Source organism: Hibiscus syriacus, unplaced genomic scaffold, assembly GCF_006381635.1.
Source record: "Hibiscus syriacus cultivar Baekdansim isolate YM2019G1 unplaced genomic scaffold, ASM638163v2 tig00004899_pilon, whole genome shotgun sequence".
Taxonomy (NCBI): Eukaryota; Viridiplantae; Streptophyta; class Magnoliopsida; order Malvales; family Malvaceae; genus Hibiscus; species Hibiscus syriacus.
Window position 1 is genome coordinate 16,023 of NW_024062034.1, and position 71,206 is coordinate 87,228.

General features: G+C 35.4%; 8 protein-coding genes and 1 pseudogene across 8 annotated transcripts in view; 7 read left to right on the forward strand and 2 right to left on the reverse strand.

Annotated features, from left to right (window-relative positions):
- The first annotated feature begins 4,288 nt into the window (after positions 1–4,288).
- On the forward strand, positions 4,289–7,565 carry LOC120198850 (probable serine/threonine-protein kinase At1g01540). Its single transcript, XM_039200097.1, has 7 exons — positions 4,289–5,202; positions 5,359–5,463; positions 5,624–5,746; positions 5,857–6,027; positions 6,125–6,254; positions 6,376–6,585; positions 7,148–7,565. The coding sequence occupies exons 1-7, from the start codon at positions 4,535–4,537 to the stop codon at positions 7,307–7,309; spliced, it is 1,569 nt and encodes a 522-aa protein (XP_039056028.1). The 5' UTR covers positions 4,289–4,534; the 3' UTR covers positions 7,310–7,565.
- A 2,859-nt stretch (positions 7,566–10,424) lies between these two features.
- On the reverse strand, positions 10,425–12,980 carry LOC120198846 (annotated as a pseudogene).
- A 1,334-nt stretch (positions 12,981–14,314) lies between these two features.
- On the forward strand, positions 14,315–15,802 carry LOC120198852. Its single transcript, XM_039200100.1, has 3 exons — positions 14,315–14,893; positions 14,975–15,160; positions 15,245–15,802. The coding sequence occupies exons 1-3, from the start codon at positions 14,402–14,404 to the stop codon at positions 15,527–15,529; spliced, it is 963 nt and encodes a 320-aa protein (XP_039056031.1). The 5' UTR covers positions 14,315–14,401; the 3' UTR covers positions 15,530–15,802.
- Positions 15,803–19,658: 3,856 nt separating this feature from the next.
- On the forward strand, positions 19,659–22,191 carry LOC120198853 (probable BOI-related E3 ubiquitin-protein ligase 2). The gene is made up of 4 exons (XM_039200101.1): positions 19,659–19,803; positions 19,937–20,037; positions 20,314–20,636; positions 21,619–22,191. The coding sequence occupies exons 1-4, from the start codon at positions 19,718–19,720 to the stop codon at positions 22,144–22,146; spliced, it is 1,038 nt and encodes a 345-aa protein (XP_039056032.1). The 5' UTR covers positions 19,659–19,717; the 3' UTR covers positions 22,147–22,191.
- A 7,213-nt stretch (positions 22,192–29,404) lies between these two features.
- Positions 29,405–30,892, forward strand: LOC120198847. Its single transcript, XM_039200095.1, has one exon. The coding sequence runs from the start codon at positions 29,405–29,407 to the stop codon at positions 30,890–30,892; it is 1,488 nt and encodes a 495-aa protein (XP_039056026.1).
- A 7,670-nt stretch (positions 30,893–38,562) lies between these two features.
- Positions 38,563–45,276, forward strand: LOC120198854 (heat stress transcription factor B-4-like). Its single transcript, XM_039200102.1, has 3 exons — positions 38,563–38,933; positions 39,039–39,270; positions 44,435–45,276. Exons 1-3 carry the CDS (start codon positions 38,685–38,687, stop codon positions 45,013–45,015), a joined length of 1,062 nt encoding a protein of 353 aa, XP_039056033.1. The 5' UTR covers positions 38,563–38,684; the 3' UTR covers positions 45,016–45,276.
- A 15,060-nt stretch (positions 45,277–60,336) lies between these two features.
- Positions 60,337–61,112, forward strand: LOC120198845 (transcription factor HEC2-like). The gene has a single exon (XM_039200094.1). The coding sequence runs from the start codon at positions 60,337–60,339 to the stop codon at positions 61,105–61,107; it is 771 nt and encodes a 256-aa protein (XP_039056025.1). The 3' UTR covers positions 61,108–61,112.
- A 3,863-nt stretch (positions 61,113–64,975) lies between these two features.
- Positions 64,976–69,363, reverse strand: LOC120198849. Its single transcript, XM_039200096.1, has 8 exons — positions 69,254–69,363; positions 68,807–68,870; positions 68,572–68,699; positions 67,594–68,219; positions 66,473–66,839; positions 65,891–65,969; positions 65,261–65,509; positions 64,976–65,163 (listed from the first exon to the last, which is right to left on the reverse strand). The coding sequence occupies exons 1-7, from the start codon at positions 69,361–69,363 to the stop codon at positions 65,306–65,308; spliced, it is 1,578 nt and encodes a 525-aa protein (XP_039056027.1). The 3' UTR covers positions 64,976–65,163; positions 65,261–65,305.
- A 945-nt stretch (positions 69,364–70,308) lies between these two features.
- The window catches only part of LOC120198855 (THO complex subunit 5B-like), a 4,212-nt gene continuing 3,314 nt past the window's right edge, over positions 70,309–71,206 (forward strand). The window contains 2 exon segments of the mRNA XM_039200103.1: positions 70,309–70,801; positions 70,895–71,185. Coding sequence (XP_039056034.1) covers positions 70,574–70,801; positions 70,895–71,185 — 519 coding nt within the window. The 5' untranslated portion in view covers positions 70,309–70,573.

The following is a 71,206-nucleotide window of genomic DNA, read 5'->3' on the forward strand; positions in this document are numbered from 1 at the left end:
AGGAGTCAGAACTAGTGATACGAAGAAATCCTCCTCGAGACCGACAACCACCGCCCTGCGAAACACATTCGCGACGTAGGCATCGATAGATTTTTTTATTATATTTGTGTATTTACTTTATTTTGTTTAATTGTAATTTTTTATTATTTCTCATTTAATACTTACTTTATTTTGTTAAATTTGTTGGACTTTTTTTAATATATTTCAGTTAATTTTGTTTATTACCATTTAATATCAGTTATTGTAATTTGGTTATCATTTAATTCTTATTGTAAGTTTGTTGTATTTAAATACCAAATTGTTATTAGTTTGATAAAATTTAATGATTGTGTTCGCTTTTTTAATCTTCATCAGCGATTATCGAATGACATTAACTTGAAGTAAATGCAAATTAAAATACAAGAATTATTATTTGATAAACAAATACATCATTTTCTCATCAATTGTTACTTGATGACAACAGAAGTGGACATGTTTTTCTAGTGTGTCCTGGGTTTCTACAATGGCCACATCTTCTGTCTTGTCTAGATCTTTCTCGAATATCCATATCATAATGAATTCGATTGGATTTTGGACGACCACGCTCCCTCAATAAACTCGGATTTGGTACAATCGGAAGCCAATCTTGAACCTCATCAGGGTCTTTGTCATTACCTATGGGGGGAAACTCAAATTCGTATACCTTAAAAACTTCAGATAGTAGGTATACGGGATCCACAAAATGGTTATAGTCTTGACGTGTATGCGAGCAAGCTGCTATCACATGAGAGCATGGATACTTCAGAGCTTGAAAAAACCCACAGTTGCACGTTCTGTCCATTAGATTTACTCTTAACGACACAACTTCAATCCCTTGAAGAGGTCGCGGCAACTCTGTGACACGAAACATTTCATGCCTTCTTGAGAAGCTTGTTACAGACATTCCATTTGATGCAACAATTTTTTTCTGTAGATCTGCAACTAATCTAGGGTGATAGACATGACTGCCTTGCATCCAGGTTTGAGCTTGTCCCCCGAGCTTCGCAAAAGTGACCCCAAACGAAAATATATAGTTTTTACCAAAACCGCTACAGGTAAGTGAATTGCACCCTTTAAGGTTGAATTGATTGCCTCATACAAGTTGGTCTTCATGTGTCCATATCGATATCCACCATCATATACGTTCGTTCATATTTCGTTATCGATGAGGCTGATGTAATCGTATCCTTCCTCGTTCTTCGCCCGCAAATCTTGAAGCATTGATTCAAACGTTCGAGGAAGTAGTTCGTAACCTGTTCAAAAAATGTATAACTTACTAACTTGCTTTCTTTGCAAAATTAAAAATAATAAAAAAAATGTATAACTTACTAACTTACTTTCACTTACCCATGCGCACAATTAATTAACGCTCATCATTCTTCTTGTACCTTCCATGACAGTTCGCAGCAATGTGTCGGAGATAATACATATGTTGGACAAAGGGTGGTTGCCACCAAAGACTCCATTGCTGCTTTGATCCCAGCTCCGCAATATGAAATGACACAGATTTTTTCCCTCGTGATAACATGTGCACGTAAATTTCGGAGGAAAAAAGCCCAAGAATCTGTATTTTCTCCTTCGACAAGAGCAAAAGCAACTGGAAGAATGTTGCGATTGCCATCTTGGACAACTGTCAATAATAAAATTTGCTTGTATTTTCCATACAAGAAAGTACCTTCGATCTGGACCACATGCTTGCAGTATTTGACAGCATTAACGCACTGTGGGTAACTCTACAAAACACGGTAGAATTGGCATCGATCGCGAAGAACTTGATCATTATGGTATGCATAGGAGGTTTCGAAGTCCACGATTATCCCAGGATTCAACGTCCGCACCAACCTAAACCAACATGGAAGTTCGTTGTAAGATGCATCTGATTCGCCATGAAGTTTGACAATGACATTTTGTTTTACCAACCAAGCTTTTTATAGGAGACGGTGTACCCATACTGCGATTGTATAGCTGAAATCAACACTGCAACAGCTATATGAGAGCTTGCTTTTACCATGGGCATGATGGCTTGGCATATCACTTAAGAGTCCAAGTTGAGATGATCTTGGTTGACCCCTCCAGCACAACATGTGTGAGGACCGTTGTATACTGTTAGTTCTCATATGTTGTTTTTCCTCTTCATTTTCGATACGCGAACCATCCAATTACATCCGTTTTCGCGTCGGGCACGGTAGCATACATATTTTTCGGTCGTCGATCGGTTGACTCTAGACTGAACAGAATTACAGATATTGTAATTTTTGATAGTCATCATCGCTTCTTCTTTGCTTGAAAACTCCATGCCTAAAGATAACTCACCATTATTTATTGATAATTAATATCCATAGTAACTGAGATGAGGCATATCCACAAATTCTAGCCCGTACATTGCACCATAATCAGCTTCATACATGTGTGCATGAGGGTCAGTTTGTGCCACATTTCCTGGAACTTCATCATCATCGGAGTTGAATTGCGGTGATTATGGGTGAATGAATAGTCCAGTCTCAGCACCATCCGCACTAGGCTCACGAAGCAGTTCTTCTGGTGGAGATGATGGTTCCTCCATGCTCTCCACATTTAGGTCGAAGAACCTACTACTACTTGCACACCTTCCCCTTAAACTGGAAGGTATATCGACATTGAGATCGAAAAAGCTCGCAGTCGAATGCCTCCCCCTAGAGCTTGAAGCCATCGTGTCAAATGGAAACTGCACAGATGGTTGCGTCGATGGCATCTCCATATGGTCAAAGAAATTTTCAGATGAATGCCTTCCCCTTGAACTGGACGCGGTGTTGCCATACAGATTGTTCGTAGACCCACCTCGTACATATCGTAAGGAGTTGCGGATGAATATTCCCCATTATGGCATTAAAATCATTACAGATTACTGTAGTCGGGCTGTCAACTTGATCAACTTGTTTAGCCAGCCCATAGTGTGAGCTTAAAGATTGACCCCGAACAACACGCACTTGAACAAAATGTGCATACTTCTCAATAGCGGCGTCTGAATAATTACGTTGAACTTCAACCATCATTTGAACATCATCATTGTTCGAAAGTTCGAACGCTGTATAAGTTAATGGCAACAATGATGTTGAAAATCTGTACTGCAACGACAACATTCTTCTGTTACTTCCAACATGAGTGTTCATCGAAATCTTCGTTATCAGCTCCTCAAGAGTTATGTTTCTCTTAAATGATATTTTAGCATGCTCATTTAATACGAAAAACAACGCCATATTCATCTTCTCGAATTTCACCATTATAATAAACAATAGCTGAAAGTCGCGCCATTCTTTGAGTTTAAAAGTGCGGTAATATTATATCTGCAAAAAAATAACTTAAACAAACCTGATTAAATAAATTATATATGAACGAAAATATAACACAAAATTTTTTTACACATCAACGTAAATAAATTAAATAATATAATTTTATATTATTACCTGCACCGCAAAACTATTTCGACGTATGCTCACTCTTTTCAATTTTACAAACATAAAAATTAATTAAAAATAATTATTATAATATTTTTTCAAATAATGATAATAAATAATAAGTATAATTAAAAAATTATAACAAAATTACCTTATAACGAAAAATCGCACGAACTTCTAAATCAAATATAAGAAGATTGCCAGAATTATTATTCGTTGACGAAATTGTTGTATTAATTTATAAGAGAGAAGAGATGCGAGGAGATGTGAGGAGAGATGCGAGAACGGGATGTATTTATAAACATATAAGGTGCGGTACTTGCACCTCGTTATATGTAATTATTATATAGCGCGGATCAATGACCGCGTTAAATATAATTTTGGTACAACGTATATCACGGCTATTGATCCGCGCTATACGCCTACGTGGCGTATAACACGGAACAGGGGGCGCGCTATACCCCTCGTGCAACCCAGTCAGTGTAAAGTGCGGTATAGAAGGACTATATTTCACGTGACGTCAAATCAATATATAACACAATTCAAAAGACGTGCTTTACTGCGATGAATGTTAAATCAAAAAATATAATCTAATCGATGTTAGATCGATCCCCCGTAATTTTTAGGAAAATCGCCTAAAATCAATGATCCACTGACAATAACAATAATAACACAGAATGACTATAATAAGCTTTCCACTATGACAAGATGGAGTTAGGGAGCACTAATTGCTGAAGAATAAAAATAAGAATATATTTGAGTGAAGGGTTTGCCCAAATTTTGCCTCTAGAAGTCGCATCATTGCCAGCTGTTAAGCCCTCCTTTTCCTTTTAACTCACATCTTCGCTCTTTGACTCTCACTGTTGGTTTACACTTGCATCTCTCTCTTTAGTGACCTCATATGTATCATCATTTCTTTGCTAGTTCCTCTCCTCCGCCTCACATTCTGTCTCTCCCTCGTTTATTGACAGAAAACAAGCAAGATTACTTTGTAATTTGACCCTGTTCTTTTTAGATGCTGAATAAACGAAAGTAGCCTGTGAGAGAAGAAGAAGAGGAGGAACAAAAGACAAAGGGAAATAATGTCTAACTATTCATTCTTAAACCACCAGCTCTCGAAAAGCACCTCCATTTTCGGCTTGCGTTTGTGGGTTGTTCTTGGAATCTGCGTTGGAGCTGCTATCGTCATCGTTCTCTTCCTTATCTCCCTCTGGTTCACTTCTAAACGCCAAAAGAAATCGACCCGTAGCGGCCACAACAGCAGCTTTAAACCTACTCATAACTCTATCGTCCCCAGTGTTTCCAAAGAGATTCAGGAAATCCGGGTCGACCCATCTCATCATTCTAATCCTGACGCTAAGCTTCACCAAGCTTCGAACCCCGACCCACTTCCAGAATCGGAACATGTAGTGGTTCTTCATTCAGAAGAAGACAACAGCGCCGTCTCCGGGCGCAACAGAATTCACATTGAGATAGGGAAGGATCATCGGATTGCATATCCCGAACGTGGAACCGGTTCGGGTCATGGATCGGGTGAATCCCGGTCTGGTGATCAGGGGATGACGATTATGGCGGCTCCGGAAGTTTCCCACTTGGGCTGGGGACATTGGTATACTTTGAGAGAGCTTGAGGAGTCTACTAATGAGTTTGCTCCCGAGAATGTGATTGGTGAAGGCGGTTATGGAATTGTTTACCGTGGTGTTTTGGAAGACAATACTAAAGTTGCTGTGAAGAATCTACTAAATAATAGGTAAAAGAGCTATATTTTTCCTTCAAATTGCAGGCTATTTGTGAGTTTTAGATGCATTTGTTGGATTAGGCGTGACTTTCTCAAAACTGATAGGAAGGTTTACTGCATGGAGTTTTATGTTGATGAAAATTGGGTTTTTCATGTACTTTTCTATAGGGGTCAAGCTGAAAAGGAGTTTAAGGTTGAAGTGGAAGCAATTGGACGCGTAAGACATAAGAATTTGGTGAGATTGCTTGGTTATTGTGCGGAAGGAGCTCATAGGTACTCTCACTGACTCATTCTCTGTTTTTTGTTGCATATGGATGTTGAGTGGCAGCATTTGAAGTTTTGATTTTTTGTTAGTGTTTTCTACTTTTTCGAATTGTAAAACCTTAGTATCGTGCAAGCATTTGCTAACAACATACTGAATTGATGCCTATAGGATGCTTGTTTATGAATACGTTGACAACGGGAATTTAGAACAATGGCTTCATGGAGATGTTGGGCCTTGCAGTCCTCTTACATGGGAGATCCGTATGAATATAGTGCTTGGAACCGCTAAAGGGTAAACTTTTTTGGTTGACTGAAAAGGGTAACACAGCTTGAATTGTCCTTGCTTTCCTCCTCCATGTTGCTGACATCGTTTTTTTTTTGCAAACTTGAAATTTGATTCAGATTGACATATCTGCATGAAGGACTTGAACCTAAGGTTGTTCATCGTGATATCAAGTCGAGCAATATTTTGCTTGATAAACAGTGGAATGCAAAAGTATCTGACTTTGGCCTAGCAAAGCTCTTGGGTTCGGAAAGGAGCTATGTGACAACTCGTGTGATGGGAACATTTGGGCAAGTTGAATATCTCTTTGTGAAAATCATTTTGGTTATCTAATGATTTGATATGATCGGTCATGGCTGATCCATTTGTACCGGCTCTGTTTTGTAGATATGTAGCTCCTGAATATGCTAGCACTGGCATGTTAAATGAGCGAAGTGATGTATACAGCTTTGGCATTCTTCTCATGGAAATAATTTCAGGAAGAAATCCAGTGGATTACAGCCGGCCTCAAGGAGAGGTTCGTAGATATTGATTTAGTTAATCGATAATGTTTACCTATGATCATTTCTAGATGGCTCTTCTTGGTCCTTTTCATTAAAAAATGTTTTCAATTTATGTAACTTTCATCAACTTTTTAGGTAAATCTGGTGGAATGGCTTAAAACAATGGTTACCAACAGGAATGCGGAGGGTGTTTTGGATCCAAGGTTACCTGAAAAACCTTCTTCCAGAGCACTGAAACGAGCCCTTTTAGTTGCTTTACGCTGTGTAGACCCAAATGCTCAAAAAAGGCCCAAGATGGGGCATGTGATTCATATGCTTGAGGCTGATGAGTTTCCATTTAGAGATGTAAGTTGAAACATGATCTCCAAGATTCATATTTGTATTTTACACTTACCATTGTTGAGTTTTAACTGTGTGTTTCCCTTTGCTTGTGGTTGTTAAAATTTAATGGAGGAGCACGTGCATTTCATAGACCAACTAGATTATCATTAATTTTGTCATACAATTTTTTCTTTCATACTTTTTTTCCTAGATGTTTCATTTTTAAGGAAATGTTAAGTCAATTTAATACAACTAATCATATTTTAAAATTGTTTAGTTAGCATAATGTATAAATCGTGCATGCTCTGTTCATTATTGCCCTTGTTGATGAGAAATTGAGACAAGATTAGTTGCTTTCAGTGATACTTGAGTTTAATTGGGGAAACGGAAAAAAAGTACCCATGTGCCTCTAGGATCTATTAAATGATATTTTGGTCCAACCTTGTAAAGATAATGCTTTTGCAAAATCGCATATCTTGAACGTGTAAATCTTGCCAAGATGTGTTGGTGTGATTCTGCCACATGGTCTTTTTATTAGCAGATTATTCTGTTTCATCTGTATTTTCTTGCTGCATTTAAATTTCAGGACCGTAGAGCTGGAAGGGATAACATGCGCTCCACACAAGATGGTGTGAAGGATAGATTGGCAGAGAAACCTATGAATGAATCAGGTGACAGCAGTGGATATGAAAGTGGTGCCCAAACTAATAGATCATTATGGAGAAAACCAGAATCTGAAGAGCAATAGCTGTGCAAAATCAAAGTTAAGCTGAATCGACTACGTTCTTCAGAGCCAGCTCAGGCAAACACACTACTTTCCCATCTCCGTATGTGTATAAATATGATTCATGTTGTCTCTCAATGCGATATATACTTTTTGTTTGTAGATTATGTAGGCCTTTATGCCAATTTTAGTATATTCCATTTGCTAATTAGATGCATGTAATACTGTTTCTTCATTTAACTTTACTAAGTTTTTGGCTTATGATATTATTTAGTAGTAAGATTTTTCTGTGCTGTCATGCTCTAAGCAGGCCATTAATACCATGTTACTATTTTCAATGCTAAATATCATTTTTTTTTGTCTGTTACTCAGGTAGATGATAATGGTGTTACTATAATCTGATTATTCTTTATTGATGCAGGATGACTGAATTATTAGAATCAAAGTAGGAACAAATGCAAAATCCAATTTTGTATAGCCTGATTCTATTATTTTCTGTGTAACTCAACTGCCGACAGACAAGAGAGTACATCAATAGATTGTTATTTTTTTACAAAAGATTCTACTTTTAATGTCCAAATGGTTGAATCTTGACAAAATCCCTTTGATTAGAAGCGACTAAATGACAAAATATCTGCTGTACCATGTTGGGTAGGGATATGCTATTTTCATTGTTTTCAAAGTCCAAGGCTCAAAATAAAGATGAGCTCACAAGGCTCCTGACGAAAGGTCTGTTCAGTAGTTACAAGACACAAGCCTCTCTTGTTCAGACACAACTTGACTCGACTTGTCGGAAAAGGAGATACTCGTACGATGGTTGGCAAGAAGATGACAAAGTTAAAAACTTTAGCTCATTATTTCTCTCTCCAAACTTCCCTCGATCTACTTGGATACTTCATTAATTTTGACATTTTCATACATTTTCTTCGTTATTGGGTAGATTCAGCTTATTTCATCTTCGAACGAGCTGTTTTCCAAGAAACTGATCTCATTGAACTTGATGAAACAGTTGAGTCCTACGGTTCACAAGCATCCCTAACGAATTGTCATACGGGCCTTATTTCGGCATGAGAAAAACTTCGACAGCTAAAGGTCTTTGATTGGGCTTGCTATCATTTCTCATTTTGTGTGGTTTTTCATCTTTTAATGAAGGTAGCTTCCTCTCTTTCCTGATTAAGCCTTTTGGTCCCCCACAAACAAGGCTAATGTCGAAGAATTTTATACGAGATTTCGCTTGTCATCTGTTGATTAAGATTCCATTTCACAACATAAAAGCTCAATCGCAGATCAAATTTTCCTACATTCCAGGTTCGTAAAACATGATAGGCCTAGATTTTGGACCCCATTAATTGAACAAAGTTTGCTTTTGTTTCCGCTATCAATGCCCCCAAACTTATATATAATTTTCCCGTTTTGGTATGTTGATTCTTCCACGTTTCTTTGGGACCGAGTTCTTGTATAATTAACAACATTTCTTCTTTTTTTGGTAAATAATTAACAACAATGAAGAAGGATTTCATTTAAAGAAGAATAAATCTTTGGTTAAAAGTAATTTAGATAGCTTCTCTCTTCTTCTGTCTGAAATATTTTGTGAGATATGTAAATATCTATATGACTTCTCATCTGTTGGGAAGAAAAGGCCTTTAAATTTCGAAACACATTAAAGGTGTCGAGAACTGTATACATGCTGGAATCTGGAAACAAATAAGAAACTTTCTGAAGATATATCTTCTTTTATTTTGTCTTTGCCTTTTAGTTTTGCTATTTTGAATCTGAAATGTTTGGGACTATGCTAAATACATTACTCATGTGATTTTTTTGGTGGAACTAGTGAAGATCTGATATTATTTCAAAATAATGGTTCATTCATCGCCTCAAACCCACCAACAATAAAACAAAAATGAAGCCTGGCATTATTGGGGGTAATAGGCTGCTGACCTTCTCTTGATTCATGGAGTTTTGAATAATAAGGGGTCCTACCTCGAGGTTGAGAACTACTACCGACGGGGCTTTATACTGTGACGGAATTCTGATCATCCACTTGAGTTAACCGAAAAACACCCGAGGAATTTCTTCATTGATCTCTACACTCAGGAACAAAACACTGCTTCTAATACTTCTCAGTGAATATTAGACTAGGAGGCTTTACTGTTATTGTCACTCCATTTGAAGTTGTTGCAATTGCCTCATAATTGGATTCATTGTCACCTACATAGTCACCACCCTGGTGAAGTTCTTTACCTTGGGAGAGCTTTCATATTTGCTAAATATTGCTATAAAGGACGGGTGGTTTAGTTCATTTCTCTCTTCGCTGCAATTCCATTGACTTCGTCTAAGCAAACCTCTCATCTGTGCATCATTATAGCCAAGGCTGCAAAGGAAGCCCTGGAATTCAATGTCATTGATGTCTAGAGGTGTCCCCCGGATATCATGAAGTTGGTTTGTCAAAGCAGTTCCGTTGTTGTTGATATTATATGTAGTGGTCATCAACTCATCAAAGCTGATCAGATGGCTGTCCCAGACTCCCCATAGGGTTAAGAACTTTCAACAAAACTACCACAGCTGCATGGGGTACTTCCATTGATGTGCCTGAGCACTATGCATAGTCTCTCACAAATACGTAGTTGCCTGTTTTAATGAAAGTCTTGTTTAGGGAGTGCGTTGTGAGTAGATTGCAAAATGACTTCTGATATGTAGCAAAATGAGCTGGAGATATCTCAATTTCAGATAGCTTAGTGGAAGTGAGCTAGCACTGAAGCCATGAGTGATATGGTTGTAACTTGTATTATAAGAAAGAAACAGGTTTAAGTGAATGGTCCTTCTGGACTGTGTATGTCTTGTATTATTCAGGGTCTTGCATTGCATTGTTGATTTCAAGCGCCAACAACTAAAGTAGCCACAAGATAACAGAGATTAACTGTATAAGTCCATCCTTCTAGTCAATGCTTCACAGAGGGAAGAGTGTGGATCAGGAAGACCTTTATGGATGATTTATTTTTCCAATAGTCTTCAAGGCCTATGGTCTTGTTTCTGGGTCATGTAGCAAAAATAAGATATAGCCACTCCAACAACTATGCTGTTAGAGACAGGCTTGAAGAAACACATTCTTGTTGTTTTTTTTGCTTCCCTCCGGAAAGAAGAAGATCTCCACAATGATTCTCCAGCCAATACGTTTAGTTGTGACGAATAAGAAATTTCGAAATTCCAATTCAAATTTGCTTTCTTATATAAGATTAAGAAACCGAAAATAATATTTGTCTTCTACAGGGAACATTATTGCCACACGAGTCTATGACTGATCCATCTTAAAGCTTTAAATCTTCAAGATAAACAATCACGTGATTTATTGATGAATAACTATGTTAAGAGTGTGATCAGTAATTCAGGACCACCACAGGGCTCGCAACTATGTGGTCATTTTGATCGATCCACTTTAGATAACCGTAGGTCACGAGAGGAGCTTTACCGTACGTCTGCACGCTCACAACGAAGTTTGCTTTTGGTATTTGTTTGTGAAGGTTAGGGTGGATGGCTCCACTGTGAATGTCATTCCATAGGTTGTTTCCACAACAGCGTGGTAAACTGATTGGTCATCTCCCACATTGGTCACAACTCTGGTAAATTTCTTAACATTCGGAGAGGTTGCATTAAACATGGCAACAAATGATGGGTAGTTTATGTCCATTTGCTCTTGGCTGCAATTCCATTGGCTTTGTCTAAGAATAGCTTTCATCTCTGCGTCACTGTAGCCTAGACCACATAAGAAATCAACATAACCTTGCCAATCTATGTCATAGATGAGTCCGGGATCCATGGCTTTGTTTGGATTGATATGACCTGCCCCATAATGTAGAGGTGTTCCGGGAAGGTCAGTGGATTGGTCTGTCAAAATAGTTCCATTGTTGTCTATGGTATATGCTGTGGTCATCAAGGCTGATCGAATAGCTGATGGGCTCCATTCAGGGTGAACAGCTTTAAGCAAAGCTGTCACTCCAGCAACATGAGGTGCTGCCATTGATGTGCCTGAATATAATGCGTAATCTGAACCCAAAAGATAATTATCAAGATATTGAACTTGAATTGTTGGTGGGATTGCAGCCAACACATCGACCCCTGGAGCAATAATATTTGGCTTTAGAATGTTTGGGCTAATAGGGTTTGGTCCTCTCGAAGAGAAGTAGGCCACTTGTGGTGCTGGCTTTGTGCCGAAACTTGTGAGCACAAATCTCATGATTTTTACTCTTGCGTCATCAGCTGCCTCTGTAGCATACTTTTTTTTATCGAAGCACCAGAAGAAGATGGTAAAATCAGGCTTGGAGTGCTGAGTCCATCAATTCCCTCCGGGGTCGAATCTGAGATAAGTATTCCCGCAGCTTCACCATTTCTTGAAAGCTCTTCCGCTTACTCAAAAACGCTAATAATGCTATTGATATCACAGATGACCACCTTTCCATAGACTTCATTTTCAGTCAATACTCCAGTGCTGCATGTTGCTTTGTCAGAATCACCTTTGCCATAGTACAAAGGTGTATCTATAACTAAAACACGGCTTGGGAACTGTGATTCCTTCGAATGTTTGATTGTTTCCTAAGGTCACCGTTGCAGTGAAACTCCGATCGAGTGTTCCTGCACCAAATGTAGTAATCCATGGTGCTGCATTTTGTGTAGTACAAGGTTCTCCATCATTCCCAGCGGAGCAGACAACAACAATCCCTTTCTCTATTGCTGAAAGGGGAGCAATGGCTATGACATCTTCGAAACAAGCTGTCTGATAAAAACATAGAGATAGTGACATGATGTAAACGCCATCTGCGATTGCTTGATCCATAGCAGCAAGAACATCACTTTCTACAATCAATTCTCCGGATGATACTTTGTACATAGCAACATGTGCACCTGGTGCCAACCCCCGGGCTACACCCTGTGCATATCCGAATTGACTTGCACCTGGTAGGCTGGTACATGGTTACCTGCTGCGGTTGATCATGTGTGCGTTCCGTGTCCCAAAAAGTCTCTTGGTGTATCGTCTGGCGAGTCTGATTCACCCGCAGCCTGACTTCCTTTGATAAATACTTGGGCGCCAATGAGTTTTCTATTACAAGTAAAAGGATCGATTGTAATATTCTGACACTTGCCCTTCCACCTAGTAGGAACTGCTGGCATTCCTTTTTCGTTGAAACTGTCGCTCTCAGGCCAAACTCCTGAATCAATCATTCCTATAATCAAACCTTCACCATAAGATGACGCATTCCACAAGCCAGATGAATACCTTAACCCCATGAACTGAGGGGAGTGTGTGGTGAACAGTTTGCCAGATTTCTCCTCGTGCATGGCGATATGAGCGGGAGATTTCTTGATTTCTGATGCTTGAGATGGTGTCAGCCTAGCACTGAACCCATGCATGACATGGTTAAAGTAACATGTCTTTGTCGTGAACGGGTTTTGACAGCGATCGTAGGATGGTCCGGTGCCAAGCTTCATGGGTCACAAAAGATGAAGGTTTAAGTGTACGGTCCATATGGACTATGTACGTTTTGTATTCTTCAGGTTCTGACACTTCATTGTTGACTCCAAGCACCAAAAACAGTAAAAAAGATAGAATAAAATGGTGGTAATTGCAGAAATTCATCTTTCTAGCCTTTGCAGATTGGCTAATAGCGATGCTATAAAGATCTACGTTTGATGATTGTCCCATCATTCCCACCCACACGCTTATATATACGTCAGAAACGAAACAAAAGACAACATGAACTGCATAACGTTAATTCCGACTTGGTTTTGGGCTTTCTGGCTCTATGTCCGGTTCCTTTTATGTATTGATTTCTCCGAAGTTCTGCTCATCAATGTTAGGTTCAACCTTGTATGGGGCGTGTTGATTTTTTGTCATTATCTCAGTAGACCAAAAATTTAGACAAAAAAGTTATCACATCTTAATTATTATCAATATGGGTTCAACTCCCTTCTATGACTTGGTCTATCTCTATTTAATACAATTATTTTTTGTTACAACAGACAAGATGAATTGCAGAGCGTTAAATCCAAGTCGATTTTGGGTCCATGTTCTATTTCTTTCAAGTGTTGATTTCTCCTATGTTGTGTTCATCTTGAAGGGCGGCAGAATTTTTTATAGTCTTCTGTGTCATTATCTCAGTTTATGTTGGTTACGCTCATCAATGTTTGGGCTCCCATTTCCTATGTTTCTGTAATTTAGGTTTTCAGTATCTCTCATAGAACAACATGCTATTAAGGAAAACGTGTAAGCTTAATACTGTTATTGAAAGGTTCTTTTGTTTCAAACAGTTGCATGAATTTTGCTGGTCACCATATAATTATAAAAATGTACAGATAAAATTTTCACAAAAATTATGGGCAGATCAAATAAATGCCATAAACTATGATGAGAATTGGATCAGTATCAATAAACCTGAGCCCATAAGGTTTTGGATTTATATTGCTATATAAAGAGCAGAATAAAAATCCAGTAAAAAACTAATGGCTCCATAAAATATTTTATTGCGGATCTAGAAAACGTTTTAAGAGGGTCAAAATTGAACTATTACTTTTTGGGAGTAAATTATAATTTTATTATTGTAGTAAGACAAATTTTCCAAGTTGGAGGGAGCAAGGGCATTGCATTCGCACCTAAATGGGGACGTCTACTGCTTGGATCTCATAGTTGGAATTGTTTTTACATGAAAAACAAGGCGGTGAGGAGGAAGGGATGCACAATTGTTCTTTGACATAAATGAAGGATCTACCTAACCTAACAAAATATCTGTCAAAATCAAGTTATGGACTAAAGAAGATGAAAAATGAGAAACCAAAACAAGTGGGAATAAACATATGGCAGGACTATTGAGACATTGGTAGGGCATAGCAGGGTATCATCCCACATGGGGGCACATGCTTTAACTTTAGATACCCGGAGAAGATGGTTTCACATCCATCTCTCTCTCACAAGTTATTCTCAAACAAATCATCAATACCCAAGCAATAAAACATACCTCCAATTTTTTATTACCAACCGCTACTATATAAGACTGACTCGCAACAAAGAAAAAAAAGAGAGGTTTTCTTGTGAGTGTTGGGTGAGAACCGAAGTAAACGACGCCCAGAATGCACGCAAAGACAGACTCAGAGGTAACCAGCCTCGCCCCATCATCGCCAACGAGGTCACCGCGGCGTCCAGTTTACTATGTGGTGAGCCCTTCTCGTGATTCACACGATGGAGAAAAGACCACGACCTCGTTCCACTCCACGCCGGTGCTCAGCCCCATGGGCTCACCACCGCACTCCCATGCCTCCGTGGATCGCCACTCGCGTGAGTCGTCGTCGAGTCGGTTTTCAGGGTCGCTTAAACCCGGATCCCGGAAGGTCATGCCTAACGACGGGTCGTCCAGGGGAGCACATAGGAAGGGACATGAGCAGTGGAAAGAATGTGATGTGATTGAAGAAGAAGGGCTCCTTGATGATGGAGAGCGTGAGAAGGGTCTTCCTCGGCGTTGCTACTTTTTAGCTTTTGTTCTTGGCTTCTTCATTTTGTTCTCAATGTTTTCTTTGATTCTCTGGGGAGCTAGCAGACCCCAGAAGCCCAAGATTACCATGAAGGTCTCTCATTCGTTTCTTTTGAGCCTTTTAGATTGAATTACGATATGGGTTATCATTGATTTGCTTTATTTCATGTTTCAGAGTATAAAATTTGAGCAATTCAAGATCCAAGCTGGTTCCGATTCCACAGGGGTGGCAACAGATATGATCACCATGAATTCCACAGTGAAAATGATTTATCGAAACACTGGAACGTTTTTTGGCGTCCATGTCACCTCAACTCCTCTTGATCTCTCATATTCTCAAATCAACATTGCTTCAGGAAACGTAAGTCTAGTTCCAAAAAGCACAAACATTTGCATTATATTAAAATGTTAATTATGTCATTTGGATTGAATCTGGGTGTTTCAGATGAAGAGATTTTATCAATCTAGGAAGAGCCAAAGGTCTGTGACTGTAACGGTTATGGGAAACAAGGTTCCGCTGTACGGAAGTGGAGCAAGTTTGAGCAGTTCAACAGGAACGACATCGCATCCAGTTTCACTTAAACTGAGCTTCGTTGTCCGATCAAGAGCTTATGTGCTGGGCAAACTGGTGAAGCCCAAGTTCTACAAGAAAATTGAATGCGACATAACTTACGATCCCAAGAAATCCAACGTTCCCATTTCACTCAAGAAATCTTGCCTTTACGACTGATAAAAAGATCGAATCACATGGAAAACACGCTGAAGATATATATATATTTGTTTATCTGTTCTTCTTTTGTCGAAAAAGTGGGAAGTGGAGGAGAAATACAGCTAAGCGGGCAGGTTAAGAGATTCTGAGCAGGTAGTCAGGAACGCGGTTGTATATGTGTTGGGGCTGCCCATGTCCCCATTGAATCAGAAACAGCACATACGTTGAATTTGGTGGTTGCTTGTGGTGACAAACTTTTCTATTTTTTAATGTAAATTTTATTATTATTGGCGATATAGTGGTTAGGAGCAGAAGCTATGTTTTTTTCTTTTAAAGCTCCTCTACACAGCTCTCCAAGATTTAATATCAGAAGAGGGGTCTAACACAATTAGAGATAACTGAGATTAAGACATTGGAATTCCACAGCAGTTTCAAACTGAAACCATTATGTTGCAGTAAAACGCTTTGACATGTGATGTGCAGGGAATGTCTGGTAAACACGTAATATATTTCTCCTGTTAACAATTATAATTCAGTTAATGGAAGAAAAATAAAAGAAAAACAAACAATATACTTTATCAGAATTCAGGGATAGGTAATCAATTATTAAATCTTCTAAAAATTAGTGACTTAGATTTAACAACCAACACTAATCAAACGGTCGTAATAATTAAAAAAATTATTATTAACGTTCTTAATGATTAAAAAATTATTGTTATTATTTTTAGGTTTTGGATGATTTTTAGATAATAATTGATGTGATCTATCTCCTTAAATATTTTTTAGACAGTAATTGATGGTTTGCCCTAAAATTGTTTTTATTGAATTTCAATTTGTAAATACTTAATTACATTTGATTTGCGAAAAATATCATTTATAATGCGAAAATGATATTATTACGTTGGATGAGTACGGATGAACACCGCTAATGATAAGTACCATTAAATTAATTTATAAAATGAGAAATTATAAAATATTAAACGTATAATTATAAATTAGTTAAAAATCTAAATATAATTTATTTAAAATAAAATATTTATAAAACATTAGTTTTTAGGGTAAACTATATCATTGACCACCTAACTATTTAAATCTTATCAATCAAGTCACCTGCCGTTAAATATTAACGGAAGAGATGGCGTGGCAATTAATAAATTTGTATAATTACACATTTAGTCCTCATTACTTACACATTCTATTAATTTAGTCCTAACTTTTATTTAATTCAATAATTATACAAATTTTATTAACTGCCGCGCCATCTCCTCCGTTAATATTTAACGATAGGTGGCTTGATTGACAAAATTTAAATAGTTAGGTGAACTGATTGATAAAATTAAAAAATCGGTGGTTAAAGTAAAAGGGTTAAATAGTTAGGTGGTCCATGATATAGTTTACCCTAAAAACTAATGTTTTATAAATATTGTATTTTAATTAAATTACATTTACATTTTAACTAATTTATAATTACACGTTTATTACTTTATAATTTAACACTTTATAAATTAATTTAATGGTGCTCATCCACGCTCGACGAACGTTGTAAATTTTTTCTATTTCGAGATTGTATTCTCACATTTGGAACATGAAAAGGATTATTATGAGATAATAACTTATTACCAACAGTAGTATTTTTTGATTAAAATGGTGAGAATATCACTACCTTTAGGGGCATGCAAAACGATCTGATCTGATATGTTATCTGATCTGAAAATTTAGATATTTGATTTTTTTTTTTTTAATTCGTGGATAATTTGGAATACCAAAAATATTTTGAGAATCGAATTGGATACAAATCAAATAAATTACAATTTTGGATTATCCGAAAATCTAAAAAAAAAGACTTTTCGATTTTAGATAATCTTTAGCCCAATAAATGAGTAACTCACTAACTCATTAAAGTTATAGTCCAATAAAAGTTAAGATATTTAATTATTTGTTTATTGTGTGTGAGTAATTATATATATATATATATAGTGTAAGTATCGAATAAGTTACATTAAGTCACAAAATATAAAATATAAAATATAAATTTTTTTAGTATATTAAATTTTATATTCGGATCATGATATCCTAATATTTGATCCAGAAGTTCAGATATCTGAAATTCTGGACTGAAATAGATCAAATATCCTAATTTGCACACCCCTAATTACCTCCAAATTACTAGGTATTAGATTACTCTCACCACTTTGGAAAAAAATGCCCCTAGAATAATAAATTCTCTTCAGGACCAATCTCAATTCCTATTCTTTGTGTTTTACTTAAAATTGTAAACATAATAATAATATATAAAGAGTTTGATATAGTAAAATATTAATAAAATTGAATAGTTAAAATTATTTTATATTTTTAATATTGAATAAATTAATTATTTATAATTTTACGAGGTGAAAAAAAGATATTGTTGTAAAATATATATTTTATTTAAAATAACATCAAACTTCAAATTATTAAAAGATAAATCTTATAAATTGAAAAATGATATCTTTATTCACTCGAGACTATAATATTATATTATATTTTATATAAATAAATATGACATTTACGAAAATTATTTACAAATATAAGTTTGATATGTTAATTATATTAATTATATGTTCAATGTATTTTTATTTCTCAAACATTAGATAGTATAATGATTAAAATATCTATATAAATTTTTATTCAAATATTTATAATTAAACATTAAAATTTAATTTATTAAAAAAATATAAATCACGAAAATAAATTGAATAAATATATATATCCAAATAATCTTATATTTGTAACCAAATATTATAATACCACCTTACTACTAAACAAATTAAATAAAATAATATAACATTCTCAAAATAGTATTAGGATTTTACATTACGTAAACGAAACATCGTTAACACATACACAAATAATAAATTGATGGTACATCCCTTGCCGACTCTAATAGAGTTCCCCATAACTACTGCAACTCGGAGGACATCATCATTCATCACTCCCCAAAGCCCATGCCCATGCCCGTTAAATAATATTAATTAGAGATTAATTGGTTGCTTTATAGTTATAAATAAGACCAAACATATCACGAGTTTTTAAGTTTAATTTAATTAAAATTCAGTTAATATTTGAATCAAATAAGCTGATTTAAAATTAAACTCGACTTGGATTCTTAATAAGTTAAAACGAACTACTTGATATCTAACTCGAAAAAATGTTTAACAACTAAAATAATAATATATTAATTTTTTTATTTTTTAAAATTAATTTATGAATAATATTATATATATATATTAAAGAAGTATAATATAATATTTTCATGTACTTAAGGTTCAAATTTGAACTCGAAGTTTGATTCGAGTTTGAGTTTGAGCTTCAATCGAGCTATGTCTAAGAATGTTTCGAGTTTAAATTTTTTGAGCTGGAGTCGAGTTTCGAATTTTGATTTCGAGTAGAGCTTAAAAAATTTAAGCTTGTAGGCTTACGAACTGAACTTTAATTTTGATTCTAAATTCTAGTTAAGCTTAACAATTTTAAATTCACAAACTTTTGAGACGAGATGAATCTATCTTTAAACATTTTAAATATAATCAAACTTAATAATACTTAAATTCGAATTAAACTTAATAATACTCGAGTTGCTTTATGGCGCATGGTCGGTAACAATCGGGAGGAGTTGTAATAGTTACAAATTTGAAATAGAAGAAAATTGAAGAGTTTGAAAGCTTATTGGTATTTTTAAGATGAACTATGTTATGATTATTATTTTATTCATAATGACATAACGTTGAGATAATGCAATGATAAAATTTCCACATACTATTTAAATGTAGCATTCAGTTAAATATTATTTTAATAATGTAATGATCTGATATTGTGTAAAAAAAAATATCATATCATAAAAAATAAATATAAAAAGAATAATCAAGTGTAAGACTAACATAGAAGCAAAAATATCTAAGGACAAAATTGAAAAGTTATGAAGTTTAAGTACTAAATGGTACTTTATCCTTTTTACTTTTTCTTCTAAATTGGCCATAAGAAACAAACCAACGAGGGTCTTTTGGGAAATTAAAAGAAATATTGTTTATTGAGGCCAAACTAGAAATAAAATGAACACTCTCCATCGCCACGCGCCCACGCCATCATATTCTCTCTCCACATGGTAGGAAAACTCGTTTTCTATTTATCTTTCTAGAAAGAAAAAAAAATCCCCTCAACTCAACCTTCCCAAAAATGGCTTTCCCTCGGCAACAGTTTCAACAACACTACCAACCTCATCATCAACAACAAGAAGAGCAACAACAATCTAAAAGTTTCAGGTAAGCCCCAATTGAAAAAAAAGATCGATCTTTTGGTTATTACAAAAAAACAATTTTGATTTTCTTCTAAAGAGAAAATAAAACTCTAAAAAAGTTATTTGAATCTGTTTCTTTCTAATATGTTTGGTCTCAGGAACTTGTACGCAATTGAGACTCAGATTTCACCGCCAATTGCTTATTACCACACGCCTAATTTACAAGATTCGTCGCAGCATCTTCCTTATATCCCTCCCTGTAAGCCCTCTTTCCTTTTTTAAAAAAGAAACATTTTTTTATCTTTATTTTCTATTTAATCGATGAAGAATTATATGTTGATAAGTTAATAAATAAGCTTCGTTGCTGCTAGTTAGCGTGAACTTACAACATATTTATCTCTCTCATATTACTTTTAAGAATCAAATTGGAACCTTGTTGTTTAATGTCTCTGGGATTCAGTTGCATTCTTTGAAAACGGCCTTAGAACAACTGGGTATGTTGGGTTCTATTTATTTATTGTTTTTATTGGTTCAGTTCATGTTGCTGGGTTTGCACTGGGCCCGATTCCGGTGGCTGATGAGAGTGATGCGGGAGCTGAGATGCAATGGAACAATGAGGGTGAACCTAAAAGGAAGAAACTAAAGGAACAAGATTTTTTAGAGAACAATTCGCAGATATCTTCTGTTGATTTTTTGCAAGCACGGTCAGTCTCGACAGGGTTAGGTTTGTCGCTTGACAATAATAATAATCGGATGGCTTCTTCAGGTGATTCAGCGTTGTTGTCACTCATTGGTGATGACATAGATAATGAATTGCAGCGACAGGATGCAGAGATTGATAGGTTCCTCAAAGTGCAGGTCTGTCTTTGTTGTCTTTAGCATCTTTTTTACATATAGTTAATTGGAAATAAACATGTTTAATTAGCTTCCATGGTTATGGCAAGGATTGATTTATTGTTTCAGGACATCATTCACACCATACGTGGATAGACATGGATTTTAGAATCATTTAATGCTTGTACATTATCATGCTCTTTTGCTAAAAATTTCTGATAGTGTTTGGTTACAATTTCTTTGCAGTTTGATGTGGTTAATGATTCTGTTAGCTCTGGATAAGCAAATTATTTCATATTTACGGATATGATTGCGATTGTGGTTGGTGTTTCCTAACTGCATGGTGGTTTTGAAGATGACTTGGGCATTTGCATGTCAGGCATATGTTCATTATGTTTTCCCCTCAACATTTAACTTTTAGTATTGAACTTTTTGTGATAGAAATGTTCTTCCCCATGCTATTGTCATTATTTTGTAGAAGTGATAGCAAGTAAAATATATCTTAGACCATCTGTAATTTCCCCTTGTCACTGATTACGATTTTCTTCATCATGTGCTTTGTTCCGCATTTGTTTTCCCAAAATAAACTATGCTATTTATAGAAATGAAGGCAATTCTATCTATGATAGAAAGTAAGTGATATTCTTTTACCTCCACAGAAGCAATGCTAACTTCAATTCATTCTGTTCTCCACCTTTGAATTAAAATCTTCACTGAAGATGATTTATAAGGATCATTCTCCTTTCTTTTTATTATTCTTCTTTTCCTCTCTTCTTCACGAGGTTCTGATGTTAGTTGTGTGTGTATTATTAATTAATGGTTGTAAGTGAAAGTGAAGTATAATTTTGTTGAGTATGGTGGTGAGGTTCATGGCGGTGAAACCTACATTTGGTTGTTTGTTTTTAATATCAACTTCCTATCATTGTCACACAACATATATTTAGTCATCAAGCATCTCTGAATTTTACTTTTAGTGAAAGTACTTCTAATCTGCTTCTTTAATTAGGGTGACCGATTACGACAATCTGTGTTGGAGAAGGTTCAAGTGAACCAGCTTCAGACAATTTCACTTGTGGAAGAGAGAGTTTTTCAGAAACTTCGTGAAAAAGAAGCAGAAGTGGAGAATATAAACAAGAAGAACATGGAACTTGAAGGGCGTATGGAGCAGTTGACCATGGAAGCAAGTGCCTGGCAGCAACGTGCCAGATACAATGAGAACATGATTACTGCTCTCAAGTTTAATCTTCAGCAAGTTTATGCTCAAAGTAGAGATAGTAAGGAAGGATGTGGTGATAGTGAGGTTGATGATACAGCTTCATGTTGCAATGGCCGAGCCATTGATTTCCACCTGCTCTGCAAGGAAAATAGCAACAAGAAAGAGTTGATGACTTGTAAAGCTTGTGCAGTGAATGAAGCGTGTATGCTATTGTTACCTTGTAGGCATCTCTGCCTGTGTAAAAGTTGTGAAAGTAAGCTTAGTTTTTGCCCCATATGTCAGTCATCTAAGTTTATTGGTACGGAGGTCTTTATGTAATGGTATACGTATCAAAGCTTTAATATAATACTAAGGTTATACCCAGCGATCTTGTGAAATGACGGTTACTAGTTATGTTTGCTAGTTTGCTGTTGAAAGGCCCTTTTTAACATCTATTATAAAAGAAATGTCTCGCATTTCATTTTAAGAATTTGACACCTTCACTAAAGTTGTTGAATGAAGTGTTGTTGCTGTCTTATTCTTTGTTCTGTTATGGGTAGTTTTTATGTTTGCCTTGCATGTGCTGCCTGATTCTATGTATTTTAAGAAGAAACTTGTTCGGGAGACGTGTTATGTGATTTATGAGAACGTTATTGATGTGAGAGATCTCTTTCTAATAATGATTGGATAAGTTTCATAACACAGCAAGATCAACACGTATTTGACGTTTCTGGAGTCCTCTATGTCACGTATGGGGTCATACAGTCACTGAAACATGCATTGCGGGGGTTTAGAAAGTGAGTGTAGGTTGAGTTAAATCCCTGGCTTGTACGGAATGCTTCATGGATAGTGAGGAAAGGTTTCTCTTCCAGTATTTTGTTATGTAAACTGTTTGAAGATCAGAATTACAAGAAAGGATGTCTGCCGTAGAACATCATCAGTCAATCGTGATACTTCTTGAGATGAACTGATTACATTTGCTTTTGGTTAGGTTGAATTTTATATTAACTAAAATGATACTCGGAGGTGTTTTGATGGCTTTATAAACGAAGTATTCGTTTGATGCGTCTCTCCATTCTTTGGAAACGTGTCTTCTTTCCGAACAAAATAAAAACACGTGTCTTCTTGGATTTGATCTCTGTATCCCAAGGTAAGAGTTCAAGAACCTTGTCGGCTTTGGATCGATGGGCCAGTAAGCCAGTTCTTTTATCTGATGCTTTATAATGGGCAGCCTTTAGCTCTTCTCTGTTCCGAGGAATAAGGATCCCTAGGGCCTTGTATTGGGCTTACTCACGTGAGAGTTCTTTATCTTAGAATCACCATGCGCAATTTGCTTATTTACCACCAATTCCATGCTATTTTTTTATTGGTCTCGATTAAGTCCTAGAATCGAGTAGGATTAGATCGCGTTCCAGGAACAAGCTCTCTCCTCTTATCAATCACTCAGACAAGATAGCTGGCTTCCTTGTTTGCAGAAAATCAGAAACTTTTGTAGGCAACTGAGATAAAGAAATAATGGAGCAAGGACCATGCACTGCAACTCATTATGAATAAAATGGTGGGAGAGATATCAATACGATCTAAAGCTAAGGGAATACTAATTGCTGTTTCTGACTGAGTCCTGTGTTACTCAAAAACCAACCATTCAGCTTTATCATCTGTGTTAAAATCTGCACTACACTACACTTTTTAAGTAGTTGAACTGCCATTGTCACCTTTACCAAGCCCATTTAAAGAATTAATGAGCCCGAGCAAGCTTAGATATCAAATGGCAAGGTCCATGTACATTATAAAGTACAAATTACATCTTAAGAAGAAGAAAATTCGAAAACCCTTTACTTTTTCTCCACTAATTAGTATATATGTAGAGGTCTAAAAGGAAATAAGTTACAATTATTTGGTTTTAGAATTGGAAAAAGAAACGGTGGAGGGGGAAAGGAGAAGAGAAAGCTTTCTTTTTTAAAATATTCTTTAATGTGGGGGTTGAAGATTAATGAACTTTAATCTAATCATGCCTTGGAAAGCGATGACAAAGAAGAAAGTGATCTGGTGGCCCAATGATTATAAGCTATGCATTATTGTTGTTGTTATTATTCCATTTTCCACCTTCACATGCACTTACACCATCACCACCTCCCACCGGCACCGCAAACCCCAGCCGATCTCAGTCTTGTCATTGCCCCCACACCCCCATTTACCCTTTTTTATTCCTTCTCATTCTCCCTTTATCTCTTTCTTTCTTTCGAGATATCTCTAATGGTATGCTATTTATCAAAATAATATATATTTTCCAATTTTTATTAAAATAATACTCAAACAATTTATTTATTGCATTCTTTTAATAAATGTACGATTATGTGGAAATGTCTTTTATAAGGTGCATTTTAAAAGAAGTGTCTTTGCCTATATAGCAGTTTATTTAAACGGTTTTTTTCAACATTAACGTCACTGAGAAACAAAATAAAAAGAAATGAAAAGACTATGTCAAAAACTATACAAATTTTAATTAAAAAAAACAAAGCACATATTTTTACTAAAAATATGCCATTTTAATGAAAAAATATATTGTTTGAATATTATTCTAATAAAAAATTAAAAAAATATTATTTTAACATATTAACCCTAATGGTAACTAAAATTAACCTTGTTGAAAATTAACATAGGTTGGTTCAACTGGTAATCAATTTTATACTATTTAAGCAATGTCTAGACTTTGAATCTTTGTGTATGTAAAAAATCTATGATGGAAGACTTACCCACCAAAGTCAGATGTGCGACGCGGGTCAGTTCAAATTAGTCAAGACGAAACCTTAAAATCGAGAATTCAACAAAAAAAATTAACCTTATTGATTTAATTAATCAAATATTCATAACACTAAATATATATTAAGATTAAATTTTCATCAATAGTTTTATTTAGTTGTTCATATACAAGTATTATTTTCAGTTTTATGAAATTTGATATACCTGACATCCACTATGTTTTTCTTTCTTTTTTTCAACTTTCCTTTTACTTTTCATCAAAAATATTGAACATAATGAATATTATACATATTTATAAATTTGATATACGTGAGACTTTCCCGGGATTCAAATGTGATCTTAGAGTGTCAAATTGATTCCATTTTTAAATTGATAATGCACCTTCTGATACCCACAGTCAACCTCGGGTACGAGGCTATACCATAGATAGTTGCTCTTTGGTCTCTTCTGAGTTCCTAAAGGGGTCCCCATATGTGAAATGGAATATTTGTTTTCGCATAGTTTTAAGTGTTGTCTTTCCTCGTTCCTCTTAAAATATTCTGCATTGTTTTCGTATCACGTGCAATCTCTTTACACCCACTTCCCCGTATTACTATAATCTAATTATTACATCAGTTTAGTTTATTTCATTATCATTTCATCCTCTAATATTATATAACAGTTAATGCCAAGAAAAAGCTTCTATCATTGGAAAAGATGATGTTTCTCCTGATATTATACAGTTCAAGTGATGGCTGTATAATTTTATATACAAAACAAGTTCATGAGACTTTTTTTTCTATATCTTATTAGCTCCACTATTCAAAACCCTAGTTGCCTTGAAAGGATTGTATCGTTTGTACGTATAAGAAGACAAATGGGCTCGTTGGCTTCGCTCCTTGAATGATTTGGGACCAAAAAAAAAAGAGCAAAGTCTTATCCTTCTATCAATAGCTTGTTAGCTTCACTTTTGGTAACAGTGGTCCTATGTAGAAACTCACGACCTTGTCCTATTCTCTTCAAATGTAGCTTTTTGATTGGAGGAATTATGTTCATAATTATCCTTTCTCAGTTTCCTTAATCTCATGTGTAGAGCCACTAGCCCTTGAATTTGCACTCTATCTAATAATGACTACCCGCAAGTTCTTTTTTTTTCCCATCAAGTTGACGAGCTTTTAATTGTGCACTTTTGGTAACCAAATTAATCATTTTTGTAGTCCCAAACATCAATTAATTAAGATTTATCAATATGTCGAGACCTTAAACCGGGGTAGTGGGCAATGGACTTACATCAGTTTCATCCATGGACGGTCGTTTTCGAGGAATGATCCAAGACCAGGGTGAATACCAAGCTTTTTGATGGACATGGTTGGCCTGGTATAGTGGATAATGAGGTGGCAATATTATTCGTAAAAGTATAAATGATATATAGTAGTAGTAAATATATATGGGAGAAAGGTGAGGGAACTGGACTGCTCGAATCAGCCCCACACGGCAAATGATTTCGAGGGCTAACTTCATTTTCCCAGAACGGTTATTATATCGATCAATTCGAGTCGGATTTCGATGAGGGCAAGAATCAAGAACTTGTCAAGTTTTATATATCCTAAATTATTGGCAGTTGAACAGAAAGAAGGGGAAAGAAAAAAAATGGTAGCTTTTAAGAAATATGCTTTTGGCAAAGAGCAAAATAGAAAGTAAGGTGGGGCTTTCATATATACTGCTGCATTATATATTGCATGAAATGATGGTGAAGATGATGGGGGGACCCATGATTTGGGTTTGATCAACACAAAGAATCCCTTGGATTGAGGAGGATGAAGAAGAGCAGCAGCCTTGAATCGTGGGACCTTTTGTTTTTAAAATCACCTTTTCTTTTCCTTTAACGTTCATCAGCCACATTATAAAAAGAAGAGAAGATGAAGAAGAAAAAGAATGTGATGAGCATGTGATCCAACAGCCTTTATGTTCCCCTCTTCTTCTATATCCGATCCGATATCCACAGAAATTCCACCATCCCTTCTAACTCCCTTTTTGACATTCGGTTGCTAACTACTTTTTTGGTTATAACCATGTTTACCACATAAACATAGCATATATCATTCATGTTTATGTTAATGATGTTTTGCTTTTTGGTTCTAAAGAAGTTGATTAATTCGGGCCCATACTTATTCATGCAAGGTCGGCCATGTTTTCTTCATGCATTGATTAAAAGCAAATGTTTTTGTTTCATTAGTGGAATTCAGAGGCCACCACATCACATCAGGCCATAGCCATCTTTCTTTATTAATTCTGCTCTTCATATTCATTTGTACGTAGAATATACTTACATATCAATCTATATCTCTTGTCCTTTGTACATGACACAGTTTCACACTTTGTATAGTAGGGGATGTCTTTATTTTTTTCAGGTAGAAGAAGAAGCATGTCTTTAACAAAGGAAAAGGGGAAGATGTCTCTTGTTGTTCTCTGCTTTTAATGTAACTCTCTTAAAGTGTTTGTTGTTTAAAATGATCTTTTCTTTTTAGTGATAAGAAATTACAACAGCCCATGCAAGTCTAAAATTACAACAGCCCACAATGGACCACCATAAACATTCGGCATTTAAAAAAGCAGCACTCAAAGAACTTGGAGAATTTAATTCACTAAGAAGAAACAGCAGCATGCGTTTAAAAAAGTATTAATTTTTGTTGGCCATGCTTGTGTAGTATACAAGTGGCTTTTGAAGTTGAAATAAGCTTAGTTTCTAGAAAATTGCGAACCTAGTTACTGAGTTGGTCCTGGCCGACTCATCAAATATTTTTAAATTATATTACCCAGATTGGTTAAGTGAGGGAAAAAGAATGGCACGTTGTTCATATTTGGTTTTCATGCATTACTAGAGAGGAGGCAGGTCGAGTAGCGCTCTTCGTGTGGTGCAGAGGCGTGTCATCTAGAAGGACATAGATGTCAATCACACATATAAAACACTAAAGACAAACTCCATGCCTTCATGTCTTCATTACTTGTAGCTTCTTCTTTATATATATATGTATAGATAAGTTTATGTAATTAAAATAATATAAAGTATGCATTAATTCAAATACAAATCCTCAAATGGGGTTTGTCTTCAATGCCTCTCTCTCTCTCTCTCTCTCTCTTCTGCTTAGGAAAAGAGACAATGAAAGAGACAAAAGAGAGTGCAAGATGAGACAGAAGAAAGAACCTTGTAGCTTGTCGTTGTCGTATAGAATACAGATTTTGATTCTTTTCTTCTCTTTTTTCACTTTTAGAAATAGAAAACCAGAGTTGGAAGAAGAAGATCAATATAATAATACACCCTACCACGCTAAGGCTTAATTATCTCAAAGGCCTAAACCTAGCCATCTGCCATTTTTCTTATTTCCCTCTTAAAATAAGAGTATAGCAGTAGGGTTTTTATCGTATTCGATCCGTGTTTTTAAGTTGTCTTTCCTTGAAATTCCAATATTCATTCAAACCCCATTTTTAAATATCGTAAACCTGCTGTATATATATATATATATATATATTATATATATTATTGCAGTATTTTGGAAAGAGAATCGGCGGTGGCCATGTGTGAGAGAGAGGAGGTGGGGTCAGTGATGGGTTTCACTTTCACGGTTTCACCGCGCTTTAGAAATTAGAATCGAATCTTCTTGGCTCCTTAAACAGTTTGGAAATTTGCTGTGTGTGTGTGTGAGAGAGAGAGAGAGAGAGAGAGATTTTGGTAGTGATAATGGTGGGCTTAGTAGGATCTGTGTCCAAGTTGCTGACAACTTGTTTTGGAGAGAAGAAAGTGAGCCCTTCTTCCATATTATTCATGCCATGGGTCCCTACTCACACACTTGTATATGATGAATGCCTTAATGCAAACAAGTTTTGATTTCATTCCCAGATTTCACCTTCTTTTTCATCGTCACTTATTCAAAAGAACTGCTCATTCTCATCAATGGGAGAGGACCCATTTTCTTTTTACATCTCACGTTCCATAGTTCCCTACCATGGATTACTTACATGATTAGGTTAATCAAAGGAGATAGTAGTTCTTTTAATTGATTTTGAACTAATCATGGTCTTTAAATTTGAAAGGATAAGGTGGCTGTGGCAGAGAGACCGACGTACTATTAATCTATTATTATTGGGGTGGGTAGGGAAACATATAAACAATATGTAGTGTGGAAATAATTTCCAGAAATGTGTATGAAACATGAAGAGGAGTGGGATTTTATGTTATCTAGGAAAAGAACAAAACAGGAATGACGACAATGGCAACACACAAAGAAGTTCTTCAACAACAATAAACCAAAAGGAAAAAAAGAAACCGTGGGCATGTCAGGTGCAGACAAAGAAAAATGTAGAGGTTTGCAGTTGCACAAGGACAGCTGCGTTTGGTGAGGGAGTTAACAATTGAGGGAAGAATTAAGAAAGTTCAAAGAGGGGAAAGAGAAGGCAATTGCATTATAAATTGAAATATCGGGACTTGAAGCTCACGTTCATTCTTCCTGCCATTGTTTTGCCAAAATCTTTTTAAGTTAATTTTTTGTTAAATTACAGAATTCATTACTTAACTTCCTACTTGTTCTTATTTTGATTATTAAAGTTTTTAAAAAATCATTTAATTATTTAATTATTCTTATCTTAATTATTCTACCGTTAATTATGAAATTTATTAATCTTTTAATAAAATCATTTTTCCAGGAAAAAATAAGATAAAATTCTTTTAGGTTATTATGATTTCTCTCTGGGCGCACGTTAGCAGGACTAATGGGTTCCTCAGAGTGTTTCGTTGTTGCTGATTTTCTTCCTTTCTTTTGTGATTCTAGACCTTTCTTGTTCGTTTTCTGTGGATTTTATGGATACTGCGGCTTCGAATTTGGATTGGAGGAAGCTGTTTGGTGGTGTTGAAGACCAATCATTAACCTACTTTCCGGCTGAGGTTTTGGAGGGAGTTTTTACCGTAAAGCCTCCGGTCGCCGTGATTGATGAGGGAATAGCTGAGTGGCGTTATGCGGTGGTGGGGCAATTCATTGGTGTGGCCCCTAATTTTGGCTCGATGCAGAAAACAATTGAGATTCTTTGGGGGAAGGCCTCGGCAGTCAAGGTAAGTTTTGCTGGCCCTAATCTCTACGTTTTCTCCTTTTCGAATGCTTCAATTCGGGATTGGGTGCTTGATAACGGGCCTTGGCACATTCAAAACAAGCCATTGTTATTGAGGAAGTGGGAGCCAAACTTGCAGAAGCTTAACCTTAACCTCATGAGCATTCCGATTTGGGTACAACTTTATAATGTACCTTTGGAACTCTTCTCTAGGAATGGCCTCAGCTATATTGCGAGTGTTGTGGGTCATCCTTTGTACATGGACTCTATTACAGCATCCAAGCAGAGGCTCGAATATGCTAAGGTTTGTGTGGAAATAGGGGTAGATACTGTCATTCCTGAGATTATTCATGTGGCATTAAAGGATGGCTCTATTGCGAAGATTCGGGTATATGTTCCTTGGTTGCCTAAGGTTTGCTCTCACTGCAAGATATTTGGGCATTTTTCCAGTGCATGTTCAGAGAATCATAAGGTTCCCTTAAAGGGTAAGGATACTCAGATTTGGAGGAGGAAAGTTGCTTCTGGCTCCTCTGTAGATGATGGACAGGAGAAGAAGCTGGTAGGCGATTTGAGTCATGCTATCTCCTCTGGTTGTTCTACTGAAATGAACATTCATGTAGGTGATGATACTGAGAGCTTGGGATTACAAGTTGGTGCTGCTGTAGAGGTGACTGTGGAAGCTTTGCAAGAGCGCTCTGAGGATATTCCTCAGGAAGTTGCAATTCCAACTAAGGCTGTTGTGGAGGAGGCTAATCAGTCTGTTAATGCTGATGTTAGGGTGAGGACACAGGAAATTGCAGCTCCTGATAAGGCTATTGTGGCTGGCACTAAGATTCAACAGTTTGTTACTTATGATGCTATGGTCCAGGCACAGGATATTATAGTTCCAGCTGAGATTGGTGAGGCTGATAAGAAGATGCATCAATCTGTTATTACTGGTGCTGGGGTGAGGGTTGTAAATGAGAAGAAAACAGATAGTTTGAGTCATGATCAGAATGCTGGTGACCTTCCCCCCTTGCAAGGCTCTATTCCAAAAAAGAATTCTAAAGGGAGAAAGAAAGACAACTCTGGCTCTTCTAGTAAGTTGGAGCAACTGGCTGGAGGAGCAGGAATGGAAGGTAATAGGAAGCCTAGAGCAGCTGCTTTGGGTGTTTCTTTGCTCCTCAATGAGATTAAGTCCAAGAAGAAAGATATGGTTGAAAAGGTTGTTGGTAATGGTGGCCCTCCTAATCTGACTTCATGATTTTTTGTTTTTGGAATGTGATGGGTATTAATAATACTATTAAACAAGGAAAAGTGATGAAAAGACTGGAGAAATTAGGAGTAGATGTAGCTTGTTTTATGGAGACTAGAGTTAGAAATTCTAATTTTTCTAAGGTGATCTCTGTTTTTGCTGATAATTGGCACAGTGCTGCAAATTATGAATTTACTGACGGGGGCAGAATTTGGATTCTGTGGAGGAGGAATTTGTCTTTTTCTGTTATCAGTGGATGTGACCAAGCCTTCTCTGTTATTGGGGATGTGGCTGGTCATAGAGTAGTTGTAACTGCAGTTTATGGAAGGAATAATGGCCAGCAGAGGAGAGTTCTTTGGGAGTATCTGAGATTCTTGGAGAGTGAGATTAGTTCAAACCCTTGGATTATTGGTGGTGATTTCAATGTAATTGCTAATATTCAGGAGAGTTCTGACTTTCCTGCCTTGAGTTCATATGTTTCACTTGATATGGAAGAGTTTCAAGGATGCATTGAGGATTTAGAGGTACAGGATCATCCATTTGTTGGTCCTATCTTCACTTGGTCCAATAGGCAAGAGGGGTCTTATTTGGCCAGGAAACTGGACAGAATCTTGATTAATTCCCAGTGGTTACTGGAATTTCCAGAGTCATTTGTGGAATTCAAAGCTCCAGGAGTGTCTGATCATTGTCTTGGAATTATGTGGACACAGAAAGGTACTCAGGTTCATAGGCCGAAGCCTTTTAAGTTCTTCAATTGCTGGACTGCAAATGAGGACTATTTAAACAGTGTGTTGACTTCTTGGCAGGCTTATAGTGGAGGAAATCCTTTGCAGGTGCTATTTTGTAAAATGAAGAGGTTTAAGTCAGTTTTAAAGAATTTGAACAAGAGGCACTACTCTGATATTTCTTCTAGGGTGGTTGCTAAGAGAGCTGAACTAGAGCACATCCAGTTATCCAATCTTTCTAATGCTAATCATCTTGGCATTGAGGAGGAAAGGAGTATTCAGGCTGAATTGGTTGGACTTGAAATTGCAGAATTGGATTTCTTTAGGCAGAAGGCTAAGGTGCATTGGTTGCAGGAAGGGGATCTTAGCACTAAATTTTTCCATCAAAAAGTTGAATCTTGAAAAAAGATCAACACTATAAGAGTTATTAAGAACGATGATGGGCAGTTTCTTGAGACTTTTGATGGAATGGCAGCAGTTCTGCTGGAATTTTACAGAAATCTCATTGGTGCAGTTGACCCTTTGGTTAAAGGTTGTCAGCATGAGTGGTTAAGGGCCCTTTTGAGTTATTCATTGCCTGCTGGTGCTGATGGAGTTTTGACTGGTGAGGTTTCTGACAAGGAAATTCAGGAAGCCTTGTTTAGGCAGGGGAAAGACAAGAGTCCAGGGCCTGATGGATATACATCCTGGTTTTTCAAATCTGCCTGGGGGATTGTGAGTAATGACTTCCTTAGTGCTGTGAGGTATTTCTTTCAATCTTCCTGCCTCTTGCCAGCTTTTAATGCAACCATAATTGTCCTAGTTCCTAAATCTCTGAATGCTTGTATGGCAAGTGGTTTCAGGCCTATTTCATGTTGTTCTATTGTTTACAAAACTATTACTAGAATCTTGGTCACTAGGCTAGGCCAATACTTTTCTGATATGATATCTGCTAGCCAGTCTGCTTTTGTCAAGGGCAGGAGTATCACTGATAACACTTTACTTGCTCAAGAAATTGTTAGAGGATATTCTAGGAAGAACTTATCTCCTAGGTGTACGATTAAGATTGACTTGAAGAAAGCATTTGATTCTATTAACTGGGATTTCTTGCTCAGTGTTCTTGGAGCTGTGGGTTTGCCTGTTAGGTTCTGTGAATGGATCAAGACTTGTGTGACAACCCCTAGTTATTCAATAGCTTTGAATGGTAGTCTAGTGGGTTACTTCAAAGGTGCAAGGGGTGTTAGACAAGGAGACCCATTGTCTCCTTATCTATTTGTTTTGGTCATGAATGTTCTTTCCAGATTACTGGATGCTGCAGCTAGGATTGGTATTTTCAAATATCATCCTAGATGTAAGAGGATTTCCCTTACACATTTATGCTTTGCTGACGATTTATTGCTGTTTTGTCATGGCTCTTTGGATTCAGTGTTGGGGGTGGTTAGTGTTTTGAATAAGTTTTATGAGATGTCTGGTCTAATGCTCAATGCTTCAAAGACTGAGATTTATGCTTGTGGGGTAAATGATGTTGTTTTAGAGCAAATTAAAAGGGCCATTGGGTTTCGAATTGGCCAGCTCCCAGTCAGATATTTGGGGGTTCCCCTAGTTACTCGTAAACTCTCAAGGACAGATTGTTCTGCCCTTATGGATAGAATTAGGGATAAGTTGAGGAAGTGGTCGAGCAGAAAGCTAAGTTTTGGGGGAAGGCTGCAGCTCATCAAGGCAGTCTTGTTCAGCATTTTCAACTTCTGGAGCAAACAACTTATTTTGCCTAAGGGTGTGATACAGGATATTGAACGATTGTGTATGCGATTCTTTTGGAGAGGAAATGATTCTTCGGCTAGAGGTGCTAGAGTCAGTTGGACTCAAGTTTGCTCCCTGAGATCGGAGGGAGGCTTAGGTCTTCGAAGTTTGATTGGGTGGAATAAGACCTGCTGTCTTATGCTTGTTAAGAGCATCTTGGCTGATGAGGGCTCTTCGTGGATAGTCTGGATTAAAGCTTATTGTTTCAAGCATGAGGATTATTGGAGTGTTGCTAATAAACCTCACTTCAGCTGGTTACTTAGGAAACTGATTAAAATGCGAGAAGAGGCCAATGTTTTATTTGTTGTTCCTGTAAGCTGGCCACAGGTTACAGGAGGGTGGATTTGGGAAAGGATTCAGAACAGAAGGGAAAAGGTTGATTGGCATCGCTTAGTCTGGTTTCCCTCGCACGTTCCAAAGTTTTCTTTGATCACGTGGATGGCTATACTCGACAGGTTGCCCACCAAGGACAGATTGACTCGGTTTGGAGTGGAGGCTGATCTCGGTTGCATGTTGTGTATGAATGGGTTTGAGTCCAGGAATCACCTATTTTGGGAATGTACATATTCGAGAGCTATTTGGGAGTCCCTCTTGCTTGCTTGTGGGTTGCAATTACATGGATTCAGTTGGGAGGATCAACTTTGCTGGATGACTACTAACTGGAAGGGTAAGTCATTGTTGATTCATGTTTTAAAATTAGCTTGGATTGGATTCGTCTATTTTACTTGGGAGGAGCGGAATCATCGTACTTTCAGGGGTCTGTCGCGTCCGTCGGATACAATTGTAAATATCATTAAAGGGGCAGTTAGAATTAAATTGTATAGACATAGAATGAATGGGGTGGATACTGTAAATAGGCAACTGTGCGTTAACTGGGGGCTTATATAACTGGTTGTAATTGTTTTTTTCCTAGCAGTAAGCTGCTTTCTTTGGATAAATAAAATTGATTATCCAAAAAAAAAAATTTGTTACTTAATTTTTAATTTATTTATATTTTAATCATTTAACTTTCAAGTTACTTATCATTATTAAAATCGGCATCAAATGATTTAAATGTTCTGTTTTATTAAATAATAATAAACTTAAAAGAGATATTTAATTAAAATTTATGGGAGAAAGCGGTGTAGGTTAGATTTAAATCCAAACCGAGTTCAAAATTTTTAATTGGAATTTCATCTCATTCCTCCCATGAATCTTTACAAAATTGAGTTCACGAATTGGAAGGGGTGTCTTATATGTTAGGATTAATCAAAACAATTAATTTAATGCCATTAATATTTATTTAATAATTAATTGTAAAAATAATACATGTATTTATACGAGCACGAATATACGTTGGGTGATGACAATAATATATATATATATATATATTAAATTTTCAATTATTCAATAAGTATGTGTTTAAAATATTACATTTAAGCAGTTGAAACCTCTCTCTCTCTTTACTATATATAAAATGTGTGATTTAAAAATTTTATAGAAAAATTATTGATTTTAAGTTATAAAATATATACCTTAAACTTGATCAAGACAATCAAATATTGTTTTGAATATCTATATTTGAATATTAAGATATTAAATATTTCATAAGGTAATAATTGTCTTTAACTATTACACTGACATGAGTTTAATCAAATTCAGAACTTATTTTTTATATTTCAAAATCAATAAGTTTGAGCGCGAGATTCTTAAAATGTTATATTGTTTAGATATATGTATTTTTTAATATTTAAATATAACCTTTCAAATGTTCACTAATTGAGTTACTGAATATAAGACTTATAAACACGTAATCGTCTGGTTCATGCTCATGTAAATATGTTAATTTCTTCTATTTGTATTGCATGTGTATCATCTTTTTGGATAAAGTTCGTATACCTTTTTTATGTTTTTTTTATTGTCTTTGTTTTTCTTACATTATGACTTTTAAAGAAGATATAGATCTAAACTCATACACGAGTAAACTATGCTGCTCAAACATGATTCACCTAAGGAGAACAAATTACGTACCACTCGAATCAATCTAGGAGTTTTTTTTTTTTTTTGGATAAATCAAGAATTCAATTAGAAGAATGTAATCAAACTACAAAAAACCAACCAAAAGTCAGCCTCACTTAAGGAAGCCCCCAGTCACATAGCCTCCTATTCACATTATCACCTTTATCTATACAAGTATTACTTAGCTTGATGCAAATTATATCTTTTATATGCTCCACTATGATCTCACCTGAATAAACAACACTATTAAATTGTCTAAAATTACATTCTTCCCATATGCTATACAAAAAAACTAGTCCAAGCAAGTTTTAAAATATGAATGATAAGCGACTTACCTCTCCGATGCTCAGTCGCCCAACATACAATCTGCTCCCAATTTTTGTAAAATAATTTTTAATAAAAACACGATTGACGTGATATATCATCATCAAAAGAATATTATTTTACTAATGTTTCTTTTTCAAGTGTTATTTACGTCAATAAAAAATATTATTCATATAAAATTACTTAAACTTTTGAGGAAATCTCCTTGATTCAGAAAGGAAAATATCCTCTTCTTCCACAAAGGAAATGTAAAGAGAGTGGTGGAAATATGGCAGATTTTTACTTTGTTTTTCCAATATTGAGAATCATTGGCATTATCACTGCAGTATCTATGCGAAATAATTACTAATCATTTTGTTTTCTTTTACTTTGGCCCTCTCCTTGGCTATTGTCCCTATTGTATTCACTCATCACACAATGAATCCATTCCTCACTTTTATAAGATCCATCACTCTCCACTCATTGGCTCATTGTTAATATGGTTTCCATGCAATCTTTGTTCTTAATTTTCACACTTGGAGTAAAATCCTAGACGTACGATCCTTCTGTTTATGAAAAATATATTAGGATAAACTATTTATTGATATCCTATATATTTCTTTTTATTTTTGTTTAATCGTCTAATTATATTTTTTGATAAGATTATAGTTAATGTTACATTTTATTAATATTTTAATCATTAGTTATTAAAAAATTAACAGAAACATTAATGTGACATAATTATAAATTTAATCATAAAATTTATATATTCTATCGATTTAATTATTATCTTAAATATTTGAATTTCATAAAAGAATTTAAAATGATTTTTATGTTTATTTGGGGTTTTCTTTATATACAATTATTGAGAGGAAGCAAAGCAAGTTACAGCCTTGCAAGTAGCGGCAAAGATGTGGTGGTCGTTTAGTAGCGTACATTGTTGGATATATGAACTGCAAAACTACACCGTTAACACTGACTGAAAATATAAACAGTAATTAAAAGGAACATATTTGTAAACTGTGTCGTGTTATAACTACTGCCTTAGAAACGAATTCGCCCCGATGTGTGTAATCGCTGCAGTAGGCGAACCGTCCCCCGAGGTTAACACGGTCGCTCCAAATTCCGTACACCCAAAATCGGAGTGGACTGCCGGTGATATTGCTCTTCTTATCGGATAGCACACAGAGATAATATTTAAAAAACACTTGGAGAGTGAATTCTGAATGTTAAGAGTTAGTTGAGAAACTGAATATAGCCCTCTATTTATAGGCTAGAAATAGGGCTAAAATCGTCCATAAAATTTTAGGATTAAATCTCTTCTTTTGTAACAGCTGAAACGTTTAGATGAACCTGACTAAAAAATAGTCCAGGTTCATTGTATAATTATTCAGCTATTATAACTCCCGAAATTATATCATGTAACCCTTGGAATTAAATCAAATAACTCCTGATATTAACATCTTGTCTCCTTTGTATAAAGCTGGAAATCAGTCCAGATATATCTTAATGTTTTTGATTTAATTTAGGAAAAGCCACGACCACGACCACGATCACAAGCCGAGATGGACGGCGACGGCGGCGATACGCGAAAATCCCCTTGTTCTATTTCACTCAACAAGGAAGTGAGAAATCCAAATAATAAATACACATTCCCAATAGTATTTCCAATACTACGTGGAATTGAACATTACCAACATACATTAGTTTTCTGAGTCAAAGGAAGAAGATAAGCGGATGAATAGGGCCTGATACTGCTGAAGACGGGCACAAAGTGTGTTGGATGAATAAAATAAAAAACAAAAATAATTTGATAAAAAAAGTTGAATTATTAAAACATAAACACTAGAACAAATGGGTACCAACTAAAAATTCACCCAATATATTATCAAATTTCTGTTATTTCCATATGGTATGCATAAACTAGTATATATTTTATTTTAGAATCAATAGATATTCCAAGATACTGAATGTTTCTCAGCTTGTTGTTTCCAAACGTAAGAATATATTTTCCATGGCCCCGTCATTGAATGAGAGAGAAAGAAAAGATATATAAAACCAATAATTTATTTGAAAGATTACAAAGAAGAATGGGAAAGCTGTGATGCTTTCAGTTATTCAATGGAAGCTTTTAGCGTCAATAATTCAATCACCTGAAAGAAACATCAGCAAAGAAAGTTGGAGGCAGAGTGGGAAGAGAAGGCCAGGCTACAATGCTTTAGTTTACACAATCCTGAGTTAATTAGTCAGTAAAAGTAGTAACTAGCTAGCGGCTACATGGCTACCTTTTGATATTGATGTTTGGAATATTACGAAAGCAACGAACAGAAACAAAAATTCTGGAGAGTCCTATGCCGTATACGAAAAATCATGGGATTCTAAACATTAATCGGAGGGTGCCTTTGCTTGATTCTAAACAACAAACGCAAAGCTATAAAATGGAAAAGAGACCAAAGACTTGTATACGTGAAAACAATGCTGGGCCATTTCATTCTAGTTTTTGCATTGAGGACCTGTTGAGAAGTTCATGATCCTGGATTGCGTTTTGCTACGTTAAAATATTATACTAGGAAAGTAGTGACAAAGGGGAGGGGAAAGGGTTTGATTGTGAATTCCCAACGACACACTGCAACCATCCATCCCCCCCGTGCCTGATTTTAAGTGGATGTGCCAGGGATCAATTGTCAGGAGAGAGAGAGAGAGAGAGAGTCACGGGTTTGTCTTGGAAGGCCCTTTTTACTGTCCTAGAAAGACAGATAGACAAATATTCTCGATCATTACATAACCGAGGAGGGAAACAAAAATATACTAATACACAATCAATACAGCCAAAAATAAAACAACCGCTTCTTTACAGTCAGCCCCCCCCCCCTTTTTCCCCCAACATTTTTATCCCCCCTCCAAAGGATCTATCCTTCCACTTTCTGTCCTGACCTGATCGTCTGCTCCAAACCCCCTACTATCCCCCTCAAAACGTTTCTCTCTCTCGTCTTTCAATGGCTTTGATGCTTGATGACTTTGAAGGGGTATTATTATCACTGGACTCCCACAAATCAGTGCCAGCACCCTTCCTCACTAAAACCTACCAACTAGTCGATGATCCCTCCACCGACCACATAGTTTCATGGGGTGAAGATGATACTACTTTTGTTGTTTGGAGACCTCCTGAGTTTGCCCGTGATCTTCTTCCCAATTACTTCAAGCACAACAATTTCTCCAGCTTTGTCAGACAACTCAATACTTACGTATAAAAGCTCATTCTTTATCCCTTTCTTTCTCTAAAATCTTTTCTTTTTTAGTTGTTTTTCTGATCTGTGTTTTGCTTTTTTGTTTTCTGTTAATGAAACTAGGGCTTTAGGAAGATTGTACCGGACAGATGGGAGTTCGCCAATGAGTTCTTTAAGAAAGGAGAAAAACACTTGCTTTGTGAGATCCATAGAAGAAAGACTGCGCAACCACAAGTGGGGATAAACCATCATCATCAACATCACCAGAGCCCGCATTCTCATTTGGTTAATGCCCCGAGTTTCTTTCCATTTCCAAGCCGAGTCAGCATTTCTCCACCGGACTCAGATGAACAACCCAATGTTGGATCATAAACTTGATCCATTATGGGAGCCTAAACCCAAACCCAAACTAAATTGATGTCATTACTTACATCATTTAATTAAAGATGTCATTGCTTACATCATTTAATTAATGATGTCATTGCTTACATCAATTTAGTTAGGTGAGAGTTAGATATTTGTTGAATTTGTAATGGTTTAAATTAGTTTATTTGTGTGGTGTAGGATTGTTCTTGAGTAGTATAAATACCCCTTCCCATTTTAGTTTTAAGCATCAAGAAAAATTAAGAGCTTCTAAGTGAGTGAAGAAGCAAAGTCTTATAAGAGTGAGTTGTAGTTCTTGTTTTCGAGTGAGAGTACTCTTGTAATATTTGTTTGAGTTTCAATAAAAGTTGTTTGTGTGAGCGTTTTATTTCCAACAAAGTGGTATCAGAGCGAGTTGGAAAGATCGAAGGTCTCGACGAGAGGAAAATTTTCTCAATCTGAGTTCTGACGCACCGCCACGCACCGCCGGAAGACTGCTGCCAGAAAATCGAGTTGACTCACCGAGTTGAGCCGAGTCAGCCGAGTTGGAGCTCTTGACCGAGTTGTCCAAGTCCCTCCAAAGTTTTTTTTTTTTTTTCATCGTTCCGGATTTATCCGTGCAATCGGATTTTACAAAATCTCATTATATTGAGAGATATGGCAAATGGTATGGCACCATTCCAAGTTCCGACACTCAACAACAACAACTACGACAATTGGAGTATCAAAATGAAGGCACTTCTTGGATCACAAGATGTGTGGGATATCATAGAGAAAGGCTATAATGAGCCTGCGGATGATGATGTTTTTGCTACTCTTACACCAGATCAAAAGACAACTTTGAAGGATTCAAGAAAGAGAGACAAGAAGGCTCTCTACCTCATCTATCAAGCATTAGATGATGATGGTTTTGAAAAGATTTCAAGTGCAAGCTCTAGCAAGGAAGCGTGGGAGAAGCTGCAAACCTCTTACAAAGGATCCGAGCAAGTGAAGAAGGTTCGTCTCCAAACATTAAGAGGTGAATTCGAATCCTTAAACATGAAAGCATCTGAGTCTATTTCAGATTATTTCTCAAGAGTAGTAGCTGTTTCTAATCAATTAAAAAGAAATGGTGAAAAGTTAGACGATGTGAGGATAATAGAGAAGATACTCCGTTCGTTGGATCCCAAATTTGAGCACATCGTCGTGACGATTGAAGAAACTAAAGACTTGGAAGAAATGAAGATCGAACAGCTCCAAGGATCATTGCAAGCATACGAAGAGAAGCATAAAAAGAAGCATGAGTTTACTGAGCAACTCCTCAAGATGCAACTCAAGGATATGCATGAGAGCCAACGCAATGATAGAAACCAACGTGGCCAAGGCAGAGGTAGAGGCCATGGACGAGGTGGAAGTCGAGGTCGTGGACGAGGCTGGAATTACAACAATAACAATTCCAACAACAACTATGAGAAAGGAGAAAGCTCAACACGAGGCCGTGGAAGAATTAATCCAAACTCAAAGTATGACAAATCTCAAATTCGATGTTATAATTGTCAAAAATTTGGGCATTATGCTTCAGAATGTAGAGCTCCCAACAACAAAATTGAGGAGAAGGCCAATTACGTGGAGGAAAAGAAAGATGGCAAAGAAACTCTTCTTCTAGCACGAAAGGAAACTGATGGTGGCCAAGCAAATTCCTGGTATCTTGACAGTGGTGCAAGCAATCACATGTGTGGAAGGAAAGACATGTTTGTGGAGCTAGACGAGTCAGTAAGTGGAAATGTTTCGTTTGGAGATGATTCCACAATAGCAGTGAAAGGGAGAGGTAACATTCTTATCCGTTTGAAAGATGGGAGACATCAATTTATTTCAAATGTCTACTATGTGCCAATATGAAAAGTAACATTTTAAGTTTAGGGCAACTGGTAGAGAAAGGTTATGATATTCATATGAATAATTATAATCTTTCTATAAAAGATGATAAGAATAACTTCATTGCTAAAGTGCCGATGTCAAAGAATAGAATGTTCTTGATCAACATTCAAAATGATGTTGCAAAGTGCCTGAAAGCTTGCTACAAAGATTCATCATGGCTTTGGCATCTTCGATTCGGGCATCTCAATTTTGGAGGTCTAGAGCTACTATCTAAGAAGGAGATGGTGAAGGGACTACCTTGCATCAACCATCCTGACCAGCTTTGTGAAGGGTGTCTAGTCGGGAAACAATTCAGGAAAAGTTTTCCAAAGGAGTCGGAGACAAGAGCCAAGAAGCCACTCGAGCTCATCCATACCGATGTGTGTGGACCGATCAAGCCAAGCTCTCTTGGTAACAGTAACTATTTTCTTCTCTTCATTGATGATTTTTCAAAAAAACCTGGGTATATTTCTTGAAACAGAAGTCAGAAGTTTTTGAAGTCTTCAAGAAGTTCAAAGCAGCAGTGGAGAGAGAAAGCGGTAGAAAGATCAAATCCATGAGATCCGATCGAGGTGGAGAATTTACTTCCAGGGAGTTTCAAGAGTTCTGTGAAGCAAATGGAATTCGTCGACCAATGACAGTTCCTAGATCCCCCCAGCAAAATGGTGTGGCAGAAAGAAAGAATAGAACAATCCTCGACATGGCACGAAGCATGCTCAAAAGCAAGAAACTACCCAAAGAATTTTGGGCGGAAGCAGTATCGTGTGCAGTCTACTTGTCAAATCGATCTCCAACAAGAAGTGTATGGGGAAAGACACCGCAAGAGGCATGGAGTGGAAGAAAGCCTGGCATTTCCCACTTGAGAACCTTTGGAAGTATAGCCCATGTTCACGTACCAGACGAGAGAAGAACGAAGCTTGATGATAAAAGCGAGAGTTTTATCTTCATCGGCTATGATGCTAATTCGAAGGGCTACAAGTTGTACAATCCAGACAATAAGAAGTTTGTGATTAGTCGAGATGTGGTCTTCAACGAAGAAGGAGAATGGGATTTTAACTCTCATACAGATGACTTCAATTTCTTTCCTCAGTTTGAAGAAGATGAGCAGACAATGAGGGAGCAACTAGATGAATCTCAACAAGAGCTTGCAACTCCACCCACTTCACCAACATCAACCACTCAAGGAGACTCATCACCTTCATCATCGTCAAGTGGGAGTCAAAGTGAAGAGTTGTGCAACGCACAAGAAGCCTTAGAGATCTCTATGAGGTAACTGAACGACAAGATAATCTTACATTATTTTGTCTGTTTGCCGATTGTGAACTAGTGAGCTTTCAAGAAGCGGTACAAGAAAAGAAATGGAGAGATGCGATGGACGAAGAAATCAAGGCCATCGAGAAGAATGACACATGGGAACTTACCTCACTTCCCAAGGGACATAAGGCGATAGGTGTCAAATGGGTGTACAAAACAAAGCAAAACGCCAAAGGAGAGATTGAAAGGCACAAGGCGAGGCTAGTTGCTAAAGGCTATAGTCAAAAGGCTGGAATTGACTATGATGAGGTATTTGCTCCTGTTGCTCGATTGGAGACTATCAGACTAATCATTTCTTTGGCAGCTCAAAACAAGTGGAAGATACAACAGATGGATGTAAAGTCCGCCTTCCTAAATGGAGTTCTTGAAGAGGAACTTTACATTCAGCAACCATCAGGCTATGAAGTCAAAGGGCATGAAGACAAGGTGTTGAAGTTGAAGAAGGCTCTTTACGGGCTAAAACAAGCACCAAGGGCATGGAATAGCCGAATCGACAAGTACTTCCAAGAGAATGGCTTCAACAAATGTCCCTACGAGCATGCTCTATATATCAAGATCAAAGATGAAGATATTTTGATCGTGTGCCTCTACGTGGACGATTTGATCTTCACTGGAAGCAACCCAAGCATGTTTAATGAATTCAAGGATGTGATGATGAAAGAATTCGAGATGACAGACATGGGGCTCATGGCGTACTACCTTGGCATTGAAGTTAAGCAACAAAATGATGGAATTTTCATTTCACAGGAAAGCTATGCAAAGGAGATACTGAAGAAGTTCAAGATGGAGAACTGTAAGCCAATAAGCACACCGGCAGAATACGGGATCAAGATGACCAAACATGAAGAAGGCGAAAGTGTAGATCCAACATTCTTCAAAAGTTTGGTAGGAAGTCTACGCTATCTAACTTGCACGAGACCCGATATTATTCACGCAGTTGGATTGGTTAGTCGCTACATGGAATCCCCAACAACCACCCATTTTAAAGCCGCAAAGAGAATTCTTCGCTATCTGAAAGGTACAATTGACTTTGGCTTGTTCTATTCAGTTTCTAATGATTACAAGCTTGTTGGATATAGCGACAGTGATTGGGGTGGAGACATAGATAATCGAAGGAGCACTACTGGATTCGTATTTTTCATGGGAGATATTGCATTCACATGGATGTCAAAGAAACAACCGATTGTCACATTATCCACTTGTGAAGCGGAATATGTTGCTGCTACCTCATGTGTTTGTCATGCAATTTGGCTTAGAAATCTATTGAAGGAGATTGGTTTGATACAAGAAGAGCCTACCAAGGTTTGTGTCGACAACAAGTCAGCCATTGCCTTAGCGAAGAATCCAGTATTCCATGATCGAAGCAAGCACATTGATATTCGCTACCACTATATAAGGGAGTGTGTTGCAAGAAAAGATGTGGAAGTTGAATATGTGAAGTCACAAGATCAAGTTGCTGATATTTTTACCAAGCCACTGACCAGCGAAGACTTCTTAAGATTAAGGAACCTACTAGGGGTCACGAGATCAAGTTTAAGGGAGGGTGTTGGATCATAAACTTGATCCATTATGGGAGCCTAAACCCAAACCCAAACTAAATTGATGTCATTACTTACATCATTTAATTAAAGATGTCATTGCTTACATCATTTAATTAATGATGTCATTGCTTACATCAATTTAGTTAGGTGAGAGTTAGATATTTGTTGAATTTGTAATGGTTTAAATTAGTTTATTTGTGTGGTGTAGGATTGTTCTTGAGTAGTATAAATACCCCTTCCCATTTTAGTTTTAAGCATCAAGAAAAATTAAGAGCTTCTAAGTGAGTGAAGAAGCAAAGTCTTATAAGAGTGAGTTGTAGTTCTTGTTTTCGAGTGAGAGTACTCTTGTAATATTTGTTTGAGTTTCAATAAAAGTTGTTTGTGTGAGCGTTTTATTTCCAACACCCAACTGGTGTGACTCGCCGCCAGTTTCTTCACCAAGAGGAGGCACTGGAGTCTCAGTTCTTGGTGGAGGCTATAACAGCTCGGTTACAGCTTTATCAGAAGACAATGAGAGGCTGAGAAAAAGAAACAATTTGCTGATGTCTGAACTTGCCCATATGAAAAAGCTTTATAATGATATTATCTATTTTGTTCAAAACCATGTTAAGCCCGTCACTCCTAGCAATTCATACTGCCCTTCCATGCTTCTTTATGGCCCTCCATCCGCTGCTCCTCCAATAGTTAATACCACCAATAGTTCATTATCGCAAAAGCCTTCGAACCATCATCTTGACCAGTATCCAAATAGTTCCAAGCCCCGAGTCCAGGTTTTGAACTCTCTAACTGCTACATCACAGAGCTCATTGTCGATTCTCGAAGAACCATACAGCAATAGTCGCAAAACCAAGCTCTTTGGTGTATCCTTACAATCCAAGAAGAGGTTGCACCCGGAGTATGGTGCAACTAACATGGAGACTAGCAAACCACGTCTGGTCTTGGAAAAAGATGATTTAGGGTTGAACCTTATGCCTCCCACATGTTAGTTTCATATATCCATTCAATAATATTTTAGCTTTTCCAACTTTCGCTGTAGATTTTCTTTATTACTTGTCTTTGTTTATCTCATAAGACTAATGATATTGCTTAAGGATATTCCGTGTGAGGTTGTATATAATTTTAGTGTAGGTAATATTTTGTTCCCCCTACCTAGCCACATCAATGCAGGCGGGTTTTGGTTAGAGTGAAGATGAAAAGCAAGTTCAAAATCTCAACACCCATCTTTTTTCTTTGATGTTTCTTCAGTTTTGCATTGGTGCAATTTATTGCTCAAACTCTTTCTCTTCTCCCTTTATTCACGACTCTGATGTCTGTATGTTCCAGTTACATATATGCTTGCATTAATGCAGGAGAGAGAGAGACAGTGTCCTCATTACTTTCAGCTTCAGAGAGAAGAAAAAAGAAAGCTGAGAGAGCCTGAGGAAATCTCTGCCTGCCTCATTGACAACTTCTCAAGGGCTTTCTCTTGCTACTCCATTAATGAATTATACGTACAACCATGCATTTGATACCCTCATTCGAAATTCAAAAACCCCTTTTACTATAAAAATTGGGGGTTTTAAAAAATGCCGCTGACATTGGTTTGACATCATAAAAATTATGATTAGTACTATAATTAATGCAATCTATATTATTGTAAAAAAAGGTTATCATATCGTTCCATGAAGGGTATAGTCATAATCAGCTCCATTATCATTTCTTGTGTGCCTCTGAACTGTCAGTCAATCAAAAAAAGGGGGAAAAATCTCGAATTTCTGGGTTTTGAATTTGAGAATCAGATAGGAGCCAAAGGAAGGAAATTTTCCAAAAGATTGAGTATTTCGACGAAAGCGAAATAGTAGGTTTGAAATGTTTCAATCAAGGCTTCTATACTTCTTCTGAGACCAGAAACCTTTGCCTTTTCCTACTTTAAGTATCTGATCAACGTCTTCAAAATCCATCTTTGGATCCCTCTTTCCGTTTTTACTATTTCAACTCTTTCTTTCCACTTCTTCCACACCAAAAACCATAGAAAAGATCATAGACATTTAGAGAGAGAGAGAGAGAGAGAGAGTTATAAACCTTAAGATATAACCCTTGACTGGTAGCTAAACAATGAAACCCTACTTCTTCGCCAAAAAACACAACCCATTTTCTCTTTTATGACTTTTTCTTGTTGTCTCTTTGTCCGAAATCCCAATACAAATAAAGTTTTCACATAAAGTTTGACTAGGCATTTCAGCAGACTCTTTACTTTTTTTCTTGAATCTGGTTCTTTCTGCATATTTTTCTTGCAGTTACTAATTACCTAAGACAGAAAACTATGTGAGACAGCAATGAAAGTAAGTTAAGGAACATCTATTGAAGTTCTTCCTACAGACATATATGCTTCAATATATAATTCCTACAATATCTATGTCGTGCACATGGTTTATTTTCGTACCATACTAATATATATATGTGTGTGTGTGTGTGTGAAAAAGGAAAAAGAAACACCCAAACCCTAAAACCCTAGTTTAACACTATTTATGTCATTGGCTAGTACTCTTTTTTTCTGGAGTTGTTGCCTGTTGGAGGTAAAGTGCACGTGTGATGTAGACGGTTGGCATTGGAGAAAATAAGATAGAATTATGTACTGGGAATTGATTTAATTAAACATGTTATATATAAATATATATGGGGTAAAATGAATGATTAATTGAATTAAAAATTAATTGCCGTGGTGGACCAATAAAAATGTGATTTATAAAAGGAAATTGGTTTCTTTTTCTTTTCTTTTCTACCCTCCTTGTTTGCACTTTCGAAATCCACTTTGTTTTAGCATTCCTTTTGGACAAACACTTTATTGACAATTTACAAAGAAGAAGTTAATGAAATAACGTATTCATAAAAAAGTGTATGTATAGACTATAGGGAGGAAATAAAGAATTGCAAAAGGCTGCAAAGATGCAGGTGTCCAGTTGTTTAATTTCGGTCTTACCTTTCTTCTCCATCCGATTTGTTGTGCAAAGTACATTTGGATTGGTGATGAATTTGAAGCATCGTTTTAATCATATTTTATATTACAGGGGTTATGTTGAATATTTTCATAATATGGAAATCTTTTAAGTGCTTTCGGAGTCATTATTCCGTTGTTTTCATATGTACACGCGATATTAAATTGTACAACGATGAGTCGATGACTATATTTTTATTTTGTAAATTTAACTAAATTGAATAATGTCATGAAAGTGTAATTACTACTAAAAATTAGATTATTCATTGGAGATTTGGTGAGCACCGATGAAATGAAGATGGTGGAATGTTGTCGTGATTTGCTTTCCATTGGAATCCATTAACATTTTGGTTCGTAAATATATAAAGGCATAGAGTGCGGCAATGCACATGGCTAAGTAAACATAAATCATAGAATGTAATACGGTATATAGTTTTTAATAATCCCGAACTTTGTCCCGTGTGGTTGTCTACGTGCATTAATTAAAACACAGGATGGCAGGGAAAAGAAAGAATAGTTGAAGCTTCAATATTTGTTCATATATAATTAAAATTCACTACAGAAAATCAGGTTTTTAGCGGTATAACGACGTTTCTAATCGCCACAAAAAAATCTCCCGGTACCAGTAAAAGTGCCGCTAAAACCAACGTCGTAATAATTAGCGGCGTTTTTTAACAAAGAACGTCACAAAATGTCAAGCTCTACGGTGGAGTTTTTCTTGAAAACACCGCTAATTATCTTGTCTTTAGTGGCGATTGTTTACTCAAACGCCGCTATATGTTATGATATTTAGCATCGTTTGTGGTAGAAAACGACGCTATTAACTATGTATATAGTAACCTTTTTTACAAACACCGCAAATGTGTACACTATTAGTGACGTCTCCTTCACAAAATGCTGCAAAAGAACTTGACTTCTAGTGGCTTTTATTTACAAATATCACTATGGTTAACTGATTTCGCATATATAATTTTATACTTTATATTACACAAATTTAATATCTTGTAGCATTATTGAATAACAATAAACTTAAAATTTAATTACGACACAAATACATAAAATGATATACATTACCATATAGGAAAGTAAAGCAGAGGAGATAGAACCAACACCTTTGGCTACAACATTGACACCCGCGCTTCTCGTCTGTTTGACGTTCGACGATATGCTGCCTCGCAATGTATTATTTTAATTTTAATAATTGTTTCAGTTTTTTTTCATGGATCTATCAGATCGAGCTTCTCCTTTGCATCAATAAAGATGGAATGATCAAATGAAGAAACAAAAACAGAGTCAATTACCTTTGCCCCTTGAGTTTCTTAACCATGAATAGAGAAAATCTACAAATAAGAAAATAAATCAGATGATGAAAATTTTTCTACAAATACCACTAAAGTACAACATAATTGCGGCGGTTGATACTGAAACGCCACTAAAGTATGCGTTTATAGCGGTATTTTTCAAAAACACCATTGAATATCAATCTGTAGGAGCATTTTTTATACAAACGCCACTAAAATACACGTTTATAGCGGCATTTTGCTAAAAAAAGACCATTGTATATCAGTCTACTGCGGTGTTCGTCTAAAAATGTCGTTGTGTGTACAAAATTAGCTACATTTCCTCTAAAAACAGCTAAAATCGCTATTACAAAACAATTTTGATGTAGTTTAAGAATACAGTTTTTATTTGTGAAATTAGGATGGAAGGAAATTATGCTTAGTTTTATTGGTAAAGTGTTCCACTTTTATTTTATGGGATACTTGTTGAGAATTTGTTATATGCATAGTTGGGTTATGAATTGGGGGTTGGAATTAGATTGAGCGGTAAAGAGGTTGAAGGGGAAGTTCTTTACGATTGTGCTCCAAATTACGTGAAAATGCGGTGATTTACATGGTTTGAAATGAGAGAAACCTCATAATTGTTCAAGGTCGACAGTCCCTTGAGCAGGCTTTGATTGATCAAGAAAGGGAGGTGGTTCGATGGCGTTTGCATGGGGAGGTTGAAGTTCTCAAGACTATCAAGGTTAATAGTAGTTTGTGTAGAGATTGGGGATTGATTTAGATGTTGTTCTTGGTTGTTTTGGGGTAGGCCTAGGTTTGCTTTGTATTTGATGTTTTGGCTTTTGTTCGATCTAATGTTATTTGTTTATTGGCCGTTGTGGTCTTTCTGGATAAATAAAATCAATGTATTTATCCAAAATTTTAATTTTAGTAGCTTTAATATTTTAATTACTTTTACTTTTTATTATCAACTTTAAAAGGTTAAGCTATGATCACTTTTATTTTCAATGAATTTTAATAAAAAAAGATTATTTTAAATTTAATATTAAAGAAAACAATCGGGTCTGAGGCTCATTTTACGGCTCACTCACAACTCACACACTTTGAAGGAAATGACATCGTTTCAAGCCCATTCTCTTCTGTACCGAAACCCTATAAAAAAATCCAGTCGGTGTCGTTAAAACCCAATTCGATCAAAAACCAGCCCAACTTCCAGTTAACAATGAATGCAGTAATTGCTGATACATTGATTCAAATCGCGGTCATGTTTTCGATCATATCTCGTTTATCGTGATTACGGTCATAGTAGGCGTTTTTTCAGATATATTGGATTGATCGCGGACTACTATTTAAAACCCTGCTACAAAATTACAAACCGGGATGGGGTGGGGTAGGGGGGAGGCAACCCTTTCACAATGCTTGCGCCTCTCCCCCTCACGGCCTCGCCTCCGTAGGTTTCCATTTTCTTGCCTGCTCTCAACTTCGCGACCCCTCCGCCACTTCTGGTCTCGTTCTTTATTGGTTATACTTTGTTTCCCGCAGCCTCGGGCAGAAGTTAAAGGCTTTCCATATCGTTTATTTATGTTCAATCTTATTCAACCCCTGTGAACAATCTTCTCACTGTTAGACGCCCACTCCATCTTGACCGAGCACCAAAAGGGCAAACTTCCTCAAGAACGCAAGAATTACCACCTCCACTAGAAAAATATGTAAATGCATCTGATGGAGACATGGACAATAAGGCTCTAATTACTTTCCCGGCTACTAGCAGCCTCCCTTGGTACCATAGTTCTCAGTTAATCAACGATCACATTAAAGAGCTTCAGGTCTATTTTTGAGCTTATTGCATAGTTAATTATGGATCAGAATTGTGTACAAACAAACCATCAGTTTTCATGTTATGATCCCAAGAGAGGTATTAACCCCCTTCATGGCTCTAGTTATTTGACCTCCTTTCTGTCCCCCTCGTATCTAATTATCATTGGAGAATTGATTTTCATCTGGTGACATGTTGCCACTTTATGATAAAAGTACATTAAAATCCCATTTTGTTTCAATTACAAACAAGAAACTCATGGCAAATTTGTGCCATAATTATGAAACATTAATCTAGAAAGATTATGAAGATTCATGACAGATATGCAGGTTGTTCACATTGATGAGTGATGTTTCTGCTATGCAATCACATCTAGCTGGTTTGGCAGCAAAACTATAAAATTGTGACCATGCAGGCACGCACCATAAACATTCAAATATTAGATATAATAAGATAAACATAAATACATGTATTATTAATTTGTATATCCTGGAGTCTGTTTTGGGTGTGATATATATATATTTTCCTCAATAATTAGCATTTCATGTTCACTCTCTGTAAGAGATTATAAACGTGTGCACGAGACAAATTGCTAAACTCTATCATCTTTCAAATAATTAATGTCATCAAGGATATTTTTAAGAACTTGTAATCAGATGTGTATCTTATCCTAATACAAGAAATCCCAAAAGTATACCATAAACAAATGAAGTTTGATTTTTTTTTTAAAAAAAAGGAAAGATTGAGTTAAACCCCTCTAGAATTATTAATTAATCGAATAATTGACATGTTCTGAAAAGAAATCCTGGAATTGCTGATTTCCCTCTTCCTATTTCGTTGTATGAGATTCAGGTGGTAGGCCTGTGGGAACCAAACCCAGCATTTTGATGGATCCAGCAATGGTGCCATGCATCATCGGAAGTTCCCAATATTATACTTAAGATAATTCCATTGCCTTAATAATGGAAGGGTCCATCAACTACTTCTCAATAATATTCTGAGGCTTCTACACCCTTAATTCACTTGTTTGAAAAAGGAATGCTGGATTTACATTAATAATAATGTAAGGGTCTTGTCGGAACCGTCTTTCGGTTGGGGCCCGGAATTGGGCTTCGACTTGGATTAAATGGATTGGAGTCGCCACCGACCATTTTAAAACGATATTAGGTGGGTCGGACACCATCTTACCTGATCTGCGTTGTACCAGAAATGCGTTGGGTTTGGGAGTAGGTTACAGTCAATGAAGGATTAGCGTCCTTGAACCGCCCTTTCGGTACCAATTAATTTATAGGTTGTCTTTTATTACGAAAATTTAAATTTTAAATTAAAATTTAAAATATTCAATTTGTGTTACTTACCTCTAATTGGTTGGAATCACTAAAAATGTATTAAATGACAAAATAGAAATAAATGTGAGAGAAAAGAAAAAAATATTTACATAATAATATAAAGAAAATAGATAAGTGAAAAATAAATGAAATTTAGTAGGAAAAGAAGAAGAATAATAAAAATAAATAAAAACTAAAAATGTTAATGTAATGAATATTATTCGGAGAAAACGCAAAAATAAATAAACAAAAAATGATTAATATGCAAAAACTAAAAATGGCAGTGGCTAAATCAGAAAAAATAAAAAATAAAACTAAATTGAAACATGCAAAAATTCCAAGGCTATTTTTTGAGGGAAACATCAATTAGGGATTAAATCACAAATATATTAAATTCAAAATCCGAATTAAAATGATGAAAATTAAATTCAGTGACGAAAATATAAGTATTACAAAATATGAGGGCTGAGGTTAATCCAATCTCAAAATTGCACAACAGTCCCTACCTAAAACGACGTCGTTTTGGGAGGGACATATATGGGTATAAAAGGCTCAGAAATATCCCTCAATCCTCATTTCTCACATTCCCTATCTCTCTAACACTCTCGTGCTCTCGTCTCTCTCTATTCTCTCAACCCAAATCCAGTCGACCACCTTCCTCGACTATGCCAACTGCCCCGTCGCCGCTTTCGGCCGCTGCACAACGGCCGAAAAAACTAAACTCACCCCGAAACAGTCGTCTCAACGCCCCAAGCCAGAACCGAAACTTAAACACTCAACAACTCCCCCCACCGGCGTAGATCTACGCTTAAAGCTTCGGCGTTTTACCTTTGATGCGTCGTCCTCTCGCTTTTCTGCCAACCTTTAGTGCTCAACGGTCGTGCTCTCTTCCGAATGGTTCAAAAGCCGAACCTTTTGGTTTATGTTCTTTGTTGTTTCAAATATACTTGCTTCGTTGCTTGCTGCCTCGATTTTTTAGTTGATGGTTGCGTTTTTTTTGGGATTGTGTTCCCGTGGTTTGCTGGTTTTTGGTGTTTTGGTTTACTGTATTGGTACGGTGTGTATCTCTCTGTGGTCGTGGGTACTGTTGTGTTGATACTCGATGGTTCTGTTCGTGGTGGTTGTTTGGCTTTGTTTTGGCCGATGATCTCTTGTTTCCCGATGTACTGTGGTTTTCTTATCCCCTTGGTAGTGGCTTGGTGAAGGTATTTATACCCCCCACCGGTGGCCTGTCGGTTCTGAAATAAGGGCGCTCGTGGCCGTTGTGGTCGGTCACCTCGGGATGGGTCAGTCCTGGGGATTTCGGCCAGTCGTTGGCACTGTTGACCATTCATCTCCCTGGTTTTGAGGTGCTGTTGAAACTGATATCATTTAGGGTTTCCAAACCCTAAACTTACCAGGCTGGATCAGGCCCATCTGTGTTTGGACTCTGACCGTGACTTGTAGGACTGGACAGTTGACCCATTTGGACCTGAAAAGGGAAAAAATAAGTAAAAAAAATAGTAATAAATAATGATTAATAAATAAATATAAAAACTATATAATATACATTTTTAAAAAACTGTTTCTTTTTATAAACTATATACTATATATAAATTTTCAAATTTATTTTAAAAAACTATATAATTTTCAAAAATATTTTTAAAAACTATATAATTTTCAAAAATGTTTTAAAAATTATATATTATATATAAGTTTTCAAAAATGTTTTTTTATAAAAAAAACTATATATTATATAAATTTTTTAAAAATGATTTAAAAACCATATATTATATAAAAATGATTTAAAAATCATATATTATATATTTTTCTAAAAATGTTTTAAAAATTATATATTATATAGTTTTCGAAAGTGTTTTAAAAACTATACACTATATTCGTTTTCAAAATGCTTTTTTTAAAAAAAATTATATATTATATGTATTTTCAAAATCGTTTGAGAATTATAATATATATATATATAATATAATATGTGGACGAAAATTAGTGTCTACAGGTCTATTGCAAGAATAATCATCAATTTCAACGGGTAATGTACGATAATGTCAACGTAAGTTTGATAACGTAAAAGCCACTCTCAACTCAACAGACAAGTTTTTAATATAATGATGAATTTTATTATATTCTCAAAAAGAGAAGACATAAAAGATGAAAGATATAATAGTATTGAAGCAAAATTAAACTGACTTCTTCCACTATGACCACACCTAGGTATTTTTCTTTTGAACGAACAACCTTTACAGATGGTATCTGAAGGAGTAGATTATATTTCTAGTTATTTCGATCTTAACTTAAAACATGATAAATTTTATTTCATTTTGATAAGTAGTGTTGTATTTTCATATGTTTCAAATAAATTGAATTTAAAGTATAAAAGTTTATATTTTTTTTTCTAGATTTTCTCCATTTTTCTCATCAATTTTATATTTGCTCACTCAATTCCATATTTTCTTATCAACCAAACAGTCATCAACATTTAAATATTATCTCAAATCTAATTTCTTTGAATGTTTTTTTAGAACAAATAAACTGTAAAGAAAAATATCATAAAACTAAATAACTTACACTATTAAGATATAAAGAATAAAAGAAATGAAGGAAAGAAAATAAGAGGATAAATGAAAGATAAAAGAAAAAAAAATGAAGAGAAGAGACATGATATATAAAACATGAATTAGAAATTAAATTTAAATAAAATATATAATATCTTTGTAAATATATTAAATAACATATATATATAATGATAATTTTATAAATATCTCAAAACGTACTAAAACGGATATTTTAAATTTAATCTCAAACGAATTTAAAAAATATATATTCATTTAAAATTTGAATCTTAAGAAAAAATAATTTTACCGTATTAAAATTTTAAAAGCGGTCGATTTTTGACATATTTTCGCCAGTCACGTTTTTACCCGTTTCTTTTTTACTCTTACAAGTTACGAAAACTGGGAAATTGGAACTCGGAACAGTAAGTTGGCGAAAGATAAAACTGTCCGAAAGATGCTTACTTACTGCGTGTTTTTTTTTTTGTAATTTTTTATAACTATCGGTTTTTAATTTATTGGATCGGATACTGCAAAGACAAATATGACCTTTTAATCTAGTTTTGTAACATCTTAACCCATACCCGACCCGGATACATATACCAATGATCAAGTAGGTGTCTCAAAAGACCACATACATGTTCCAAAGAATACATATATATCTCGAATGACCACGTAGAATTGTCCCGAAGGACCACGTAGACCCTCTACTTTTGGCATGCCAACTATACATATAGTTCTCATCAACATAACATGGGCTTTCACAATTCACATAGTATATCTCATAAACATGTAATTTCTTAGCTTTATCACATAGCTAGTGTAACTTTTCATGCATATTTATTTATAATCATCACATAATGCATTCAATATGAAATCATATCATGTATTATAGCATGGAATGTACTCATGTATTATTGTATTGACTCTAGACTTATCACAAGTCTAAAGTAGAATATAACACTATAATCATGTTATGCATATACACTCACCTAGATCTCTTTGCTTTTCACCCGATCGTTCTTACTTTCCAAATGTTCCGGAATTGCTTTAGGCTCAGAATCTACATGAATATACATTTTAAGGTAATTATCAGATATCTACACCTTGTAATTTGATGATAATAACTTAAACTAATTTAATAGACCAATATTCACTTTTTCCTTTAGGGGGTATCGATGCACTATGGGTACACCAGTACATAAATTAAGTTCGAAATTTCCATGCATCGATGCCTGCCAGTGTGTATCGATGCACCTTCAAAATTGGTCTTAGTGCATCAGTACCCATTCATAATATACCGATGCACCTGCCCAGAATAAGCTATTTTCACCTGAAATTCATCAATACTTCACCCAAATTTTCATTTATAAAACCCTTATTATGCTATCAAACTCATCTATAACCAATATAACTAATTTCTAGTATTCCAACACCTTATAATCTCTCATAGTTCATCCAAATTCTTAAAACCAAGAATCTTACTAAATTTTCCATGTAATCCAAACTTTGATTTAACACTTATAACTTCTTATTCACACCTATGACAAGTCAATTTTAGTTTCGAATTCAACTTATCAACTCTTTTCCAGAAATTTATTTAGAAACACATTCTCTTTAATCTCTTATAAATTATTCATCTTTTAATTATAAGACAACTTAAGCTTTCCTTAAGCTTAAGTATCACCTAAGGATCAAAACTCAACCTTTAATTCAACAAATAATCAACTAATTAAGAAACTCACCTTTGTTTGTATGCTTCACGGTTCGAGAAGAAGAAGATGAATAAGAGAAGTCTGGAAACATTTGTTTCCCAAACATGCTTCACGTAGGTTATAAAACACCCACAAATAATAATTAATTATCTCTCATGCTAAAAGACCCATTTGTTCTTTTAATTCCTCATTCTTTGCTAAATTATCATACACAAAACATTTCAATCAAGTCCTTAAACTTTTTAATTTATCTAATTTGGTCACTGATTTTAAAATCTCACAATTTGATCACTAACCCGGTATTGAGGATGTTACAAGTTTATTCTATTTGTAAATGCTAAAATTTAAACCCTACTTTTATTAAAAGATTTAGTATCACATCCTACTAAATAAAACGATTGTTTGTTGCGTTTTTGTGTAATTGAGTAACTTGAAAAACGATCCCAAATTGAAAATGTTGAAAATCATAATGAGAAAGTTATACATGGGAGGGCATTTTTTATACATAAACTATGTAAAATAAAGTTTATATAATTTTATGTATTTGAATTTGAGTTCTCTAAAATCATATTTTTAGACTATAAAACCTACATTTTAGATATAAACTTTATTTTTTAAACCCTCAATATTATATATAATATTAAAAGAGATAAATTTATATATAAAAAATTACATAATTTGTATGAGATAATATATAGTAGAGTAAACTACATACATTTAGTATCTAAATTATCAACATTTTAGTACTTAAATTTTATTTGTTTTAAAACTATACCTAACGTTTGCCTTTTATTTTATTTTAGTATCTCGCCGTTAAAAACTAAACGGAACTTATACATGTGGCATTTTTATGGATAAATTACATCACTTATTTATCTTCTCACTCTTATTTTGGTCACTAAAGTTTAAAAATTTTCAATTTAATTACTCAACTTTCAAATTGCTCATGTTTTAATCACTCTAATTTATTTTATTAATAATTTTTGTGAAATGAAATTTGTTATTATTATTTTATTAATATATAATTAAGATAAAAATTAAATTCGAAAGTTGAGTAATTAAATTAAAAAAATAAACTTCAATGACCAAAATAAGAATGAGAATATAGTTGAGTGATGAATGATATAATTTACCCATAAAAAGTGTCATGTTGTAACAGTTCCACTAAGATTTTAAAGGGAGGTACAAAGACGAAATAAAAATTAAACGTTAGGCATGATTTTAAAACAAATGAAAGTTTAGGTATTAAATCGAAACAAAATTGACAGTTTAGTAACTAAACATATATTTTATCCTATATATTATTATGTATTGAATAAAGTAATGTTATATTTTCTTTCATTGCTTGAGCATCTCTGCGGATCTCGATAAGGGAGAAGGAAGTAAGAATTATTATGAATACAATAATAATAAAGAAAGATAAATGGGATGTGGGGAAGAGAAGATAAGGTGGTGCAAGTGCAAGTGTGATAATGCAAAGTAAAAGAGAAACCAACCCAACAAACAACAATATCTTTGCTTCTCTGGATTCTTTTTATCCTATCCAACCTCTCCTTGCAGAGAACATGTCTCTTTGTTCATGTCATTCTCAAATATAAAATATTTCAACAAATTAAACCCTTTCATTTATTAAAGTTTACTTACAGACAGAAGAAATTGTTGCTCTTTTACCTTCTATGCTTCTGGTTAATCTGTCAATCTCGGACAGGTCTTGTGTGTATTGAATTGCACAAGGCAAAGTAATGATAGGCAATACCTCTATTTTCTTCCACTTTTCTCTTCTTTTTTTCCCTCCGCAGAAGAAGTCTCGTATATATTCGAATCCCAAACCGTGTTGGGTAAATTGCTTTTCTCTCACTCAATTTTGTTTATTTTTCTGTTTTTGTCACTCAACTTTAAATATTTTTATTCCATTTTCTAAAATTTTGAATTTCCCTTGTTGGTCCACTTATCGTTTAACATCATTTCAATTTTTGGTAATTTTATGCACAAAATTCTTGCAAATTTTCCTCTCAAACCTAAATTTTCATACTTCCCTTGAATTACTTGAATTTGAGTATTTTTTAAAATTTGAACAATAAAGAGGTCAAAAAAAAAGTAATATATCTCCATTTTGTGTTAATCATCCAAGAGTTGTTCAAAACTTTGGTTTGAAGTTTTTTTAATTTCAATGAAAAATAAACTGAAAATAAGAAATAATAGTGAAAATGAATTTTGGCCACGAGAAGAAGAAAGTTAAAATTATAAGAAAAAAAGAAAATCAGAAATGAAAAGCTCCAAAACGCTGGGTTTGGGTGCTGGAGTTAGACAATGAATGATTGAGTGACAAAAATTAAGTGAAAAATTAAAATATTAATGATGTAATTAAAAGAAAAACTTAAATGACCGAAACAAAAGCACATATAAAATTAAGTGACCAAAAAGTTAAATCCGAAGAATGTAATGCAAGAGAGATATCATATAATCCTTGCAAAAGCCTCAGCTCTGAAAAAAATTTACGCTTGCCTTCAATATTTTCGACATTTGTACATTACGTGCATGGGATAACTGTCAAACTGCCGTTCACAGTTTTATATCCTTAGTTTAAAGTGTACAGGTGCACATCTTAAAATTCAAATTATTTGTTAATTAATTAATTATTTATTTGATTAATAATATACATCTTGAACTTTATTTGTGGTTATGCGATTTTTTTTGTTTATTAATGTATAATGCTTACTTTGAAAAATATTTGTTCTTGGTTATACAGAAAATTAACTAAGCTGCCACTGGGGCAATTAATTAATTCACCTGCTTGTGTCTAACAAAAGCGGCAAAATCAAAGCTTTGTCGGAGGTTTAACCTAAGCCTTCTAAATTCACTACTTATCCACGTCTACATCAATATATCATTGGTTCAGGCCCAGGGGTAAGGGAAAAAATTGAAATCCCCCCGTGTGAAAACAAATTTACACTGGTTCGTAACCTGTAAGCAACCAGAAGCACCTGTAACATTAAATTCAAAGAGGTAAACTTGATTTTGTCTGAATTTTCACGTTATTGTCTTTCTATTGATTTCAAATCTGGGTTTGACGAATGATTTCGGGATTTTGTTTTGTTGGGGAACAAAAAAATATTATCAACTAGGTAGAGAAAAATCTGTTTAGTCTGTGCAGAGAAAGCTGTACCCGTACCAAATCTGAAGCCAACTCTAAGCTGTTTAGAAACAATAAAACAAAAAAATACTCAATTTGTTAGTACAACCTTTGGGGTTTTTTTACTTTTAGGTACATAAATATATTGATATTTTTAGAATTTCCTTTGATCAGATGCAGCTTCTGGAGCCAAGGTGAAGCTGTTTTCTTTTTGGTTTCCATCTTCAGCTGTGAATTATTAAGGTGGTGTTTATTTTTACAGAAATAAAAGATCTACAGTCTACGAATCATATCTGTAGACATCTACAGCAGAAGAAATATATCAAAACTCTACAATTTATAAAAAAAAAACTATTTATTTTTTAACGTCTTTACAATCAACTCCGAGCCAATTGTTAGGAATTTCAAGCAGGACGGCGTCAGAAAAAGAAACCTCGAAAACTGCGTCCTTTTTTCAAAGGGAGTGCAGAAAATGAGGACGGTGGTTTACGCTGTCAGCTCAGCTGTCTATTTCGCCCCATCAAATCTTATTGCATTTCACGTTACAGCTCATTTCTCAATTTCACTCGCCCAATAGTCATATCATAAATATAAGAGTATTTACACTTTTTATATTTATATTTAATTTTAAAGTGTAATTTGATATTTAATTAATTTGATTTCAATTTTTATTTTTTATTTTATTATATATTTAAATTGAATTTGTAAGAATTTAAATGTATATACATGATTTGTTTTCATAAATGTTTATATAAATAAATAAATTTATTCTTTAAAAATATATTATTAAATTTAGAAAAATTTGTTTAATCATAAAGCTTTAAATAGAAATTTAATTAAGATAATATTTTATTAAAAAATATTTAATTATTATATATTTGGGTAAGAGACAATTTATTATGTAAGCTTTGAATTACAGTTAAATCCGGTTCCAATACTATTGTTGAATAAACTTAATTAATCATTCTCACATGATATATTGGCCATTCATTTCGCAAATTACTTGAGCGTTGATGAAAAATATGACAAGTGTTTCACGCTTAAGGTTGAATTAGTCATAAACAATAAATGTTTAGGGATCAAAGAGCAAAACAGAAGAAAATAAGTTATCACAAATATTACTCATCCAGACCTTATATCCAGATTTTGCCATATGAAAATGACAACAAATAGTTTTAAAATATTGCAGATAATATGAATAATGCTTCGAACGTCATAAACAGAAAATAATTGTCCATCTCCACATTTAAGTATGCAATCATGTTGTTCCAAAAGAGTTTTAAATATTTTATATATTTGTATAAAAGTATATAATGTTCAACACTTCATACCATATATAGCCATCTATCCCACCATAGATCGATAGCCTGTTTCAGTCTTTCATATATATCACTATTTTATTATTTATTTTCCATCCCCTTCACTGCAAATTCTGATAAAACTCCTCCTCTTCGCCATCACCCTGTTTTTATCAGGTTGCTCCCACAGTCTCACTCTGTTGCAATGGCCATGGAAGTTGAATGGTTAAAGTCTACAGCAGAAGATCAAATGGAAATGGTGATGACGATGATGCAGCAGATGGAAAAGCTCCCTGAATTCTGCGGGGCTTACAACGACGTCGTTGTATTACCTCAAGCTGAGCTTGCTGATCATGCCAGGCCCAGCAGTAGTCCTTCCAGTAATAGCATCAATGGCATGACACATTTTGTTGAAAACCCAACCGTTGGTTCACCTGGCCCATTCATAAACATGCCAACCACACCCACTATTCCATTCAATGGTTCAACCACGGTTCAAGAACCTGGAGGTCCGAGTTTCTCCTTTACCCGAGCAGGTGCAAATGCTTATTCCACATCTTCCCGGAAGAAGAATTCAGTGGCTGCAATGAGGGAGATGTTATTCCGAATAGCAGCAATGCAGCCTATTCATATAGACCCTGAATCGGTGAAGCCACCTAAGAGGAGGAACGTGAAGATATCGAAGGACCCCCAAAGTGTGGCGGCGAGGCACCGGAGGGAGAGGATAAGCGAGAGGATAAGGATACTTCAAAGACTTGTCCCCGGAGGAACCAAAATGAACACTGCTTCTATGTTAGACGAGGCAATTCACTATGTCAAGTTTTTGAAGACTCAGGTGCAATCACTGGAGAGGGCAGCAATTAACAGGCCAACCGGGATAGGGTTCCCTGTACCAATGTCAAATGGGATTTTTCTTCCAATGAGAAAACCATATCACCCTACTCAAAACCTTCAGGGGCTTGGAGATGCTTGGTTATGCTAGCTTAATAAAAGGAGGCGTCTTGGTATAAATTATAAACCTTTTTTTTCTAGACGTATAAAAAAATAATTAAGTAAAAACGAACCGATACTCATGATGATGGAGAATTAATTAGATTGTGTTCATGATTAGGCAACGTAATCCAGGTTGTATTGCTATATCAGATGGCCTAACTGTTAAAGAAATAATCAGAAGTTGGTATTTTTTTCTTCTTATTCATGATCATTTCTCTGTTTTAGCGATGAGCATCAATGGATATAGGTATGATCCGAAATGTGCATTGAAAAGTAGTAATTAATGGGTGTTGAAATGAAGATTAACCCACGAGAGGTGAGGAATTGAAGGAGCCAAATTGGGTGCGATTACGGGTGATGTTTTGATGAATTTCCAAGTCATTTTGAGAGAGATAAATGCATGGGGAAATCCACGTGAAGACTGACAAAGCGGTGGATGGGATTATAGAATAGCAATGTGGCAGTTCGTTGTACACTTGGGACATGGTTTTCAGAACCGGACCTGTTAGCGAACCGGTCATGTTACCGGTTCGTTGGTTTAATCGGTTTAATCGGACCACGTTATAATTATTTAAAAAAATTAAATAAAATATCAAAAATATTTAATAAAAAATAATTTTTTATATCACAAGTCATATTCAAAGCAAGTCATAACATATATAAGTTAAAAATCATAAAATCAAGTGAAACAAAATGATTCAAATTAACTACAACATAATATTTAAAGTAAAACATATTAAATGATAAATATAATTATATAACTATAATTAAAAAATAAATTTAGAGCTAAAAAAATCATAACAAAATGATATTGTTTGGTTTATTTATTTTTTAATAATCCTACATGGCTAAGAAACATAGAAGAGCATCCCAAAAGTTTAAAGAGTAAAAATATGAGAACAAAACAATCTTACATTGTTAAGAAACATAGAAAAGCATCCCAACTAACTTCTATAAATAATAGAGGTAATTTGACATTCAAAATCATGGAGCCTTTTGGTGAGCATTGAGTGAACTATTCTTTCAGTTTAATCAAGCTCGAATTTTAGGCTTCAATCGAGCTTCTAAATTTTTTTTGAGTTCAAGCATTTTCGAGTTCAAGTTTAATATTATATTCCGAGTTCGAGTTGAACTTGATAATTTTTAGCTCGTGAGTTTGAGTCGAGTTGAGCTTACTTTTAAAGTTTTCAAGTTCGAGTCGAGCTCATCAATACTCGAGTTTGACTTGGCTCGTGTAACTAACGACGTCGTTTGGTTTAATTTTTTAAAAAAAAAAATTGGCGGTTTTTTCCGATTTTTCCCTTTTTTTCGGTTTTCAGTCGGTCCAATTCGAACGGTTCAACGGATTCGACCGGTTCACTAATAACGGTTCAACCGGTATAGATTAAATCGATTAACAACGATTCTCATAACCGACCGATCCAGTCAGTTTTCAAAACACTTCTCGAGGATACTCCACTCTGCCACCCCTTTCTCACCTAAGCCCTACTTTGCACTTAATTTCAACCCAAAACCTATTCAATCAAATCAAATACACATGGATCAATTATGAAGTTTTGAAATCCCAATTAAATCTTTAATGCCTACATTATTATCCAAGTCTCTCTCTATTCTTTGTAGAAATGGCTATTATACGTCCAAATAAGCATGCATTACGTGCTGACCATGGTATTAAATTGCGGTGTAATGTAGTAACGGTCGCATCGTAACGTTTTGAAAGTCACTACGACGTAATATTAATATAACGCAATTGCCGCGACAGCCGCAATACGTTAAAAAATCGTTCGCGACAGTCACAATACGTTACGTAACGTCAGCAGCATCCGCAACACCGCAACCACGACAGATGCCACAACCGCTATTTTATACTATGGTGCCGACAGCACCCATTTTGTTTTCACATCGAAGTTTATACTTATACTGTAGTACAACGTGCCCATTTGCTTTTTCTTTTAAGGTTTGGATGTAAAAGAACACTAATATTACTCGACTTTCTACTTCCTTTTACAAACAATTCTTATAAACGTAGAGTTGTGTTGTGATCTTAATTAAACTCTATATTTCATGAATAAAAGTTTCAGACAGTGAGTATTTATAATAAAATCAAAAGGATGGTTATGTTTTTCATGTGAATTATGAAAGAAAAGGGCGGGAGAGAGTTTTTTTTTTTTAGTAGTTGTAACATATATTTATTCATCTTAAAAAAAACATATATTTATTCAAGATAGTTGCTACGATAAAAAACACCCCATACACGGGTAATCTTATCTCAAGAATCCTGCACGAATCAAACAACTTTGGTAGTAAATGAATTATTGTTATTCTTTGAGGTTCTGGATTCGAATATTAAGGGTGTGAGTTTTCAATATCAATGCTGCAGAAATATCTTTAAACAGATACTACTTATACTTACTCATATTAATAATAATAAAAAAAACAGTCTAATGAATCCCCCGTCGATATACAAATGCACATTAGTCCCCTATCATTTTTGTTTATACAGTGTCTCCACATAAGCTACAAACATCACAGGAACGGGAGAGGTTGAAATAACTAAAACGTCATTTTCTTGATGGGAGGCATTACCATCAAAAGTCCTTGGATTGGGTGGGCTTCTCTTCTCTCGTAAATGGTAAAAGATTGAAAATATGCATCTCAATCTAGGAGAGATATGGTCAAACATGTTATCAGAAAACCCATGTGATATATCCCACTAAGGCTCCAACATCAGCACATACAGGGACGGCCGAGGGGAGCCCCCTTGTCCTCTACATTTATGCCATCAATCCATCCCCCTCTAACTTTCAAAATCTTATGACTGATGCGTCAAAGAGTACTTCATGGCTTCAAGATCAGAGGACTAAGAAATTTGAGATTATAAATGTTGAGATTTGAACTTACCACAACTAAGAAAGTAGCATACATTTTGTCAGGAACTCTCTCGTGATGACCATATCGATGCCACTAAACTCTGATGCAAATTTACCAGTTTCGTCTGTCTTATTCTTACACCAAACATGAAAACGTGAACATTACTATCTATATAACCTTGAGAGAAAATGAGCATCGATAAATATCCAGGCGCCCAAGGAGATAAAAATGAATTTTGTGACGATAAAGTGGAATATGCACCAAAAAAAAAGAGAAAATTGACTCGTGTTACAAAAACAAAACATTAAATATGTTTGTTTGTTGGTTGGTCGGATTAGATTTTAGTGGAAAAAGGGGTCCCTCCGACCCAGTGGAACAAGGACATAAATCTAATATATTGGGACAATGTTCTTTTCTCCTATCTGTCCTTTCTGAGGGGTGGGATGTATTCTTGAAGAATCATGGAAAATTTTGTACCGATTCTAGTTTCCAGAAACGTGATTCATCAAATGATGCCGAGGCTTTGACGCCGTGGAAAATTAAAGGAACGAGCATCAACTCCATTAGATTACCTTGTTCTTGGTCTTTATCGACTCTACCATAATATAACAATCGGTGGTCCAAAGACTATACAACCATTGTATTTAACTTGGTTGTAATGTCTCTTTTCTCCATTGCATTCAAAATTATGATTTAGGATAAATAACAAGAAACTATTCTTTTTAGAATTTATATAGATCTGAAGTAGTAGAAGGATATATTTTGTAGACATTGTATACAGAAATCAGATTATATAGATCCAAAACAGATTGTCATTCAGAACTTCTAAAGACAAACTTGCAATGCTTGGCATCTATCCCATCATTACTGTTACTAGTGAGAAATAAAAACTTAAATGAGATGAATGATATTTCCATCCCATGGCAAACTGCCATAGTAAGAAATAGACTGAAAAAAGCTTGAAAGGTTTATTTAGATACACATGATTTTATTAGTCAAACATTCAGGAAACCATGGAAGTCGTCCCAGGACATGACAATTGGGGTCTTGCACTGATTTGATGGAGGTAGCCGTGCTTCATTCAATCAAAACTGTAGCGACACCAATTTTGTGTTGGTGTAATAGTTGCTTCCTGTACAATATTCATTGTCTCCAGTGATCTTTGTTCTTCAAACTGGTAAGAGAAAAGAAACATAACCAGTTAAGCAATCTATTTAAAAAGAATAAAGGGGGAAAAATGAAAACAAGTCACCCTTGCAAGCAGAAATTACCCAGCATTTCTGGTCTGAATGAACCAGTAACTGATAGCTAAGGCATTAAATAGCATGGCAGTTGAAGCAACCACTCAATGAACCCATCTGGCGGGTTCTCCTGAAAGATATAGCCATATGCGAGGTCTTTGCCTGATGGGCCTGGTTCGCCAGCATCGAACTTCTCATTTCGTGAGCCCTCTTCGGAGCTGATCTTAGCTTATTCATTATCTTATCCATTGATGACGATCTCTTCTTTTCTAGCTTCATCTGAGAAATACATTGTTTTGTCAGTAATGAAGAAGAAAAAGTTTTCGTCAAGCTAAAGCTGTTGCATTTTCACCACAAATTATCAAAGTTTTCAGTCATGATTGTCTCCTTTTTTAGTAGTTCTATATATTCTATTAAAGAGAAAAACCTAAAGTTCCGACAATTGCAGAACAATTAACACTTTCTACTCAGTTCCAAATCATCAAGATGTTACATGATAACATTAGCATCTAAATGAGCAAGCTAGACAATGAAGTAAAGGAAAGAAATACTAAATTGTACTGCTAGATGATTTTGGTTTTTCTTTATCAAGGTTGATCATTGACTTTAATATCTATTTACGTTACTTCAGTTATTAATGCTATTCAGGAGAAAAGAAACATCTAACTTCCTTATGGCTGCCTCAGCTTGTGCCTTCTGCAGATTTTCCCATGCAGTGATTTTGGCTTCTCTTTTGATCCTGCAAAAGATGAAGAAATTAGCATGTGAATCTGATCAAACTTGCGTTACAAAAATTAATGTCCTCTCATATTGATCAGTTTTTTATACATATATATATCTGAAGATTGAAGTTGACATGAACATTTCAGAAAACCTTTTCAGCCAACTAGGCTATACTATTTACTTATTTGAAGTGATAAGTTCAATGCAGTTTCTTAGGTAAGATCTATCAAGTAACATAACGCAAATCCCACCCAATCTAGTACCTGAAAACTGACATGAGCCTCATAGTGTTTACTATATTAAGCATTATTCAAAAAAGAATGTGATGTGATCAGGGTTGAACAGAAAAAGGTTTGATCGGAAATTTTATGATGTTACTGACGGGATCTTTGAGTGCTTGATTATAGTAATGAACCAACAGGATGTTTACTCTTTAGCCGAAGGCACTTTGTCACTTCCAAAAGTTGTTGATTATAATCATATGAAAGAAATAGAGGCAAAGTGATAAAGTAGACGTACTTGGAAATGCTCTTTCCCGTCTCTGTCACATCCCGTGTTGTCGTCCAAGTATCAACAGCTTTTGTTCTCCAATCATCAACAATTTCGGTGCTCTTCCCAGTGTTTTGAGAGCTATGCTTCTTTGACCACCTAGTCATGGTGACTCTTTCATCTACCGGCACATCTCTCAGTTCTGATTTAGAGGAATGGATGTTTGACAGTTCCATAATAGGCAGAGCCGATGAGGAGGAGGGCGAGAGAGAAGGCATTTCTTTGGGAGATGAGTGGGTACTACTCTGTGGGCGCATTTGGGTTGCCATGTCTCTTCTAGAGACAGTTCGAGAAATGTCAGTGGTTGCATCCTTGACATCAAGATTTTCTTCTGCATCTTTGGTGAAAAAACAATTGGAAAGATGAATATAAAGTACGTGGCCATAGTCAATACCATGATGATGACAATATAAAGTAAATGGTCATAGTTCAATACCATGATGATGACAACCTATCTCTTGATATTACATCAAGGTTAGATTTAGAGAATGTTTATATTGATATTTCAATGATTATGATATTAAGAGAAAGATTATAAGTTCCATAAATTTGGCCAATGTAGAGAAATAAAAACCTACTCTGTTCATGTCCACCAGCCTGGACTTCTACATTATGTAATGTTTAAACAGTTTCTACACAAAGACTTATGTAATTAGTAATCATACTTTTTTTTTAAGATTTATTAACAAGGGCATTAAATTGTTGACCAAATGAAGTTCCAATTTACACATGATGCACCGGATACATTCTTAATATTTGTTAGAGTTATGACCCAATTTCTTCTTAGATCAGGCCATGAAGTTACAATCAAAACAATAGTTAAAGTGTAACAAATATTGTATTTTTCGACATAGTAAAAATTTCTTCTCCTCTGTCCATGATTTTTTCCTTTCAGGTTTTTCACATAAATTTTGTGTTTTTTATTTTTTTATTCGCCGTTCCAAAAATTATACCAATATTACTATTATCAGTTTGGATGACAAGACAATCCAAATGGAGAAAAACTTTCATGGTGGATCTCATAAAATTAGAAGGGCACTCATCCTACGGGGATAATTGATGTAGGCCAAGAGCTCATAACAACATCTAACCCAGAAATTTCGCTAGATAAAGATGGGCATTTACCTCGAAAAGGTAACGGGCCATGCAAGGCTCAGTCCGAACAGCATATTCTCCACCATGGTAATGAGAATGAGTTGTCAAACCATCAACTGCAATTGCGCCAGCGGAAAAAGGAGAACCGACCATGAAATTCCCTGGAGAGTACAGAGAATAGTGAGCAATCCCTGGAGGACCAAGTGGAACACTCTTTGATTTCGGTCTTCTCTGTGGAGCCACAATAGATTGCCTTGCACCAGTTTCCACAGAAATAGGACTACAAATCCACCTCTCCGCATCTTCCCATTTTGAAGGCAAAGTCCTTCCATTGTTAAAAGCCAACAACCCAGCAGTATTCCCCTGCCTACTTCCACCATTGTTGTGCAATGGAACACGCTCAGAACTCCAACCCTTCTGCATCCCAAAGCTCGAGTGATGATGATAATTGGGTGTCCCAGGACTAGGAAATGCACCCAATTTCCGCGTCACCACCGAGTTTTTATTCACAGCCCCCCACCGTGGAGACAAACCAGAGACATTATTTAGATCTAATGAAGCCGGTCTTCGCCTATCAGGATTCTTCAGCAAAGCGTCAGATCTAGTCCTTCTATCCTGAGTCCTGACACTCTAATTTATACAATTTGCAATTATTCTTTTCGAAATATAGTAAGCTAAAGCAAATACAAGTTTTTTTTAAATAAACAAAAGGGTACCTTTAAGAGCTAGGGAGAACGAGTTTCTTGCTGAATCTCTGATTGAGTATCGTCCTCTGTGTGAGCTGCATCGTTTTCTTCTTTTTTACAGCGTAGTATCCCGAAAGGGAATAAAGGAGGGGGCGAACAAATGGAAAATGGCAATGAGTGTGAGTGAATTTGAATTTTTGTGTGGCTTAATCGTTTTCTTTTTTTGGTGTAATTTCAGTTTTAACTTTTTCAAAAGAAGCTAATAGTGAAAGAAAACATTGAAAGTACCTTTCGCTTTTCCTCCTTTTCTGGAGAGAAATGTGCTTATGGACAATTATAGCTTTTTTCAGATCTGGACCTGAATCTGGTCCACTCGAACTCTCATTCTGATCTCCACTTTCTTGTCCTGCCAAATGCTGCAAAAGACATTCACATTTCAATTTCAAAAACTTGTTTCCTTTTTTATCCTTTCCAAAAGAGTCGAAAAAGAAAGAAAAAAACTTATAACAGGTAAGGAAGAAACATGCAAGTTTGCCAACAATGATCGATCACAATGTACACCGTTATAGCTTGCTCTGCTTATCGCACTGAAAATTAGAGATGAGAAAAAGTTGAGCGATTAGAGAAGTTATTAAGAAGCGAGAGAATCTCGGTCATGAGCATCAGAAGCAAAAGAACAACGATCGACACTAGCGGAAGCCGAAGAGAAGAGGCTGAAATTCGATTCTATATAAAATTTTAATTATATATTTTTTTTTTGTAAATCTAAAATAGTTTAAGGAAAAATTTTATAATTTAACTTCGGAGATTTTTTATTATTCAATGACAGAATAAAGATATTTTTGAGAGAAAAAAAATTAAGGACATTTTAGTCTAAAACGTCGGTAATCCACAATACCTAAGAAAATAGAGGTAATGACATTTCTGATAATATAGCCAAAAAAATCTACTATTGATAATAAAACATTACAGAGAATGAGATTCCCGACCAACAAATATGAGAATGTAGATTTCATTTTTTGATCCAAACACCCCCTTAGTGGCTTTGATGCCTTTGATGTTATGGTGCTTTTGATTCATGTAATGGATGATTATCAGTGAGAATAAAATATTATCGAATAATAGAATTACTGAAAATGTTATATTTTGTGTTTGGTTGGTATAACAGTAATGCAAGATTACAGTATTTGGTTAAATGAATAAAAGATTATTAGAATGTATATTTTATTAAATTGACCTTATTATATATTTGTTTTTTAACAAGTTGAATTCTACTATAATACTATTATAATTAATTTATATATTTTATTTAAAAAATTTAAATTCATAAAATTTATATAATCTTTTTACAAAATTGAAAAGATAAATAAATTTAATGAAATGGTAAAATTTTATTTTAATCCTTGAACTTCATATAAAATTCTAATTATGGATTTTTTTTTGTAAATCTAAAATAATTTAAGGATAAATTTGTAATTTAACTTTCGTAGAATTTTTATTATTCAACGACAGAAGAATGATATTTTTGAAAAAAAAATATAAGGGTATTTTAGTCCAAAACGCTGGTAATCTAACAACACCTAAGAGAATGAAGGTAATCACATTCCCAGTAATATATCCAAAATATCACTGTTGGTAATAAAATATTACCGAAGACTGAGAATGTTGGTCAACCAAATAAGAGAATGTTGGTCAACCAAACGAGGGAATGATGATTCATTTCCATGGTAATCTCATATACCTCAAACCAAATACAGCCTTAGTCCTGGGATTTTTGACCGCCTTCGAATTGACTGTAAAGCCCTTGACTGTAAGATTATATAGTTTTAATGAGGGTAATAATGGCTTTTGGGAGTAATTATATTGGATAAATGACGGGGTTGTCACGTTCTATGAGGATTTTCTTTTTTGATAAGATGGATGCTCGACTTTATTATGAATTATTCTTTCGTCCAAGACAAATTATGTGCATTAAACGATGGTGTCTACTAGGAGAAAAACGGCACTGTTATTGACGAACCGAGAAATGAAATATATGTTAAAAAACATAGAGAAGAAAGAAATAGCATGAACCAGAAGATCTGAAGTCAATGCCAGATGCTTGGTTCTTTTTAGATTGTTGGGCTACGGGCGCCCCGTTTTAACATAACCAAACCCTAACGCTATGAAAGAAATAACGGCCGAAACAGATTAAGGGGGTCACCGTTTCATCCCAATCGAAGTTGGAGCTGAACTTTGCTGGGGGTTCGTTGTTGTAGCTTGGTCCGAAGTAGATAGGGGAGGCAAGAAGATGGAGGACGGAGAGATACAGGAGGAAATGGTGGTGGATGTGAGATCACATTCAGCACCTCCGCCGCGCAAGCCCGAGAAATCTCCTTACGACATGCTTAAAGAGAACAAAGCCTCGGTCGAAGAGGTCGTCGCCAAAATCCTCTCGGTCAAAAAGGAAAACAAACCAAAATCTGAACTCAGAGAACAAGTCACCCAAATGTTCCTTAACTTCGTCAATCTCCGCCAGGTTCTCTTTCGGATATCTATTTATCGATCGAAAGGGGGAAACTAATTGAAATTGAAATCTCGTGCTTTAATTTCGTTGTTTTTTTCCTTTCAGGTGAATCGTAGTATACTGTTGGAGGAAGACAAAGTGAAAGCGGAGACGGAACGTGCGAAGGCGCCGGTGGATTTTACGACGCTGCAGCATCACAATTTAATGTACGAGAAGAGTCATTATTTGAAAGCTATAAAAACTTGCAAGGATTTCAAATCTAAGTATCCTGATATCGAGCTTGTGCCCGAGGAGGAGTTTTTTCGCGACGCGCCTGAAGATATTAAGGGTTCCAATTTGTCTGAGGATAGCTCTCATAATTTGATGCTTAAGAGGCTTAATTATGAGTTATTCCAGGTAAATTACTAAATAAATCTA

Excerpts from the sequence above, each read along its gene's own strand:
- LOC120198847 (XM_039200095.1), top strand. The coding sequence starts at position 29,405 with ATGGATACTGCGGCTTCGAATTTGGATTGGAGGAAGCTGTTTGGTGGT.
- LOC120198845 (XM_039200094.1), top strand. The coding sequence starts at position 60,337 with ATGGAAGTTGAATGGTTAAAGTCTACAGCAGAAGATCAAATGGAAATG.
- LOC120198853 (XM_039200101.1), top strand. The coding sequence starts at position 19,718 with ATGGCTTTCCCTCGGCAACAGTTTCAACAACACTACCAACCTCATCAT. Across the intron at positions 19,804-19,936 it reads CAACAATCTAAAAGTTTCAG|GAACTTGTACGCAATTGAGA; the intron begins GTAAGCCCCAAT and ends GTTTGGTCTCAG. Across the intron at positions 20,038-20,313 it reads TCTTCCTTATATCCCTCCCT|TTCATGTTGCTGGGTTTGCA; the intron begins GTAAGCCCTCTT and ends TTATTGGTTCAG.
- LOC120198850 (XM_039200097.1), top strand. The coding sequence starts at position 4,535 with ATGTCTAACTATTCATTCTTAAACCACCAGCTCTCGAAAAGCACCTCC. Across the intron at positions 6,028-6,124 it reads CGTGTGATGGGAACATTTGG|ATATGTAGCTCCTGAATATG; the intron begins GCAAGTTGAATA and ends TCTGTTTTGTAG. Across the intron at positions 6,586-7,147 it reads ATGAGTTTCCATTTAGAGAT|GACCGTAGAGCTGGAAGGGA; the intron begins GTAAGTTGAAAC and ends TTTAAATTTCAG.
- LOC120198854 (XM_039200102.1), top strand. The coding sequence starts at position 38,685 with ATGGCTTTGATGCTTGATGACTTTGAAGGGGTATTATTATCACTGGAC. Across the intron at positions 38,934-39,038 it reads TCAGACAACTCAATACTTAC|GGCTTTAGGAAGATTGTACC; the intron begins GTATAAAAGCTC and ends TAATGAAACTAG. Across the intron at positions 39,271-44,434 it reads ACCGGACTCAGATGAACAAC|CCAACTGGTGTGACTCGCCG; the intron begins CCAATGTTGGAT and ends TATTTCCAACAC.
- LOC120198849 (XM_039200096.1), bottom strand. The coding sequence starts at position 69,363 with ATGAATCAAAAGCACCATAACATCAAAGGCATCAAAGCCACTAAGGGG. Across the intron at positions 68,220-68,571 it reads AAAAGGAGGAAAAGCGAAAG|GACTCAGGATAGAAGGACTA; the intron begins GTACTTTCAATG and ends TTAGAGTGTCAG. Across the intron at positions 65,970-66,472 it reads ACGGGAAAGAGCATTTCCAA|GATCAAAAGAGAAGCCAAAA; the intron begins GTACGTCTACTT and ends CATCTTTTGCAG.
- LOC120198852 (XM_039200100.1), top strand. The coding sequence starts at position 14,402 with ATGCACGCAAAGACAGACTCAGAGGTAACCAGCCTCGCCCCATCATCG. Across the intron at positions 14,894-14,974 it reads AGCCCAAGATTACCATGAAG|AGTATAAAATTTGAGCAATT; the intron begins GTCTCTCATTCG and ends TTCATGTTTCAG. Across the intron at positions 15,161-15,244 it reads TCAACATTGCTTCAGGAAAC|ATGAAGAGATTTTATCAATC; the intron begins GTAAGTCTAGTT and ends TGGGTGTTTCAG.